The following is a 72,089-nucleotide window of genomic DNA, read 5'->3' as shown; positions in this document are numbered from 1 at the left end:
TTATTAATTTTTGAGTTTTGATATTGAAATTCCAACTAACAATGTTAATGTATGTACTTAAAAAATAACTGTAATATATAGTGGAACTATGAACTTCCCTGATGGCTCAGCAGGTAAAGAACCCTGCCTGCAATGCAGGAGACACAGGAGATGTGGATTCCATCCCTTGGTTTGGAAGATCCTTTGGAGGAGGGCATGGCAACCCAGTACAGTGCTCTTGCCTGGAAAATCCCATGGACAGACGAGCTTCATGGGATACAGTCCATGAGGTCACAAAGAATTGGGCATGACTGAGTGAGCACCCAGCACGCACACAATGGAACTATGTGTAACTTTGTTCTGCATTTTCCAAGTCTCCTGTAAATGTGTTATCTTACTTTCCTAATTTAAAAATAAAATAGAAGGAAGAAAAGAAATCTTTTTACCATTGAATATGTAACTAATATTTTCTGGTTATATGTTTTTACCTTTTTAAACTACTTGCAGTATTTTGATGAAAGTGAAAGAGGAGAGTGAAAAAGCCAATGCTATCTCAAAATGCATGTTGTGGGTGAGGGGCCTGGTGCAACTCTCTCAGTTTTCAGTCATTTCCTTTCTCTATTTAAGAACTTGCTAAAGGTCTGCATAGTCAAGGCTATGGTTTTTCCAGTGGTCATGTATGGATGTGAGAGTTGGACTGTGAAGAAAGCTGAGCGCCAAAGAATTGATGCTTTTGAACTGTGGTGTTGGAGAAGACTCTTGAGAGTCCGTTGGACTGCAAGGAGATCCAGCCAGTCCATCCTAAAGGAGATCAGTCCTGGGTGTCCATTAGAAGGGCTAATGCTGAAGCTGAAACTCCAGTACTTTGGCCACCTCATGCAAAGAGTTGACTCACTGGAAAAGACCCTGATGATGGGAGGGATTGGGGGCAGGAGGAGAAGGGGATGACAGAGGATGAGATGACTGGATGGCATCACTGACTTGATGGACATGAATTTGAGTAAACTCTGGGAGTTGGTGATGGACAGGGAGGCCTGGCGTGCTGTGATTCATGGGACCACAAAGAGTCGGACACGACTGACAGACTGAACTGAACTGAACTGAATAGGCATATAACTTCTTGCTAAAAACTAGCAAGGGGGCACTCTATCTGTCCCCTTCTGATGTCTATGTCAGAAGATTTCACTGTCTCTTTTATACTTTAATAAAACCTTATTACACAAAAAACTCCGAGTGATCAAACCTTGTCTCTGGCCCTGGATCGAATTCCTCTCCTCTGGAGGCCACAAATCCCAGTGTTGTTCCCAGCTTGTGGCAGCACCATTTCAAAACCATCATATCATGAGTGACATGACAGTTTCACAGAACAGGAAGGGATGTGGCTCATTCTTTCAGGTGTGGGAGCTACAGGATTGCCCTTGCAATCACCCAGATGCTCTTCATGGTGTTGCTGCCTGTCTGCGGCTCCCATGTCACCGACCATCCACGTGTGAATTAAACCCTTTACTGGAACCTGTCTGCATGGACTCTCACACCCTTGGTCTCTCTTGCTGCTAACAGTGGGTTCATTTATCGGTTAAATATTTTCCCCCTGATGGTCTCCCATGTGGTCAGCTTGTGCTGCATAGAGACCTATATGTTGGAGGGGAGATGCAAAGTCCTCTCCACCTGTGTCTTCCACATCACTGTGGTCATCGTGATCTTTGTGCCCTGCTTATGTGCCCTGAAGGCGTGGCTCATTTTATATCATGATAACTCCTTTGTTAAACTTCTTACTCACTCAGAAATCCAGAGGTGAAAAAATGCTATGAGGAATTTTTGGAGTGAAAATGTACGCTTGGGAAATAATCATAACAATATGAAATGGCTTTGTATTTTAAATGGTGAATAGAAAATAAATACAATTTTATGGTTCAGGGTCAACTGAACATTGCTTATCAAACGTATGTTGATTTTGACATATAAGTACTCAGGGGTAAGGTCCAGGCAGGAAATCACTAACCATTATGAAAATTGTATTTAAATTTATATATTGCCCAGTTCAGAATTCATTATGGTTCTGAGATTCCCTGGGTTTCCAGTGGTTGGGACTACAGACTTTCATTGCCTAGGGCTTAGATTCAGTCCCTGGTAAAAGTAGGATCCCCCAATTCACATGGCATGACCACAAACAATACCAGGAAAAACATACAAAGAAAACCTAGCTAACAAATAATAAAAAAAAGAGAAGTTGTTAGGATACAGCTATAGAGACTTTACTTTTTGAAATGCAAGCATGTTTATTCTATTATGACTCAATACAATTTCTCTTTAGGCCATCACTCTCCCACATAGCGCATACTAATCCCTGTCACTCTGAGAGTAAACTCTTCCCAATCAGGGGTCCATCAGTCAGTTTGGTGCCTTTCTTTGCAGGGTAGAGTTTAAGCCCAGTCTCTGCTGTATAATCTGTGTTGTGTATATTTCCACTGCTTTGTAGAGAGGGACTTTGTAGAGAGGGACCTTCACTTTATAAAATCCCCTCTTCCCATGCATAACCAGGCATTCTGAATGTATCTGGAGGAGCATAAACTCCTTCAAATATGTTTTCTAACTTACAACCACAACCTGATTTTGAAACTTCAAAATAAAGAATTTGGATTTCATTTCTTTCTTTCTTACCCAGGCTTTTTTTTGGGAACTCCTTTCTTTTTTTGATGCATCCTGAATACTTAGAACAGTGCCTAGTCCATGGTAGGTACTTAATATTTGCTGAATTGATTATAAAAACATTTGAGGTTGACAAATATTTGCTATTATATTTAAAGTAGATAGTCAACAAGACATCCTATATAACACAGGGAACTCGACTCGCTATTTTGTAAAAAATTAAATGAAAAAAAATTGAGAAAAAACTGATACAGGTATATATATATACATCTATCTAACTATATACATATATGTCTGAATGATGCAGGTGTGTGTATATATATATATGTATATATATATACACACACATCTATCAAACTATCTCTCTATATATATATGTCTGAATGATACAGATGTATATATATATATATATATATATATATACATCTATCTATATACATATATGTCTGAATGATACAGGTGTATATATACATATACATCTATCTGTCTACATGTATGTCTGAATGATACAGGTGTATATATACATATACATCTATCTATCTATATACATATATGTCTGAATGATACAGGTGTATATATACATCTATCTATCTACATGTATGTCTGAATGATACAGGTGTATGTATACATATACATCTATCTATATACATATATGTCTGAATGATACAGGTGTATATATATATATACATCCGTCTAACTATCTATATACACATATGTCTGAATCACTTTGCAGTACACCTGCACCTAACACATTTTAATCAACTATACTGAAATATAAACTAAAAATTTAAAACTAGGTAGGAAGCGGGCGAGGCCGGGCGCGGGAGGCGGCGGCGGCCCGGGAGCTCCGGATCGGTGCCGGCGCAGGGAGCAGCCCGAGCCGAGCCGGGGCGCAGAGCCGGGGCGCAGAGCCGGGGCGCAGAGCCGGGGCGCAGAGCCGGGGCGCACACCGCGCCCCCCGCCACGACTGACATGATCTTTCCACAAAGCAGGCATTCGGGCTCGTCGCCTCCCCCAGCAACTCAAATTCACTCCTTCGGACCCCTGCGATCGCATCAAAGATGAGTTTGAACTGCTGCAGGCTCAGCGCCACAGTCTGAAACTCGAAGGTGGCAAGCTGCCCGCGAGACGTCGGAAGTGCAGCGCCATTACGCGATGCACTAGGGATGTCCCAAGGCTTGGCCGCCGAGATGCGCAAGCAGGCTGAAGTCGTCCAGGGGCTACGCGGGGTGTGTGCCCAGGTCCTGCCCCGCCTGTCCCAAGGGCACAGCTGCAGGTCCTGGGCGCCATCAGAGGGCTAAGCAGGTCAGTGCTCCCGAGCTGAACTCCAGCGTCCGACAGCAGCTCGCAGCCCACCAGCGGCCTCGGCTGCAGGCTCTGGCCCTGCCCCGACCCCCCTGCCTCTGGAGCTGCAGCCTCCTTCTCTGCCGGCGGTCAGCGCGGGCACCGGCCTCCTCTCTCTGTCGGCGCTGGGCTCCCAGGCCCGCCTCTCCAAGGAGGACAAAAACAACGGGCATGACGGTGACACCCACCAGGAGGGCGACGGCGAGAAGGCAGACTAGTGGGCGGCTGGGATGGGGAGGGTGGGGGTGGGACAGAGGGGAGAGAGGAAGGTTCAGCACGCGAGACACAGTAATAGCTTGGGATTGGCCAAACTCCGGTAGTATTTATGGTAGCTGCCTGCTGGGGCTGTCGCCCTGCCTCTGGGCCCTACCCTGGCTTGGCTCCTACCCCCAATTCCTGGCCTCCCTCCTCCTCCCCTGTAGCCTGAATGGGTCAGTACCCACTCATACCACAGATGAGGCAAGCTGAGGCCTGGAGATGCAGGTGGGAGGCCAGGTCCTAAGGGAGCAAAACCTCAAGAGGGCCAACACCCCCTGCATTTCCCTGATTCACACACACGTAACTGACAGTCTACCCGCCAGGGGGGGCCCCCACCTTGGGGGACACCCAGCCTCCCATCCTGGCACTGCATGCGAACACAATGCTGGCTGCCCCTCCCCACCCTGGGCACCCTGCGTCTCTCCCTCCCACCCACTCACCCTTCATGAGTTCCTGATGCCTGCACCCACAAAAGAAAGGAGCCACCGACAGCGATCTTAGCCTCAGGGGAGCAGAGTGGGGCCAGCAACTCAGAATCCCCTCTCTCCCCTTCCCAAATAAAGATGAGGGTACTCAAGTTGTCTTGGTTTTTATTTCTCCCCTCCTTTTCCAGTATACTAGCTTGTCTTTTAAGAAAAGGAATATTAAAAAAAGGAAAACGAGAAAAATGAAAAAATAAAAAAAAAAGCAATACCCACACCTGTGTCTGTATATAGCCTTTTAGGCTGCCAGCTTTTGTTGTGTTCAGGCATTTGATCTCTACGGAGAGAAGTGAAAATGCTGGATAGAGCGTGGGCTTAGCTGTGCCTTTCAAATAAAGACGTGAGAAGGTTAAAAAAAAAATTTAAAACTAGAGGTCTAATTTAATAGTTTGTCATTGGATTGACACGAAAATGAAAATGTTAGTTGCTTAGCTGTGTCCTACTGCGACTTCGTAGACTGTAGCCCACCAGGCTGCTCTGTCCAAGGAATTTTCCAGGCAAGAATACTGGAGTGGGTTGCCATTTCTTTCTCTGTTGGATTGACATATTTGTCTCTTAAACAAATTACCCATGTGTTTCTGAAGCCAATGATATTTGCGCACATTTGGGGCTATTGGGTTATTTGCCTAGTGTACTTTAGTCCAGATTCACATCATAAATCAATTAATGAGGTGACCTTAGTTCTTAAATTTGCTTTTTTAAATTATGGTCAAGTATGCATAATAAATTTATATTTTCCACAGGACTGGAAAAGGTCAGTTTTCATTCCAATTCCCAAGAAGGACAATGCCAAAGAATGTTCAAGCTACCTCCCAATTGTGCTCATCTCACATGCCAGCAAAGTAATCCTCAAAATTCTCCAAGCCAGGCTTCAACAATACATAAATTGTGAAATTCCAGATGTTCAAGCTGGATTTAGAAAAGGCAGAGGAACCAGAGATCTAATTGCCAACATCCGCTGGATCATTGAAAAAGCAAGAGATTTCCAGAAAAACATCTACTTCTGCTTTATTGACAATGCCAAAGACTTTGACTGTGTGGATCACAAGAAACTGTGGAAAGTTCTTCAAGAGATGGGAATACCAAACCACCTTACCTGCCTCTGAGAAATCTGTATGCAGGTCAAGAAACAGCAGTTAGAATCAGACATGGAACAAAGGACTGGTTCCAAATTGGGAAAGGAGGACATCAAGGCTATATATTGTCACCCTGCTTATTTAACTTATATGCAGAGTACATCATGAGAAACCCTGGGCTGGATGAAGCACAAGCTGGAATCAAGATTGCTAGGAGAAATATTAATAACCTCAGACATGCAGATGACACCACCCTTATGGCAGAAAGTGAAGAAGAACTGAAGAGCATCTTGATGAAAGTAAAAGAGTAGAGTGAAAATGCTGGCTTAAAACTCAACATTAATTAGCTGGGATCGGGTGGAGAGGGAGGAGGGAGGGGGGATCGGGTTGGGGAATACATGTAAATCCATGGCTGATTCATGTCAATGTATGACAAAAACCACTAAATATTGTAAAGTAATTAGCCTCCAACTAATAAAAATAAATGGAAAAAAAAAGAAAAAAAAAACCTCAACATTAATTAGCCTGCAATTAAAACAAATAAATTAATTTAAAAAAATAAAAAATTAATGAAACAAACAAAAAAGTGATGTTCACAGTTGTGCCACTTATAAGAGTTAAAACAGCAGAAAAAAACATACATGTCTAATAAACAGAATTGCTTAAAGGAAAAAAAAGGAAAAAACCTCAACATTCAAAAAACTAACATCATGCAATCCAATGCCATCACTTCATGGCAAATAGACGGTGGAACAGAAAAAACATGGAAAACAGGGAGATACTTAATTTTGGGGGGCTCCAAAATCGCTGCAGATGGTGACTGCAGCCCTGAAATGAAAAGACGCTTGCTCTTTGGAAGAAAATTGTGACCAAGCTAGACAGCATATTAAAATGCAGAGACATTACCTTGCCAACAAAGGTCCGTCTAGTCAAAGCTATAGTTTTTCCAGTAGTCATGTATGGATGTGAGAGTTGGACTGTGAAGAAAGCAGAGTGTCAACAATTGATGCTTTTGAACTGTGGTGTTGGAGAAGACCCTTGAGAGTCCCTTGGACTGCAAGGAGATCAAACCAGTCCATTCTAAAGGAAATCAACCCTGAATATTCATTGGAAGGACTGATGCTGAAGCTAAAACTCCAATACTTTGACCCCCTGATGCAAAGAACTGACTCACTGCAAAAGACCCTGATGCTGGAAAAGATTGAAGGCGGGAGGAGAAGGGGGAAGACAGAGCATGAGATGGTTGGATGACATTATCAACTCAATGGACGTGAGTTTGAGCAAGCTTTGGGAGTTGGGAATGGACAGGAATTGGGTGACGGACAGGGAAGCCTGGCGTGGTGCATTTCATGAGGTCACGAAGAGTCGGACATGACTGTGGGACTGAACTGAACTGAACTGTTACATAATAAAATGTTCAATTTTCACCATCTTAAGGTGGTATTAATTTAATTCACATTGTTGTATAAATGTTACTAATGTCTATCTTGAGAAGTAGTCCAACTTCACAAACTGAAAGTCCGTAATTATTAAAGAAAATTTCCCATTTTCACCTACAGAGACCCAGGCAACTTCCATTCTACTTTCTGTCTATGAATCTGTTTTATTTGCCTCAGTCAGTTGGAATCATACAAAGTCTGCTTTTGTGTGTGTGCGTGTGACTGCCTTTTTCAATTAATGTCATATAAAACCCCTTTTCCATTAAATGTTCTTGACACCTCTGAAATTTATTACATACATATTTAGAGATTTATTTCTAGGCTGTCTATTATATTTTATTAATCTGTTATTCATCTTTATTCCAATATGGGTGCTTGGATTACTATAGCTTTGTAGTTTGTTTTAGAATGTGGAAGTATGAGCTAACTTCTTTTTCAATATTGTTTTGGTAATTTGTAGTCCTTGAGATTCCATATGAATTTTAGCATGGATTTTTCTATTTTTGCTAAAAATATTTTTGGTGTTTTGATAGGATTGCACTATATTTTAGATCACTTGAGGTAGTATTAATTTCTTAATACTGTTAAATAGTCCAGCTCATAAATGTCTTCCCATATATGTGTGTGTTCTATAATATATCTGAGTAATGCTTATAGTTTTCAATTTACAAGACTATTGTCTCCTTGGTTAAGCTTATTCTTAACTATTTTATTCTTTTTGATGTTGTGGTGGAGTTATTTCCTTAATTTCTCCTTGAGTTGTTTATGATCATATAAACTTTTGCATTACTTCATAAAAATACTTTCAATAAGATGCAAATAGGAGTGAACCTGAACATGATACTGTTCAAATATGAGAGATCCACAGATAATACATTCACATTTAAAAGTTTATAGCTTTCCATTAAAATCTGGAACAGGACGAGCAGGCACACATTTTTAAATTTAGTACTACCATATAATTTTCTATGAAAATTTTAGATTTTTCCAAGTACAACTCTTGTGAGGTAATTTTATTTTTGTTCTAAGCTTTGGTGGTGATATTTATTGGGATTGAATTGAATACATAGATAATGTTGAGAAATAAATTGGTATCTTTTCAATTATTTTCCTATCCAATGTGGTTCTAGGTTAATGTTAATTCTAAGCATTTACACTTTTGTTGCTTTTGTGGAAGCAATCTCTTTTCATTATATTTTCCTTTTTTTTTTTTAAATTTAGTTTTTTTTTTTTTTTTTTAACGTGGATCATTTTTAAAGTCTTCATTGAATTTGTTACAACATTTTTACAGTATTGCATCTGTTGTATGTTCTGAATTTTTGGCTGTGAGACATGTGGGAACTTAGGTCCCCAACCAGAGATTGAACTTGCATCCCATGCATTGGAAGGCGAAGTTTCAACTACTAGCCTTCCCTGGTGGCTCAGAGGTTAAAGCGTCTGCCTGCAATTCAGGAGACCGGGGTTCGATCCCTGAGTCGGAAAGATCCCCTGGAGAAGAAAATGACAACACACTCCAGTATTCTTGCCTGGAGAATACCACGGAGGGAGGAGCCTGGTAGGCTACGGTCCATAGGTCACAAAGAGTCAGACACCACTGAGCACTTTCACTTTCACGTTCCCCACCTGGGAAGACCTTACACTAAATAGTGTCTATTTTACGTTTTGCATGTGTATGGATTGGCTGGGAGCTTCCCAGGTGACTCAGTAGTAAAGAATACGTCTGCCAATGCAGGAGATATTAGAGGAGTGGGTTCGATTCCTGGCTTGGGAAGATCCCCTGGAGAAGGGAATGGCAACTCACTCCAACATTGTTGCCTGGAATATCCCATGGGCAGATGCACATGGTGGGCTGCAGTCCAGGTGGTCATGAAGAGTCGAATATGACTGAACACACACACACGCGGACTGGATATGGATGTTTTATTTATCATGTGGCTGAGGTACTCCTGAACTCTTTTAATAATTTAACAGTTTTTTTTTTTAATTGGAGGATAATGTTTTTTAATGATGTAGTGTTGGTTTCTGCCATACATCAGTGTGAATCAGCCCGGGTGTATGCAGCACCCAAGCTCTGAACCTCCTTCCCACCACCCGCCCCACTCCACCCCTCGAGGCTGTCACAGAGCACCAGGTGGAGCTCCCTGTATTACACAGCAATTTTCCATTAGCAATCTATTTTATATATGGTAATGTATATGCTTCAATGTTACTCTCTCAATTCGTCCCACCCTCTTCATCCTCCACCGTATCTACCTCTATTGCAGTCTTGCAAATATGTTTGACAGTACCATTTCTCTAGGTTCCATATATATGTACTATTGTGCCATATTTATTTTTCTCTTTCTGACTTACTTCATGTTGTTTAACAGGCTCTAGGTTAATCCAGCTGAAGTGAGATAATTTTATTTGTGAATTTTTTTTTAATTTTGCTTTCTGTAACAGTGCTTCTAATGGCAGCTTCTTCCTACCCTTTCAATCACAGCTTAAACATCACCTTTTCAGTTCAGTTCAGTTCAGTCACTTAGTCATGTCTGACTCTTTGTGATCCCATAGACTGCAGCACATCAGGCTTCCCTGACCATCACCACCACCCAGAGCTTACTCAAACTCATGTCCATTGAGTTGGTGATGCCATCCAACCATTTCATCCTCTTTTGTCCCCTTCTCCTCCCACCTTCAATCTTTCCCAGAATCAGGGTCTTTTGAAGTGAGGTGGCCCAAGTATTGGAGCTTCAGCCTCAGCATCAGTCCTTCCAATGAATATTCAGGACTAATTTCCTTTAGGGTTGACTGTTTTGATCTCCTTGCTGTCCAATAGGCTCTCAAGAGTCTTTGCCAACACTACAGTTCAGAAGCATCAATTCTTTGGTGCTCAGCTGTCTTTATAGTCCAACTCTTACATCCATATATGACTACTGGAAAAACCGTAGCTTTGACTAGATGGACCGGTTTGCTGGCAAAGTTATGTTTCTGCTTTTTAATGTGCTATCTAGGTTGGTCATGGCTTTTCTTCTAAGGAGCAAACATCTTTTAATTTCATGGCTGCAGTCACCATCTTCAGTGATTTTGGAGCCCCCCAAAATACAGCCTTGTCTAACTAAATGAAACCATGAGCCATGCTGTGTAGGGCTACCCAAGATGGACGGGTCATGGTGGAGAGTTCTGACAAAATGTGGCCTACTGGAGAAGGGAATGGCAAACCACTTCAGGATTCTTGCCTTGAGAACCCCATGAACAGTATGGAGTGTTAGGTTCACGAGTCAAGGTAAATTGGGTGTGGCCATGTAGGAGATGAGGGCTTCCCTGATGGCTCAGAGGTTAAAGTGTCTGCCTGTGTCTGCCTGCAATGCGGGAGACCTAGGTTCGATCCCTGGGTGGGGAAGATCCCCTGGAGATGGAAATGGCAACCCACTCCAGTATTCTTGCCTGGAGAATGCCATGGGCGGAGGAGACTGGTGGGCTACAGACCACAGGGTGGCAAAGACTCAGACACGACTGAGCAACTTCACTTTCACTTTCACTTATGTAGGAAATGACAAGAGTGAACATTGACATCTTAGGAATCAGTGATCTAAAGTGGGTGGGAATGGGCACATTTAATTAAGATGACCATTATATCTGCTACTTTGGGCAAAAATTCCTTAGAAAAAATGGAGTAGCCCTTATAGTCAGCAAAAGAGTCTGAAATGCAGTATTTTGGTGCAATCTCAAAAAGGACAGAATGATCTCAGTTCATTTCCAAGGCAAACTATTCAACATTGCAGTAATCCAAACCTAAGCCCCAACCACTAATGCTGAAGAAGCTGATGTCAAGTGGATCTATGAAGACCTATAAGAACTTCTGGAATTAGCACTAAAAAAAAAAAAAAAAAAAAAAAAAAGAAGGATTTCTTTTTCATTATAGGGGATTGGAATGCAAAAGTAGGAAGTCAAGAGATACCTGGAGTAACTGGAAACTTTGGTCTTGGAGTACAAAATGGAGCAGGGCAAAGGCCAACAGAGTTTTGCCAAGAGAACAAACTGGTCATAGCAAACAACCTCTTCTAACAACACAAGAGACACCTCTAATATGGATATCACCAGATGGTCAATACCAAAATCAGATTGATTATATTCTTTGCAGCCAAAGATGGAAATGTTCTATACAGTCAACAAGAAGAGCAGAAGCTGACTGTGGCTCAGATCATGAGCTCCTTATAGCAAAGTTCATACTTACATTGAAGAAAGCAGGGAAAACCACTAGACCATTCAGGTTTGACCTAATCAAATCACTTATGATTATACAGTGGAAGTGGCAAATATATTGAAGGGATTAAATCTGATAGAGTGTCTGAAGAACTATCAACAGAGCTTTGTAACACCACCCAGGAGGTGGTGACCGAAACCACCCCCAAGAAAAAGAAATGCAACAATGCAAATTGGTTGTCTGAGAAGGCCTTACAAATAGCTGAGAGAAGAAGAGACATGGAAGTAAAAGGAGAAAGGGAAAGACATATCCAACTGAATGCTGCTGCTGCTGCTGCTAAGTCGCTTCAGTCGTGTCCGACTCTGTGCGACCCCATAGACGGCAGCCCTCCAGGCTCCCCCGTCCCTGGGATTCTCCAGGCAAGAACACTGGAGTGGACTGCCATTTCCTTCTCCAGTGCATGAGAGTGAAAAGTGAAAGTGAAGTCGCTCAGTCGTGTCTGACTCTTCACGACCCCAGGTGTCAGGGAATGTTTAATTTTAAGGAATCCTATATGTTGTTTTCTGTTTCTCAAGGGCTCTCTGTTCCTTATCAGTTCCTGGAAAACAGGAACGAGCAGAACTGCACGCAGTTCTCAGGACTGAGGCCACGAGACGGCATGCATACGTGGATTCCTTTCAGTAGCCTTTTACTTTTCTGCGAAAATGCTTAGTCAAGCTCCTATTTCTCAAGATATCGACCGTCTACTGGCCTTGTGATTGTTGTTCCCCTAGTTACTCCTGTCATGGCCCTATGAGGGTCATTCCCTTAGTTATTGTAGCTATGCATCTGGTTTTGTGGTTTTGCTCAACTCTATTTTTTAGCCTGAAGTTTCCTTGTGTAGCAATATATAAGCACACGCTGCTATGAGTAAAGCACCCTTGTTCCCCAGAGACTTGGGTCCCCCACGTCCTTCTTTCCATCGCTTTCTTTTCATTGTCTCCAGTCCCCGATCTGTCAAGAAGACCATAACACCCAGGGACTGTAGCCTACCAGGCTCTTCCATCCATGGGGTTTCCCAGGCAAGAGTACTGGAGTGAGTTGCCATTTCCTTCTCCAACCCAACTGAATACAGAGTTTCAAAGAATAGCAAGGAGAAATAAGAAAGCCTTCTTAAGTGAACAACGCAAATATATAGATGAAAACAGTAGAGTAGGAAAGACTAGATATTTCTTCTAAACAATTGGAGATACCAAAGGAACATTGCATGCAAGGATAGGCACAATAAAGGACAGAAATGGTATGGACCTAACAGAAGCAGAAGATATTAAAAAGAGATGGCAAAAGTACGCAGAAGAACTGTACAAGAAAAGGCTTTCATGACCCCGTTAACCATGATGGTCTGGTCGCTCACCTGAAGCAGATATCCTGGAGCTTGAACTCGAGTGGGCCTTAGGAAGCATTACTATGAACAAAGCTGAGGGAGGTGAAAAAATTTCAGCTGAGCTACTTCAAATCCTAAAAGATGATGGTGTTTAAGCTGCTGTATTCAATAAGCCAACAAATTTGGAAAACTTAGCAATGGCCACAGGACTGGATAAGTTCAGTTTTTGTTCCATTTCCCAAGAAGGGCAATCCCAAAGAATGTTCAAACTATTGTAAAATTGTGCTCATTTCACATGTTAGCAAGGTAATGCTCAAAATCCTTCACTAGGCTTCAACAGTATGTGGACCAGGAAATTTCAGAAATACAGTGTGGATTTAGAAAGGCCTGAGGAACTAGTGATCAAATTGCCAACATCCACTGGAGCACAGGAAAGGCAAGAAATTCAGAAAAACATCTGCTTCATTGACTACGCTTGAGCCTTTCACTACGTAGACCACAACAAGCTGTGGAAAATTCTTAAAGAGATGGGAATACCAGACCACCTTACACAGCTTCTGAGAAAGCTGTATGCAGGTCAAGAAGCAGCAGTTAGAATTCAACATGAAACAGTGGACTGGTTCCAAATTGTGAAAGGAGTACACCAAGGCTATATATTGTCACTCTGCAATTTAACTTCTTTGCAGAGTGTTGTTGTGGTTTTTACTCGCCAAGCCATGTCCGACTCTTTGTGACTCCATGGAATGCAGCACGACAAGCCTCCTCTGTCCCTCACATTTTCTTGGAGTTTGCCCAAGTTCATGTTCATTGCATCTGTGATGCCATCCAGCCATCTCATCCTCTGACAGCCCCTTCTACTTCTGCCCTCTGACTTTCCAACATCAGGGACTTTTCCAAAGAGTCGTCTGTTGGTGTCAAATGACAGAACTCCTAGAGCTTCAGCTTCAGCATTAGTCCTTCTAGTGAATATTCAGGGTTGATCTTCCTTAAGAGACTTGTTTGATCTTCTTGCTGTTCAGGGGACTTTCAGGAGTCTTCTCCAGCACCAGAGTTTGAAGGCATCAGTTCTTTGGTATCCTGCCTTCTTTATGGTCCAGTGGTCCAGCTCTCATGACGGTACATGACCACTGGAAAGACCATAGCCTTGACTATCCAGACCTTTGTCAGCAGAGTAATGTCTCTGCTCTTCAACACACTAGCTAGGTTTGTCATCGCTTTCCTGACAAGAAGCAATCATCATTTGATTTCATGGCAGCAGTCACCATCCACAATGATTTTGGAGCCCAGGAAGAGGAAATCTGTCACTGCTTCCACCCTCTACCAATCTGTTTGCCATGCAGTAATGGAACCAGATGACATGATTTTAGTTTTTTAATATTTAGCCTGAGGCTGACTCTTTCACTCTCGTACTTCACTATGCAGAGTTCAGATCAGTCGCTCAGGCATGTCCAACTTTTTGCAACCCCATGGAATGCAGCACTCCAGGCCTTTCTGTCCATCACCAACTCCAGGAGCTTACTCAAACGCATGTCCATTGAGTTGGTGATGCTTCAAACATCTCATCCTCTTTCATCCCATTCTCCTTCCTTCTTCAATCTTTCCCAGCATCAGGGTCTTTTCCAACGAGTCAGTTCTTCACAGTAGGTGGCTAAAGTATTGGAGTTTCAGCTTCAGCATCAGTCTCTCCAATGAATATTCAGGACTGATTTCCTTTAGGATGGACTGATTTGATCTCTTTGCAGTCCAAGGGACTCTCAAGAGTCTTCTCTAAGACTACAGTTCAAAAACATCAATTCTTTGGTGCTGAGCTTTCTTTATAGTCCACCTCTTACATCCATACATGACTACTGGAAAAACCATACCTTTGACTAGATGGACCTTTGTCAGCAAAGTAATGTCTCTGCTTTTTAACATGCTGTCTAGATTGGTCATTTCTAGGTCACTGCTGTCTAAGTTGGCTTTTCTTCCAAGAAGCAAGTGTCTTTTAATTTCATGGCTGCAGTCACCATCTGTAGTGATTTGGGAGACCAAGAAAACAAAATATCTCACTGATTCCATTGTTTCTCCATCTATTTGCCATGAATTGATGGGGCTGGATGTCAAGATCTTAGTTTTTTGAATGTTGAGTTTTAAGCCAGCTTTTTCACTTTCTTCTTTCACTTTCGTCAAGAGGCTCTTCAGTTTCTCTTTGCTTTCTTCCATAAAGATGGAGTAATCTGCATGTCTGAGGTTTTATATATTTCTCCTGGCCGTCTTGATTCCACCTTGTGCTTCATCCAACCTGGGATTTTGCATGATGTACTCTACATAGAAGTTAAATAAGCAGCATTACAATATACAGCCTTGATGTACTCCTCTCCCAAATTTGAACCAGTCTGTTGTTCTATGTCTGGTTCTAACTGTTGCTTCTTGACCTGCATACAGATTTCTCAGGAAGCAAGTAAGTTGGTCTGGTGTTCCCATCTCTTGAAGAATTTTCCACACTTTTTGTGATCCACACAGTCAAAATCTTTGGCATAGTCAATAAAGCAGAAGTATATGCTTTTCTGGAACTCTCTTGCTTTTTTGATGATACAACAGATGTAGGCAATTTGATCTCTGGTTCCTCTGCCTTTTCTAAATCCAGCTTGAACATCTGGATATTCTCAGTTCGTGTACTGCTGAAGCCTGGCTTGGATAATTTTGAGAATTACTTTGTTAGCATGTGAGATGAGTCCAAGTGTGTGGTAGTTTGGATATTCTTTGGCATTGCCTTTCTTTGGGGTTGGAATGAAAATAGCTTTTCCAGTCCTGTGACCACTGCTGAGTATTCCAAATTTGCTGGCACATCAAGTGCAGCACTTTAACTGTGTCATCTTTTTATTCTTAAAATAGCTCAATTGGCATTCCATCACCTCCACTAGCTTTGTTTGCAGTGATGATTTGTAAGGTCCACTTCACTTTGGACTCCAGGGTGTCTGCCTATAGCTGAGTGATCACACCAATGTGGTTATCTGGGTCATGAAAATCTTTTTTGTATAGTTCTTCTGTGTATTCTTGCCATCTTTTCTTAATTCCAAAGAAAATAGCTAGTTCCAAAGAACAGCAAGGAGAGATAAGAAAGCCTTCTTAAGAGATCAATGCAAAGTAATAAAGGTGAATAATAGAATGAGAATGACTAGAGATCTCTTCAAAAAAATTAGAAATACCAAGGGAATATTTCTTGAAAAGATGGGCACAATAAAGGACAGAAATATTACAGACCTAACAGAAGCAGAAGGTATTAAGAAAATGTGGCAAGAATGCACATAAGATCTATACAAAAAAGGTCTTAACAAACCAGATAATCATGATGGTGAATTTAATATTAGCTACTACATATTTTATTTTAAGGCATTTAACTGTGTTTTCTGATATAACTTTCATATATCTAACCAAAATTTAAGGTGATTAAATTATATCTTAAAAGGATAGAAAATCATGCTATGGCGGGTGGGGAAATACGTATCTGTTCACTGGAGAAAAATGACTGGATTTATATATTAATTGTCTTTAATTGATCGTCTTTAGTGTCATGACGACTCTTTTTTTCTCATGAACTTCTCATTCTTATGAAGAGTTTTTCCAATGTTGGACATTACTGATATGAATTATGTGATTTGTCTTATTAAAATCTTTGCATATACGCGATCTTTAAAAACTCTGGGGAAAGTCCCAGTGAATTAATTAAATAGGAACCAATCTTGGACATATTCCAGTTCTAAGACTCAATGAACTTGCAGCTGGAAGGGATGAAATATCCCATGATCTTCACCCCTAAGGGTAAGAAGATGCTATCCACTTAATAAGAGGCATCGAGTTTTCCTGAGGTCTTTTCTTAGCCTTAAAGTATAACTTAAAAAATGAATATCTTTCAAAATCTTAGGTCAATTAATCTGGCCAGCTAGCATGACAGAATGAGAAGGGCTAAACAGCCAAATGCTATTTTTCTTTTTCAAGTTAGTAGAAAGAAGTTACTTGTGAAAAATTTTCCTGGGAAATGGCTACTTGATATCTTCTATGTATATATAGGATTTCTTGGTCATTTTGATACATTTCTAATTTGATAAACTTTTGTTTTTCTGTATGCACCCTGGAATTCCTTTCAAATAATCTACACTGCCCATAAAAAAGACTTGAATAATCATGAGAATTCATGAAGAAAATGGACAGACAGCCAAATGAAATAAAATTTATCCTCAAATAATAAAGCAGCCTTTTGCCCTCTGTTGTCAAACTGGATGAAAAATAATTCTTAGTGTTTATGAGTAACTTAAAGACATCATTCAGATTCTGAAGAAACCTCTAAAGGTAAGACTAATGGTAAATCATGGGAACCAGACTCACAAGTGTGGAATGTTCTTTATTGTAAAAGAAAGTATATTACTTTGAAATCAATCAAACTTAGATTCAGTTCTAGATGTAACCCTTAAAAATATGTGATTTGAGGGAAATGAATGAGATATTCTGAGCATTAGCTTCTTCCATTATAAAATGGGAATTCCTGTTCTTGTTACTCTAAACATTAAGTGTGATACATTAAACTATGAATCTGTGATTGGAATATACGGTTAATACTATTCAGCAGCAGGATGATGTCATCAGAATAAAATTTAAAAGGACAATGTGGGCTGCTTCAGGAGAATCAGTTTTTGGAGGCCAAAATAAACACGGAGAGATTTGGCAAGAGGCTACTACAGTAGACCAGGAAGAAATTAAGAAGTAGGATATGATCAAACTTGTGATATATTTTGAAAATAGAGTAAATAGGAATTATTAAATTTTTATGAGAGTATCAAAGAGTGAAGAGCATTGAAATTTTTGTCTGAACAATAACATGGAAAATAATAGGATTTAATAGATAAATAGGGAGCCCCTGTTGAAGTTTTGTATAGAAAATGCTTATATTTATAGTAGAACTTTTAAAAGTTAGCTTTGTAAATACTACATTGCCAGTAAACTATGCCAAAATTAGAGATGTTGGATATCAGCTCAGTTGCTCAGTTGTGTCCCACACTGCGATCTCATGGACTGCAACATGCCAGGCCTCCCTGTCCATCACCAACTCCTGGAGTTTATTTAAACTGATGTTCATTGAGTTGGTGATACTATCCAACCATCTCATCCTCTATTGTCCCCTTCTCCTCCTGCCTTCAATCTTTCCCAGCATCAGGGTCTTTTCCAATGAGTCACTTCTTCACATCAGGTAGCCAAAGTATTGGAGTTTCAGTTTCAGCATCAGTCCTTCCAGTGAATATTCAGGACTGACATCCTTTAGGATGGACTGGTTGGATCTCCTTGCAATCCAATGGACTCTCAAGAGTCTTCTCCAACACCACAGTTCAAAAGCATCTATTCTTCAGTGCTCAGCTTTCTCTATAGTCCAACTCTCACATCCGTACATGACCACTGGAAAAACCATACATTTGACTAGATGGGTTGGTTTGTTGGCAAATTTATGTCTCTGCTTTTTAATATGCTGTCTAGGTTGGTCACAAGTTTTCTTCCAAGGAGCAAATGCCTTTTAATTTCATGGCTGCAGTCACCATCTGCCGTGATTTTGGAGCCCCCAAAAATAAAGTCAGCCACTGTTTCCCTATCTATTTGCCATGAAGTGATGGGGCCAGATGCCAGGATCTTAGTTTTCTGAATGTTGAGCTTTAAGCCAACTTTTTCACGCTCCTCTTTCAATTTCATCAATAGGCTCTTTAGTTCCTCTTCACTTTCTGCCATAAGGGTGGTGTCATCTGCATATCTGAGTTTATTGATATTTCTCATGGCAATCTTCCATGATTCCAATTGTACTTCATCCAGCCCAGCGTTTCTCATAATGCACTCTGCATATAAGTTAAATAACCAGGGTGACAAAATGCAGCCTTATTGCACACACATGTTTAAAAATTAGGGGAGAAAAAGGGGCTGACCCAAAATTAGACCATGGTAGAATTTGCTGGTCAGGAAAAGGGAAATATCCACCTCAAGACCTAAGAAGTGTCAGTGAGGTTTGAGACAGTTCAGGACAAGGATCTTCTGTTCACAGTTTGATCTACCTACACTGTAAATTACCTTAAGTGGATCTCATTTATTATACTTTCTGACTCTGGAAGTGATGCACTTTTTCATGGAATTCTCTCCCATCTATTTTATGCTTTCAATTTTTTAAAAGCTCAACCAAAGCATTGCTTCCTCCAGGAAGTCTTCTTTGATTACAGTTTGATATACCCCTAAAGTGGAGGGAAGTGAAAGTGAAGTCACTCAGTCGTGTCCGACTCTTTGCGACCCCATGGACTGTAGCCTACCAGGCTCCTCAGTCCATGGGGTTTTCCAGGCAAGAGTACTGGAGTGGGTTGCTATTTCCTTTCCAGAGGATCCTCCTGACCCAGGGATGAAACCCGTGTCTCCCTCACTGTAGGCAGACGCTTTTACCATCTGAGGGACCTGTGATCCTAAGCACTGTGTGATACTCATTAAAAAAAAAATAATAAAGTTGCTCAGTCATGTCTGAGTTCGTGACTGCTTGGACTGTAATTTTCCAGGCTCCTCTCTCCATGGAATTTTCCAGGCAAGATAATGGAGTGAGTTGCCATTTCCTCCTCCTGTGAATGCTAACAATCCTGGGATCAAACCTAGGTCTCCTGCACTGTGGGCAGATTCTTTACCATCTGAGCACCAGGGAAGCCAAATATTAGTGGCATCTATAACTTGGGTCTGGAATTGCCTGATCCCTTGTTGTGTACCATATCACTGAGGGAAAGAAACTACGCCTTACTCAACTTGTAATCAAAATGTCCGTGACATATTAGACACAAATAGATGTTCTAGATACATTCTTCAAGTGAATATGTAAACAAACAATTGTGCATTTAAGTGTTTTCCCCTTTAAGTGTTTTTTTCCCCCCAATTTAAGTGTTTTTCCCCTTGTCTTTTAGACCAACTACTTCTAATACCCGAACTCAGCTTCTGTCCAGACTGGATGGAACCAAGGAAAAATGTAACTTACTTTGTCCTCCTGGGCCTCACTCAGAATCCAAAGGAACAGAAGCTACTTTTGTTATGTTCTTGATCTTCTACATTTTGACCCTGATGGGCAACCTGGTCATTATTGTGACTATAACTGTCAGTAAGACCCTGAACTCACCGATGTACTTTTTTCTTGCTAGCTTATCATTTATGGATATCACTTATTCTTCTTGTATTACACCTAGAATGATTTCAGACTTGTTCTTAGGGGAAAAAATCATATCATTTGAATCTTGCATGACCCAACTCTTTACAGAGCACTTTTTTGGTGGATCAGAGATCGTACTTCTGCTGGTGATGGCCTATGACCGCTATGTGGCCATCTGTAAGCCCTTGCATTATCTGGTGATCATGAGGCACAGGGTGTGTGTTGTGTTGCTGGTGGTGTCCTGGGTTGGAGGTTTTCTGCACTCAATTATTCAACTTGGCACTGTTTACAGGCTCCCATTCTGTGGCCCCAATGTCATTGATCACTTTATGTGTGACATGTTCCCTTTACTCAAACTCGTCTGTACTGACACCTATATCGTTGGTGTCTTAGTTGTGGCCAATGGAGGACTGATCTGCACTGCTGTGTTTCTGCTCTTACTCGTCTCCTACGGAGTCATCCTGCACTCTCTGAAGAAACTGAGTCAGGAAGGGAGGCGGAAAGCCCTCCAGACCTGTGGCTCCCACATCACTGTGGTTGTCTGCTTCTTTGTTCCCTGCATTTTCATGTATGTGAGACCTGCTAAGACCTTCCCCATTGACAAATCTGTGAGTGTGTTTTATACAGTCATAAGCCCCATGCTGAACCCATTAATCTACAGCCTAAGAAACTCTGAGTTAACTAGTGCTATGAAGAAGCTCTGGAGAAGGAACATCATATCTCATTTTAAGTAAGTGCACTGATTACTAGGAAAGGTGTCATTTGACATCAGGGGACATTTCCTTTGAATGCAGAAGCATTTTGTGCTCAGTCACTCAGTCATGTCAGCTGCTTGCAACTGCATGGACTGTAGCCGGCCAGGCCCCTCTGTCCATGGGGATTCTCCAGACAAGGATACTGGAGTGAATTGCCACACTCTCCTCCATGTGATCTTCTCAACCCAGCGATCGAATCCAGGTCTCCCCCATTGCAGGAAGATTCTTTACAATATTAGCTACCAGGGAAGCCATTTTAAAATTTGATTCTGATTTCTTTTTCTTGAACAAATTTATGATAATTATCATTAAAGATTGCAATTATACATCTGTGCTATTAATAACAGTTTTTCTGCTTACTAGAATGTAAGGTCTATAATTACTTGTTTTTAACTGTACCCAGAATGGCATAAAACCTATATAGCCAAAAAAAATAGTGTATAATGAATTCATGAGAATATTATTGCACTGATTTTTAACTAAGTTATGTGTGCTCAGTCGCTTCAGTCTTGTCCGAGTCTATGTGACCCTAGGGACTGTAGCTCACCAGGCTCCTCTGTCCATGGAATTCTCCAGGCAAGAAACTAGAGTGGGTTGCCATGCCTTCCTCCAGGGGATCTTCCTGACCCAGGGAATGAACTGGCATCTCTTATGTCTCCTGCATTGGCTGCTGAGTTCTTTACCACTAGAGCCACCTGGAAAGCCCAACCAATTTATAGATTCATATTTTTCACTCTTGTTTCATGAAAAAAAGAGCAAAAACGATATTGCAGTTCATGGAGTAGCACAGAGTTGTACTTAGAGGCTGAATAACAATAACAACTCTTTTTCAGGACAAGATGATTTTTATTTAGACTCTTATCATTTAAATGAACTTTTTTATTTATAAAATTTAAAATATTTATTTATATATATCATCTTTTTTTATTATACTTCTGTGGCATTATGCACAAAATCTTTAACTTAATACTCTCCCATTTACAAGAAGATTTGAAGTAAAACAGATATCAATAAACAGCATAAATGGAAATTAAATCACATGGTATGCAGGGCACATGAATTTCCTATTTTTTTCTCAGCATTTTCCAGCCGTAGATGTTGTCCCTAAATTTGTTTCTTTTCATCTGGTAATAATCTTTGCAAATGCAAGTGTAATTAGCATGCACATATTTGCTTCTTTCTATATATGTAACACTTGCTTTTACTATGCAGCATCTTGAAGATGTTTCCATACAAGTCCATATATTTTGTACATACATGATCAGTCGCTTGTAGTTTCTGACTCTTTGAGATCCCATATATTATAGCCTGCCAGTCCCCTCTGTCCGAGGAATTTCCCAGGCAAGAATGCTGGAGTGGGTTGCCATTTCATACTCCAGGGGATCTTCCTGACCCAGGATCAAGCTTGTGTCTTCTGCGTCTCCTGCACTGGCAGCCAGATTCACACTGTGCCACCTGGGAAGCCCAGTCTTATATATATATATATATTTATATATATATAAATATATAATTTTTCTTATGGTGCACAGTTCTTATAAATTTATAGTTAAATTAGTGTGTACATTTCTATTAATGTGATTGCTAAACTTTTCATAAGGCAAATAATATTCTAATTAATATATGTTTCATGTATATGCAAATATAATTTTATAGGGATAGCATTGTTCCTATGATGTTTGAATGAATGGTCAGGTAATATATGCATTTAAATGCTGATATTGATAGTTACTGCCAAATTACCATACTTGAGGTTAAGTAGTTACAGTCCTGTCCACTCTATGAGAATTCTTTTGTCAACATCTCAATCACCAGTACCTGATAAATATTTATGACATCTGATTAAAGTTATTCTTATTCTTTAACCACAACCCTTTTGATATAATTGAATTCTATAATCTTTCCACATGTTCAATTTGATTTGTATTTTCTGTGAGTTTATATGTATATAAATATAAACAAATTTTTACATATATATTCATTCAAATTTTACCTATTTAATTCAATGGTTAGTCTTTTCCATACTGATTTTTATGAGATGTTTATATAGCAAGAAACGATCACTTTCACCACTGCGTGAGTAGTTTATGCTTTCTGATTGTGTGAAAGTACCTCAGCTGTGTCCTGCTTGTTGTGACCCCAAGGACTGGGACCTGCCAGGCTCTCTGTCCATGGCACTCTCCAGGCCAGAATATTGAGGTGGGTAGCCCTGCCCTTCTCCCGGGGATCTTCCCATCCCAGGGACTGAACCAAGGTCTCCTGCACTGCAGATGGATTCTTTACCGTCTGAGCCACCAGCTGCTAAACAAATAGAAGAAGAACACAGGACGATGGTACCACTCACTGCAGTGAAAAGCAAAAACCTAAACAACCAAAAATATTTGACAAGTCAATGAATACTATCTATTAATAAGATGGATTATCATGCAGCTATTAAAAATTGTGTTTTCAAAGAAAATTTGAAGACATGAGAAAAAGTGCATGATATAATGTTAGTTCAAAAGGGATGATAAAAATGCACACACGATATGACATCAAATTAGGTTTAAAAATTAGATTTCTTGTTGTTTACTTGCTAAGTTGTGTCTGACTCTTTTTCTACTCTATGGACTGTAGCCCAGCAGGCTTCTCTGTCCATGGGATTTCCCAGGCAAGAATACTGGAGTGGGCTGCCATTTCCTTCTCCATTTCCTGGTTACATGGTTTTAACTTTTTAAGCTATGTAGAATGATTTTTGCATGTAAATTTTTTATTTTTACATTTTGTATTCAATTTTTTTCATTTGTGTATCTTGCTTAGAATGATATTTTCCCATTCCACTTGTGCCAAATAGTCTTCAATTCTTTTCCAGTGCTTATTTTTTAAAGCATTTTTATATCTTATATTAAAACTTTTGATTAATCTTGAATTTATTTTGCTATAGGAGCTAAATAGAGATTGAAATTTTAGTGGTTTCTCTATATTTTATGGTTTTTAAAAATAGTTGCATAGCTATCTTTTTGCCATTAACTTGAAATCCTGATTTTTGTTTTCTGAAATCCCACTGTATTTGGATCCAATTCAAGACACTCTTCTGCTTCACTAATCTCTTTTTTCATGTGCAGGTTGACACATAATTGCCATTATATGTAACACATTTTGGTCTGTGAGGAGACTCGCAGTCTCTCATTCTTATTGTTTCTCAGAAATACACCTAGGCTTGCGGGCTGCGATGCCCTCCTCCACGGATCGTCTCAACCCAGTGATGGAACCCAGGTCTCTGGTGTCTTCTGCGTTACAGGTGGGTTCCTGACCAGTGACCCACCAGAGAAGCCCCCAGTACACACTGCTGCTGCTGCTAAGTCACTGCAGTCGTGTCCGACTCTGTGCGACCCCATAGACGGCCGCCCACCAGGCTCCTCTGTCCCTGGGATTCTCCAGGCAAGAAGAACCCTGGAGTGGACTGCCATTTCCTTCTCCACCGATATGCACTGCTGTATTTAAAATAGATTATAGCAGGGCCTACTGTATAGCACAGGGAACTCTGCTCCATATTTTGTAATAAACTAAATGGGAACAGAATTTGAAAAAGAGTAGATACATGTATATGTGTAAGTCAGTCACTTTGCTGTAGACATTTTTTAGCAATGTAGACAATTGTAGCAATGTAGACAGGCTAATCACTATACTCTAACATGGGCTTTCCCGCTGGCTCTGTGGTAAAGAATCCACCTGCAAAGCAAGAGCTAGAGGAGATGTGGGCTGGACCCCTGGGTCAGGAGACCTCGTGGAGGCGGGCATGGCATCCCTCTCCAGTATTCTTGCAGGAAAATCCCATGGACAGAGGAGCCTAGCAGGCTGCTGTCCCTGGTACCGCAAGAGTTGGACTAAGGCACCACATGTTTAACATGGATTATAACAAGTCCTACTGTACAGCACAGGGAACTCTGCTCACACTTTGTAATAAACTAAGTGGGAAAAGAAATGGAGAAAAGGTAGACACGTGTGTATGTATAACTCAGTCCTTTGCTGTAGATCTGAAACTGGCACGTTGCAAATCACTGCAGTCTACTGTGGGGTTCCCGGTGGCTCTGTGGTAATCCGCCTGTAATTCAGGGGCCACAGCAGATGCAGGCTTGGGCCGGGAAGACCCCATGGAGGGGGGCGAGGCGCTGCACTCCACTGTTCTTGTCAGGATCATCCCATGGACAGAGGAGTCTGCGGGCTGCAGTCCACACGTTTACAGAGTCAGACGCGACTGAAACCACAGCACACAGGCATACACGCTCCAAATTAATAAAAACTTAAAGATAGAGATTTTAATTTAGTAGTTTTGTCATTGGATAGACATATTTGCCTCTTAAATTCCCCAGATGTATCTGAAGTCGATGATATTTGCCTTTACTTTGGGCTATCAAGCTATACTCTATATTCATGTCATAAATCAATTAATGAGGTCACCTTAGATCTTATATTTACTTTTAAAATTATGGCCAAGTATACATGACAAAATTCATAACTTTAATCATCTTAAAGTGACATTAAGTTATGCAACTATGACCACTGTCTATATCCAGAACTTTCCCAACTTCTCAAGCTGAAATTCTAAAACCGTTAAACAAAATTCCCCATTTTCCCTCACTGACCTGTGGGCAGCCACCATTCTACTTTTTCTCCATAATTTGACTCTTTAAGTGTCTCAGTCAAGTGGAATCATACAGTATTTGTTTTTTGTGACTGTCTTTTTTCACTTAATTCCATATTATATCTTTTTTTTTCATAAAATGCTCTTGGCAGTCTTGTTGAAAATTATCTGGGACATACACAAAGGTTTATTTCTAGAGTCTGTTTACTCCATCAGTCTGTTGTCCATCTTTATCTCAATACTAGTGCTGCGGTTACTGTAGCTTTGTAGTATGTTTTAGAGCAAGGAAGTGTGAGACCTCCAACTTTCCTCCTTTTCAAAACTGTTTTGGCAATTTTGAAGTCCTTAATAGTCCATACGAATTTTATCATGAATTTTTCTACTTCTGCAAAAAACATTTTTATAGTTTTGATAGGAAGTGTACAGAATCTGTAGATCACTTGAAGCGATAGTAACATCTAAATACTATTAAATATTCTAGTTCATAAATGTTTTCCCATATATCTATGTGTTCCATAATATCTCTGAATAAAGTTTTGTGATGTTCAGTTTAAAATGCTTTTGTCTCATTGATTAAGTTTTCTCTTAACTATTTTCTTCGTTTTGGTGGTCTTGTAAGTGGAATTATTTTCTTAATTTCTGTTTGGCTTGTTCATGACCACATAAAACTTCAACAACATTTCACAAAATACTCTCAGCAAGTTTGAAATAGAAGGAATGTGCCTGGACATAATAAAGTCCACATGTGACTGCTCCACCGCAAACATCATCCTCAACACTAAAGCTTTGAAACTTCCACGTTAAAATCTGAAAGAAGACAGTGGGCACACTTTCACAAGTCCTTCATAAAAAATTAATTTATTTTTTATTGAAGGATAATTGCTGTACAGAATGTTGTTGTAAACTGTCAAACCCCAACATGAATCAGCCATAAATATACACATATCCCCTCCCATCCCACTCCTCTAGGGTGATACAGAGCCCCTGTTTGAGTTTCCTGAATCACACAGCAAATTCCCGTTGTCTATCTGTCTTACATATGGTAATGGAAGTTTCCATGTTACTCAGATTTTTTCTAAGTGTAGCGCCTATTCTCTGAAGTGAAATAATTTTATTTTTAAATTTTTACTTAGCTTTGCTTTCTGTAACAGTACTTCTAATGGTAGTCACTACCTATCTTTTTAATCTGAGTTTAAATATCACTTTTTAAGATAGGCCTTCTCTGATTACATTATCCACAGTAGAACTTCCTCTTATTTTCTGTCACAGTAAACTATTTCTTATATTACAAGCCAGTAATACAACTACAATTACTGAATGTCTCCTTCTTTATTGTCTGACTTTATTCTGAGAAAATAATACAGGAATGCAAGAAAAAATTTTTTACATAATTTAACCCTGGTTTTATTAATTGTTGTGTCCTTACTTATAGCATAGTTGCTGGCCTAACAGAGGCATCCTACTTTTTAAAAAGTTGCTAATTGTTTAAACTATTAGCTCCTCTATCTACAATTTTGATATATTTAATTGTGTCTTTTGATATAATTTTCATATTTCTAACCAAATTTTATGATGATTAAGCTGAGTATGAAATAAAAGGAAAGGAAATCTTGCTATTTCAGGTGGGGAAATACATAACAAATAAGTTCACTGGAGCAAAATGACTGGGTTATTTTATTCTTGATTGGCAGCAGTCTTATAGAGATTCTAAAGTACGATTTTTTCTGACATGAACTATGTGAATTAGCCTATTAATATCTTTACATACAGATGTTATTTAAAAATTTTGTGGAAAATCCCACTGAATTAATTAAGCAAGAATCAGTCTTGGACACGTTCCAACTCTAAGATTCAATAATAATTGCAACCAGAGGGATGAAATACTCCATGATCTTCATTCTTAACAGGAAGAAAATGCTATCCACTTAGTAACTTGCACCAACTTTTCAGGAGGTCCTTTCTTAGACTTAAAAAATATCATAGAAATATTTTTCAAAATTTGAGTTTGAACTAGTCTGGCCATGTCAACATGACAGAGTGAGATGGGCTAAACAATCAATGCTATTTTTCTTTTTAATGTTATTAGGGAAGAGGTTACTTATGAAAAAGTTCCCTGAGAAATGACTAGTTGCTATCTTCCTATTTTATATAGAATTTGTTGGCCATTTTGATACATTTCCTAATGTGATTAAGGTTTGTTTTTTCTGTGTACACCAAGGAATTCCTTTCAAATAATCTTGCATATAAAAATGACCCTCTGAATAATGAGAAGAATCCACTTAGAAAATGGACGGTCAAATGACTGTACAAATTTATATACTCAGATAATAAGGCACTCTTTTGCTCTCTACTGTCATATTGGATGAAAGAATTCCAGGACTTACATTGTGTTAAAACTCATTCATCAATTTGTGAACAAGCCTCTGCAAGGTAAGACTAATGGAAAATACGGGGAAACAGGTTAACAATTGAGAGACCTTCTTTATTTAGAAAGAAATTAACTTACTTTGAAAAAAATCAAACAGATTCAGTTCTAAGTATAGCACTTAAAAATGTGTGACTTTGGGAAAATGAAATAGATGTTCTGACTCAGTATTTTTTAGTGATGAAACAGGGATTGTAGTATATGATACTATAAATATTAAATGTGATACATTAAACTATGACTGCATTATTGGAATATACTATAAGACTTCTGAGCAGCAGAGTGGTGATATCGTCAGAACAAGCCTGGGAAGGACAATTCGGGCTGCTTCTGAAAACCAGCTTTTGGAGGCCAGAATAAACACGGAGAGACTTGGGAGGAGGCTATCACTGTGGACTATGAAGAAACTTTAAAAAAAAAAGCATAGCAGAAAAAAATAGATGAGACTATTCCAATTTGTGATATATTTTGGAAGTAGAGTCAATAGGATTTATTTAGTTTTATGAGAGTAAAAAATAAGTGAAGAGCGCTGAAATTTTTTGTCTGAACAATAGCATGAAAAATTATATCATTTAGCAAGGTAAAAGGCAACACGTCAAATTTCGTATAGGAAGTGCTACATATTGTGGAAAATAAAAAAGTTAGTTTTGTAAATACTAAATTGCCATTCAGTTGCTTGTCCACATTTAGAGATGCTGCATATATATATTTGAAAATTAGGGGAAACACAGGGTTTGGAGACACAATTAGACTGTTGCAGTGTTTACTGGTCAGGAAAAGGGAAATATCCACTTAAAGACCTAAGAAGTATCAGTGAGATCTGGGACAACTCAGGACAGAAACCTTCTATTCATGCTTCCATCTACTCACATTGATTATGTAAATTACCATGAACCTCACTTTTACAGTTTTGTGACTTCACTGAATTCCCTTCCAGTCCGTTCTTGTTGTTTCACTTAAAAAAAAAAAAAAATTCAGCTAAAACATTAATTCCTCTGGAAAGTTTTCTCTGATTTAATAATTATTGATGCATAACTGTACTATGACTCACCATTTGTGAATTTCCTTAAAACTTATTATACGGATCTGGAATTATCTTATCCCTATTCCTGTATTATATCACGAGGGCACGTAACTCTACCTTATTTGACTTGGAGATACACTATCAATGACACATTGGAGATGAAAAGACTCTCGACACACATTCTTTTAATTGAATATATAACAGCAGATGAAAATTTAATTCATTTAAAAGTTTTCCCCTTGTTTTGTAGGTACACTGCTTCTAACAAGTGAACATAGAATTTAGACTGACTAGATGGAAACAAGGAGCAATGTAACTTACTTCATCCTCTTGGGCCTCACACAGAATCCAAAGGAGCAGAAAGTCCTTTTTGTTACGTTCTTACTCTTCTATATCTTGACTGTGGTGGGAAACCTGCTCATAGTTGTGACTATAACTGTCACTAAGAAGCTGAACTCACCAATGTACTTTTTTCTTGCTAGCTTATCATTTATGGATGTAACTTACTCTTCTTGTATTACACCTAGATTGATTTCAGACTTGTTCTTTGGGGAAAAAATCGTATCCTTTAAATCTTGCATGACCCAGCTATTTACAGAGCACTTTTTTGGTGGATCAGAGATCGTACTTCTGCTGGTGATGGCCTATGACCGCTATGTGGCCATCTGTAAGCCCTTGCATTATCTGGTGATCATGAGGCAGAGGGTGTGTGTTGTGTTGCTGGTGGTGTCCTGGGTTGGAGGTTTTCTACACTCAGCAATTCAACTCAGCACTGTTTATGGGCTCCCATTCTGTGGCCCCAATGTCATTGATCACTATATGTGTGACATGTTCCCTCTACTGAAACTCGTCTGTACTGATACCTATGTCACTGGCATCTTAGTTGTGGTCAATGGAGGACTGATCTGCAGTCTTGGGTTTCTGCTCTTACTCGTCTCCTACGGAGTCATCCTGCACTCCCTGAAGAACCTGAGTCAGGAAGGGAGGCGGAAAGCCCTCCAGACCTGTGGCTCCCACATCACTGTGGTTGTCTGCTTCTTTGTTCCCTGTATTTTCATAAATGCAAGACCTGCTAAGACCTTCCCCATTGACAAATCTGTGAGTGTGTTCTATACAGTCATAACTCCCATGCTGAACCCACTAATCTACAGTCTAAGAAATTCTGAGTTAACTAATGCTATGAAGAAGCTCTGGAGAAGAAACATTTTTATCTCATATTAAATAAGTGCATCATTTACTATGAAGGGAGACATTTAACATCAGAGTCCATTTTCCTAGAATGCTGAAGTCATTTTAAAATTTGTTTCTAGATTCACTTTCTCCAATGAATATACAGTAATTATTTTTAACTAATGTAATTATAGAACTGTGGTATTATTAAGTTTCCCTCCCTACTGTAATGGAAGGTCTATAACTCCTTGTTTATCACTAGAAAGGCATAGCGCCTATATAGTGAGAATTAATAATATATGGTGATGAAACTTAGAGTGGGAAAATTATACACAAGATTTTTAATTTCATATGTTTTTGTTTGTAATTAATGTTGAACTAAGATATTAATAATCAAGATTTTCCAGGTGGTGCTTGTGGTAAAGAATCCATCTACCAATGGAGGAGACCAGCGTCAGGATGATCCCCTGGAGAAGTGCGTGGCTACCCACTCTTGAATCACCATTGTCAGAGGAGTTTTGTGGGCTACAGTTCGTAGGTTGCAAAGAGTCGGACATGACTGAAGTGACTTAGCATGCATTAGCAAACAGAATGAATGAAAACCAAACAATATGGGATAGAGTTTCAAATGAATTTCCTGTTTCCCTCAGCAGTTCCCAGCCCTCGTCCTCAGCTGCTGTTCGGTCACTAAGTCGTGTCCGACTCTGCGACCCCATGGACGGCAGCATGCCAGGCTCCCCTGTCCTTCACTCTCTCCTGGAGTTTGCTCAGATTCATGCCCACTGAGTCAGTGATGCTAGAGGTTGGCCTTAAATTGGCTTCTTTTCATCTGGTAATAATCTTGGTGCGTGCAAGTGTATTTAACATACGGATATTTGTTTCTTTATATATATTTAACACTCGCTTTTACTATGCAAAATCTTGAAAATGTTTTCATTCCAGTCCATATATTGTGTACATTTTACAGGCAAGATTACTGGCATGGGCTGTCATTTCCTCCTCCAGGGGATTTTCCTGACCCAGGGACAAACACCCCTCTCTTGCATCTCCTGAATTCACAGGTAGATTCCTGACCACTCTGCTACCTAGGAAGCCCAATCCTTATATATAACCTTAATTCTTCCTATGGTGGGCAATACTTCTTATAAATTTTTACTAGAATTAATGTGTACATCCCTCTCCAGTTGATTGCTAAACCTTTCTATGACAAAGAGTTATTCAAAAATATATGGTCTTATAAATAGGTAAATATGAGTTCATTGGCATAGAATCATTGCTATAATATTTGAATCAATGGTCAGGTAGTATATGCATTTAAAATGTTGATATTGATAGTTGTAGCCAAACTACCATTCTTGAGCATCTTCTAATAGTTACAGTCCTATCCGCTGTCTGTGAGAATACTTTTGTCCACATCTCAATGAGCAGTACCTGATAAATATGACATTTGATTCAAGTTGTACTTTAGCAATGACTGTTTTTATATAATTTAGTTTGATCATCTTTCCACATATTTAATTTGATTTTTTTGTGAAAATAATATTTCTTTTACCCATTTCATTCAATTCATTCTCTTATTCATACTGATTTTTATGAGATATTTATGAACTAAAGAAATAATCTTTTTTACCACTGCATATGTAGTTAATGCTTTCTGGTTATATGTTCTTAACTTTTTTAACTATGTAGAATGCTTCTTGCATGTAATTTTTTCTTTTACATTTTATATTCAATTTTTTTTGTTTTTTGTATCCTACTTGGAAATTTTTTTCCCATTCCACTTGGGCAAAATATTCCTCAATTCTCTTTCAGTATTTAATTTTTAAAGCCTCTTTATCTCTTATATTAAAAAGCTGGATCCATCTTGAATTTATTTTTGGTATAAGAGTTGAAAAGGGACTGAAATGTTAGTGCTTTCACGATACTTTGAGGTTTTTAAAAATAGTCTCATAATTATGTTTTTGTCATTAATTTGAAACCTGACTATTATATCCCAGTGTATTTGGGTCCAATTCAAGACAATCTTCTGTTTCAATGATCTCCTTGTTCATGTGCAGGTTGGCATAGAATTGCTATGATATGTTACACATTTTGATCTGTGAGGAGACTGGTAGTTCTTTATTCCTGTTGTTTTTCAGAAATATGTCTAGATCTTCATAGTTCTATTTCAAAATTATTAAAAAATAAGCAATAATTTGAATATAAATCAGATAAATAATATAGTTTAGAATGAAAATTAAGTTAAATATATTTAAAGAGGCGAGTCACTAAACAATTTTCAGGTGTTATTTTCAATGAGAGTCATTTTAAGAAGGCCACTTTAGGAAGAGCTTATAAACCTATTACCGTCACTGGAGGTGTCTTCAGCCAACACGTCACCTGTTGTAGGCTTGGGCAGAGCTGAGTTTCCTGTCTGTGTTTCTGACACCTTGTGGCTAGCTGTTGTTCTTCAGCTATGATGCCTAAAATGCTAGCTGACATTTGCTGTAAGAAAAAAAAAAAATCTTCTCTTTCAGCAAGTTCGGGTCTCAAATGTTTGCTGAGAGTCTACTGGTGCTGAGACCATTCTGCCCACACTGGTTGCCAGTGAGCGCTATGTGGCCGTTTGCAAAACCTGGACTGTAAAACCATCATGAGCGACAGTGATGAGGCTTCTTTCAAGCGGCATGAGCTAGCGGGCTGGACCCGCTGCCACCCAGGCTCTCTTCATGGTGTGGGCGCCTGTCCGTGGCCACAGAGCCGTAGACGCTCATGTGTGATGCAAACCCTGTGTGGAAGCTCGTTTGCGTGCGCAGTCACAGCCTTGACCTCTGCTGCTCCCAGCAGTGGGCTCTTCTGCCTGTGAAATATTTTCCCTTAATGGTCTGCTATGCGGTCATCTGTGCTCCCCAAAGGCGTACAGGTTGGAGGAGAGACGGCAGTTCCTCTCCATCCGTGTCTCCCACATCACTGTGGCCCTCTCAGTCTTTGCACCCTGCTTGTTTGCAGCAAGCAGACCACGGCTGCATTTTATACTTCGAAAAGCCCTTTGCTAAACCTCTCAGGCTTGCACACTCAGAAATTCAGAGGCAAAAAAACGCTACGAGGAAGTTCTGGAAAAAACAAAGTGAGCATGGAAAATAAGCATAACAATATAAAACGACTTTGTGTTTTAAAGGTAGAAGAGAAAATATAATTTTATGGTTTGGGGTCATAAATAATACTATTTATTAATAGTATGTTTATTTTGAAATTTAGGCACTCAGAGGCAAATTCCAGGTAGAGAATTATTTACATTATAAAACTGTATTTATATTTAGGTATTTCCCAGTTATTCCACTCCAGCACTTATTGTTTGTAGACTTTTGACAGCAGCCATTCTGACTGGTATGAGATGGTACCTCATTGTGGTTTTGATTTGCATTTCTCTGAAAATAAGTGATGTTGTGCATCTATTCATGTGTTTGGCAGCCACTTGTATATCTTCTTTGGAGAAATGTCTGTTTAGTTCTTTGGCCAAATTTTGATTAGCTCATTTATTTTTCTGGCATTGAGATGCATGAGCTGTTTGTATACTTTTGATGTTAATTCTTTGTCCATAGCTTCATTTGCTATTATTTCTCCTATTCTGAAGGCTGTCTTTTCACCTTATTTACAGTTTCCTTCATTGTACAAAAGCCTTTAAGTTTAATTAGGTCCCATTTGTTTATTTTTGCCTTTATTTCCATTACTCTGGGAGGTGGGTCATAGAGGATCCTGCTGTGATTTATGTCAGAGACTGTTCTGCCTATGCTTTCCTCCAGGAGTTTTATAGTTTCTGGTCTTACATTTAGATCTTTAATCCATTTTGAGTTTATTTTTGTGTACGGTGTTAGAAAGTGTTCTAGTTTCATTCTTTTACAAGTGGTTGACGAGTTTTCCCAGCACCACTTGTTAAAGAGGTTGTCTTTTCTCCATTGTATATCCTTGCCTGCTTTGTCAAAGATAAGGTGTCCATAGTTGCATGGATTTATCTCTGGGCTTTCTATTCTGTTCCACTGATCTACATTTCTGTCTTTGTGCCAGTACCACACTGTTTTGATGACTGTAGCTTTGTAGTAGATACTAAAGTCAGGCAGGATGTTGACAATTTGATCTCTGGTTCCTCAGTCTTTTCTAAATACAGATTTTACATCTGGAAGTTCTCAGTTCACATACTGTTGAAGCCTAGCTTGAAGCATTTTGAACATTACTTTACCACAATCCACATGGCACATCCAAAGCAAACAAACCCCAACAACAAAATAGACAAAGAGAACCTAGTTAACAAATATTTAAAAACAAACAAACGAGAGAGCAGTTGTTGCTATATAGTTATAGAGATTTTGTTTTTAATTTTTGAAATGTAAATGTATGTATTTGTTATTACTCATTACAATTTTTTGTTTATGCTGTGACACTGCCGCATACAAAGATGTTCCCTGTAGCTCTGAGAGTAAGCTCTTCCCACTTAGGGTTCATCAGTAACTTTGGTGACTCTTTTGGAAGGTGAAGATGTAGCACAATTTGTGGTTTGTCAACTGTGTGGTATATATTGACACTGATTTGCAGAGAGAAAAGTTTCACATTATCAAGCCCCTCTTCCCCATGCATAGCCAGGCAATCTGAGTGGTCCAGAAGAGAACAAAATCGTTCAAAGGTGTTTCAGTTCAGTTCAATTTCAGTTCAGTTGCTCAGTTGTGTCCGACTCTTTGTGACCCCATGGATTGCAGCATGCCAGGTCTCCCTGTCCATCACCAACTCCTGGAGTTTACTCAAACTCATGTCCATCGAGTCAGTGATGCCATCCAGCCATCTCATCCTCTGTTGTCCCCTTCTCCTCCTGCTCTCGATCCTTCCCAGCATCAAGGTGGCCAAATGAGTCAACTCTTCACATGAGGTGGCCAAAATATTGGAGTTTCAGCTTCAGCATCCAATGAACACCCAGGACTGATCTCCTTTAGGATGGACTGGTTGGATCTCCTTGCAGTCCAAGGGACTCTCAAGAGTCTTCTCCAACACCACACTTCAAAAGCATCAATTTTTCGGTGCTCAGCTTTCTTCACAGTCCAACTCTCACATCCGTACATGACCACTGGAAAAACTATAGCCTTGACTAGACAGACCTTTGTTGACAAAGTAATGTCTCTGCTTTTTAATATTCTATCTAGGTTGGTCATAACTTTCCTTCCAAGGAGTAAGCGTCTTTTAATTTCAGGGCTGCAATCACCATCTGCAGTGATTTTGGAGCCCCTCCAAAATAAAGTCTGACACTGCTTCCACTGTTTCCCCATCTATTTCCCATGAAGTGATGGGACCAGATGCCATGATCTTAGCTTTCTGAATGTTGAGCTTTAAGGTGTTTAGTAGCATGCATTTAAAATCTAGTTTTGAGCTCCAAAATAAAGAGTTTGGGTTTTAGTTCCTTCTTTCTCCTGCCCTCCTTTTTTTTTTTTTTTTTTCCTTTTTTCTTCCTTTTCTTCTTTTTTCCTTTTTAGTTTGCTTTGTTTTCTTCATGCATTCTGAGTACTTAGAGCAACTCCTGGCCCATAGTAGGTATTCAACATTTGTTAAACTGTTTGCATAAACATTTAGACTGACAAATAGCACTAGTATATTTAAAATAATCAACAAGGCCTACGGTATTACACGGGAATTCTGCTCAATATTTTGTAATAAATTAATGGGAAAAGAATTTGAAAAAGAATAGACACATGCATACACTGTGTAGATTCAGTACAGCTGAACAGTTGAAACTAACACATTGTTAATCACTATACTTCAATATAAAATAAAAATTTAAAAATAGAGATTTTAATTTACTAGTTCTGTCATTGTATTGGCATATTTACCCCTTAAACAAACCATGCAGGTATATCATATTCCATAAAAACCTGGAGTGTTAAGTCCATGAATCAAGGCACATCGGGCATGGTCAAGCAGGAGGTGACAAGAGTGAACACTGACATCTTAGGAATCAGTGAACTAAATGGGATGAGAACGGGCAAATTTAATTAATACGACCATTATATCTACTAATTTCGGCAAAAATTCCTTAGAAGAAATGGAGTACCTCTCATAGTCATCAAAAGAGTCTGAAATGAACTATTCGAGTGCAATCTCAGAAAAGACAGAATGCTCTCAGTTCATTTCCAAGGCAAACCATTCAATATCACAGTAATCCAAACCTATGCCCCAACCACTAATGCTGAAGAAGTTGAGGTTGAATGACTCTATGAAGCCTTACAAGAACTTCTGGAATTAACATCAAAAAAAAAAAAAAAAAAAAAAAAAAGATTTATTTTTCATTATAGGGGATTGGAATGCAAATGTAGAAAGTCAAGAGATACCTGGAGTAACAGGTAAGTTTGATCTTTGAGTACAAAATGAAGCAGGGCAAAGGCCAAGAGAGTTTTACCAAGAGAACCAATTAGTAATGGCAAACACCCTCTTCAACAATACAAGAGACGACTCTAATATGGACATCACCTGATGGTCAATACCGAAATCAGATTGATTATATTCTTTGCAGCCAACTATGGAAACACTCTATACAGTTAGCAAAAAAAGAGCAGGAGCTGACTGTGGCTCTGATCATGAGCTCCTTATTGCAAAGTTCATACTTAAATTGAAGAAAGTAGGGGATACCACTAGACCATTCAGGTTTGATCTAAGTCAAATTACTTATGATTATACAGTGGAGGTAGAAAAATATATCAAAGGGATTAGATCTGATAGATAGAGTGTCTGAAGTGGACAGAGCTTTGTAACATTGTCCATGAGTTGGTGACCAAAATCGTCCCCCCCAAAAAGAATGCAACAAAGCAAAATGGTTGTCTGAGGAGGCCTTACCAATAGCTGAGAGAAGAAGAGAAGTGAAAAGCAAAGCGGAAAGGAAAAGATATACCACCTGAATGCAGAGTTCTAGAGAACAGCAAAGAGAGATAAGAAAGCCTTCTTAAGTGAACAATGCAAAGAAATAGATGAAAACAATAGAGTAGGAGAGACTAGATATTTCTTCTAGAAAATGTGAGATACCTAAGGAACATTGCATGCAAAGACAGCACAATAAAGGATATAAATGGTATGGACCTAACAGAAGCGGAAGATTTTAAAAAAAGGTGGCAAAAATATACAAAAAACAAAAAAAGTTCATGACCCAGATAACCATGATGGTCTTGTCACTCACCTAGAAGCAGATATCTGGTGTTTGAAGTCAAGTGGGCCTTAGGAAGCTCTACTATGAACAGAGCTGGGGGTGGTCATAAAATTCCAGTTGAGCTACTTCACATCCTAAAAAATGATGGTATTAAAGTGCTGTATTCAATAAGCCAACAAATTTGGAAAACTCAGCAATGGCCACAGAACTGGAAAAGGTCAGTTTTCATTTCAATCCCAAAGAAGGACAATGCCAAAGATGTTCAAGCTACTTTATAATTGCACTGATTTCATCTTCTAGCAAGGTAATGCTCAAAATCCTTCAAGCTAGGCTTCAACAGTATGTGAAACAAGAAATTTCAGAAATACAACATGGATTTAGAAAAGGATAAAAAACTAGTGATCAAATTGCCTCCATTCATCCCATCATAGAAAAGGCAAGAAATTCAGGCAAACATCTGCTTCATTGACTACACTATAGCCTTTGATGGTGTAGATCACAGCAAACTATGGAAAATTCTTAAAGAGATGGGAATATCAGACCACCTTACCTGCCTTCTGAGAAACCTGTTTGCAGGTCAAGAAGCAGCAGTTAGAATTGAACACGAAACAGTGGACTGGCTCCAAACTGGGCAAGAAGTGTGTCAAGACTGTATATTGTCACCCTGCCTTTGAACTTCTATGCAGAGTGGTGTTGTTGCTGTCAGTCACCCAGTCATGTCCGACTCTTTGTGACTCTGTGGGCTGCAGCATGCTAAAGCCTCCCTGTCCCTCACATTCTCTTGGAGTTTGCCCAAGTTCATGTTTATTGCATCCGTGATGCCATCCAGCCATCTCATCCTCTGATGTCCTTTTCTTCTTCTGCACTCTATCTTTCCCAGCATCAGGGACTTTTCCACTGAGTTGTCTGTTTGCATCAGATGACCAAAATCCTGGAGCTTCAGCTTCAGCATTAGTCCTTCCAGTGAATATTCAGGGTTGACCTCCCTTAAGACTGACTTGTGATCTTCTTCTTGTCCAACAGACTTTCAGGAGTCTTCTCCAGCACCACAGTGTGAAGGCATCAATTCTCTGGCATCCTGCCTTCCTTACTGTCCAGCTTTCACAACCGCATGTGACCACTGGGAAGACTGTAGTCTTGACTATCCAGACCTTTGTTGGCAGAGTAATGTCTTTGTATTTCAACACACTGGATAGTTTTATCATCACTTTCCTGCCAAGAAGCAAGCATCTGCCCTCACCATGGCAGCAGTCACCATCTGCAGTGATTTTGAAGCCCAAGAAGAGGAAATCTTTCACTACTTTCCAACTTCTCCTCTTCTATTTGCCATGCAGTAATGGGGCCAGATGCCATGATCTTAGTTTCTTTTAATATTTGGTCTTAAGCCGGCTCTTTCACTCTCCTCCTTCACTCCGCAGAGTACATGATGCTAAATGATGAGCTAGATGACTCACAGGCTGGAGTCAAGATTGCCAGTAGAAATAACAATCTCAGGTATGCAGATGACACCACCTTAAAGGCAGAAAGTAAAAAGGAATTAAAGAACCTCTTGATGGGGGTGAAAGATGAGATGAGAGTGAAAAAGCTGGCTTAAAACTCAACATTCAGGAAAAAATAAGATAAAGGAATCCAATTCTATCACTTCCTGGCAATTAAAAGGGGGACAGGTGGAAACAGTGGCAGATTTAATTTTCTTGTGTGCTTGTTAATTCACTTTAGTTGTGCCTGACCCTTTGCGAACCCATGGACTGTAGCCTGCCAGGCTCCTCCGTCCATGGGATTCTCCAGGCAAGATTGTCATCACCTCCCTCAGGGGATCTTCCTAACCCAGGGATTGAAACTGCATTTCTTATGTTATATGTTGGCAGGCGGGTTCTTTACCACTAATTTTCCTTAATTTTTTTGGTCTTCAAAATTGCTGTGGCCTGTGACTGCATCCATAAAATTAAAAGGTATTTACTCCTTGGAAGAAAGACAATTACAAACCTAGACAATTTATTTAAAGGCAGAGACATCACTCTCCTGACAAAGTTCTGTATAGTGAAAGCTATGGGTTTTCCAGTAGTCATGGACTGTTGTGAGATTTGGACCATAAAGAAGTCTGAGTGTTGAAGAATTGATGCTTTTGAACTGTGGTGTTGCAGAAAACTCCTGAGAATCCCTTAGACCGCAAGGAGATCAAATCAGTCAATCCTAAAGGAAATCCTAAAGGAATATTCAACTCTGAATATTTATTGGAAGGACTGATGTTGAAGCTGAAGCTCAATACTTTGGTCACTTCATGCAAAGAGCCAACTCATTGAAAAAAATCTTGATGCTGAGAAAGATTGAGGGAAAGAGTAGAAGAGGGCAGTAGAGGATGAGATGATTGGATGGCATCACCAACTCAATGGACATGAGTTTGAGCAAACTCCAGGAGATACTGAAAGACAGTGAAGCCTGTCATGCTGCTGTCCATGGGGTCACAAAGAGTTGGACACAACTCAGAGACTGAACCAGAACAATCCTAATCCCATGATATTTGCATATATTTCGGACTATCATGCTATACAGCTTATGCTCACATCATAAACCTATTAATGAAAAGGATAAAATTAATGAAGTCACCTTAGTTCTTAAATTTATTTTTTATGTTATGATCAAATGTGTATGATAAAATGTACAATTTTAACCATATTAAAGCAGCATTAGGTTAATTCACAATGTTATGCAAGCATTACCATGTCTGTATCCAGAACTCTTCCAGCTTCTCAGACTGAGATTCTGCAACCATCAAATAAAACTGTCCAATTTCAGCCACTGAGCCCCAGGCAAACACGATTCTACTTTCTGTTTATGATTTGCCTTTCTAAGTGTCTCAGTCAAGTGGAATCAAACAATATTTAGATTTTCTGTGACTGCTTTTGTCACTTAATGTCATATAATATCCTAAAGACACATGCAAAGGTTTATTTCTAGACTCTATTTTATTCCATTAGTCTGTTGTCCATATTTATTGTAACACTAGTGCTGTGATTACTATAGCTTTGTAGTATGTTTTGCAATCTGGAAGTATGAGACTTCCAACTTTCTTATTTTTCAAAATTGTCTTGACAATTTGGAGTCTTGAGAGTCTTATGAATTTCATCATGAATTATTCTATTTCAGTGAAAAATAGGTTGGAATTTTGACAGGGTTTGTACTAAACCTGTAGATCACTGGAGGTAGCATTAACATCTTAATATTAGTAAATATTCTAGCTTATAAATATCTTCCCATGTATGTGTGCATTCTGCAATATCTCTGACTAATGTTTTGCTGTTTTTAGTTTATACGACTATTGTTCTATGGTGGTGTTTATTCTTAATTATTTCATTCATTTTGGTGCTGTTGTAAATGGAATTATTTTCTTAATTTCTCCTTGATTTGTTCATGATCATATGAAAATTCAACATTTTACAAAAACTCTCAGCAAGTTTGAAATAGAAGGAAAGTACCTCGACATAATGAAGTCCATGTATGACAGATCCACAGCTAACATCATCCTCACCATTGAAAGATTTAAACCTTCCCCTTAATATCAGAAAGAGGACAAGAGGGCTCATGCTGAGAAAGCTTTTAAAGCACAGTACTGCCATAAAAATTCCTGTGAAAAATTCAGGGCTTTCTATGTAAAGCTACTGTCACCTCCGAAGTGAGATAATTTTATTTATTAATTTTTATTTAGCTTTCCCTTCTGTAACACTCTCTCTAACGGCAGCCACTTCCTCTCCTTCAAATCACAGATTAAATATCATCTCCTAAGAGAGGACTTCAGTTCGGTTCAGTAGCTCAGTCGTGTCCGACTCTTTGCGACCCCATGGACTGCAAGCACGCCAGGCTTCCCTGTCCATCACCAACTCCCAGAGCCTACTCAAACTCAGGCCCATCGCGTCGGTGATGCCATCCAACCGTCTCACCCTCTGTCATCCCCTGCTCCTTCCGCCTTCAATATTTCCCAGCAGCAGGGCCTTTTCCAATGAGTCAGTTCTTAGCATTAGGTTGTGAAAGTATTGGAGTTTCAGCTTCAGCATCAGTCAAATTCTCCCTCTTTTTTGTCGCAGTACTCCAGTTCTTCTTATATTGCAAAGCATAAGTAAGAACACAAGTATTTTATTAAATGTCTCCTTCTTTATTTTTTTAATTAAATATCTCCTTCTTTATTTTTTGACTCCTATATAAGAAAATAAGATTCTTGCAAAAAAATTTTTCTACATGATTTTCCCCCAGGTTTTGCTAATTGCTGTATCCTTATTCATAGCGAAATTGCTGACATAAAAGAGGTGGCTTAACATTTTAGAAAATTAATAACTGGATATATAATTAGCTCTTAGTTATTTTATTTTAAGGTGTTTAATTCTGTTTTTTATATAACTTTTATATGTCTAACCAAAATTTAAGGTGATTAAATTGCCTATTAAATAAATGGAAAGAAATTCATGCTATGGCTGGTGGGGAAATACACGACAAGTTCACTGAAGAAAAATGACTGGGTTTACATATTATTCTTGATTGCCTTTAGTCTCAAAAGGATTCTAAATCACTTTTAAGAATGTTGGACCTTTTTTTTCCCCCCATGTTGGACCTTTCTGACATGAATTATGTGACTTGGCGTATTAATATCTTTACATATAGATGACCTTTAAAAACTTTGGGGAAAATCCAAGTGAGTTAATTAAATAAGAGTCAGTCTTGGACACATTCCAGTTCCAAGACTCAATGATAATTGCAGCTGGAAGGGATAAAATATCCCGTGATCTTCACTCCTAAGAAGATGATGATAATCGCTTAATAACTGGCATTGATTTTTCCAAAAGTTTGTAAGTATGACTTAAAAAAAAATTCATGGCAATATCTTTCAAAATCTTAGATTATCTAATCTGACCATGTTAACATGACAGAGTGAGAAGGACTAAATAGCCATATGCTATTTTTCTTTTTCAAGTTAGTAAAAAGATATTACTTGTGAAAAATCTCCCTGGGAAATGGCTACTTGATATCTTCTATGTATATATAGGATTTTTTGGTCATTTTGATAAATTTCCTAACATGATTAAGTTTTGTTTTTCTGTATGTACCTTATTTGAAATTCCTTTCAAATAATCTACAGTGCACATAAAAATGACTTGAATAATTATAAGACTCCATGAAGAAAATGTACAGTCAAATGAAATAAAATATATTCTCAAATAATAAGGCAACCTTTTGCCGTCTGTTATTACACTGGATGAAAAATAATTCCTAGTGTCCATGTGTAACTTAAAGTCATGGTTCAGATTTTGAACAAACCTGCAAAGGTAAGACTAGTGGTCAATCGTGGGACTTTCTTTGTTGTATAAGAAGCTATATTACTTTGAAATCAATCAAACTTAGGTTCCATTCTAGATATACTGCTTAAAATTTGTTATTTGAGGAAAATGAATGAGATACTCTGAGTACTAGTTTCTTCCATTATACAATGGGGATTTCAGTTCTTGTTACTGTAAATATTTAATGTGATACATTAAACTATGAATGTGTGATTGCAATATATGGTTAAGACATTTCAGCAGCAAGATGATGTCATCAGAATAAAATTTGAAAGGACCATTTGGGCTGCTTTGGGAGAACCAGTTTTTGGAGGGAGGCCAGAATAAACATGGAGAGGTTTGGCAGGAGGCTACTGCAGTAGACCAGGAAGAAAGCAAGAAGTAGGAAATGACCAAACTTGTGATATATTTTGAAAGTGGAGGAAAGAGGAATTAAAATTTTATGAGACTATCAGTGAGTGAAGAGCACTGAATTTTTCTGTTTGAATAATAGTGTGGAAAATAATAGGATTTAATAGATAAACATGGAACACCTGTTTAAATTTTGTATAGGAAATGTTTGTATCTATAGTAGAACTTTTAAAAGTTGGTTTTATAAATACTACACTGTCATTAAACTGTATGTCAAAATTAGAAATGTTGCATATATGCGTTTGAAAATTAGAGAAGAATTAGGGACTGATACAAAATGAGACTGTAGCATGTATTGGTCAGGAGAAGGGAAATATCCAACTAAAGACCTAAGAAGTGTCAGTGAGGTTTGAGACAATTCAGGACAAGGGTCTTCTGTTCACAGTTTGATCTCCCTACACTGAAAAATCCCATGGACACAGGAGCCTGGCGGGCTACAGTCTATGGGGTTGCAAAGAGCAGGACACGACTGAGCGACTAGACAGAGAGGGGACAAGGATCTTCTATTCACTGTTTGACCTCCCTACACTGATTATGTAAGTTACCTTCACTGGGTTTCATTTACTATGCTTTCTGACTCTGTAAATGATGCACCTTTTTATGGAGTTCTCTTCCCATCTTTTTTATTCTTTCAATTTTTTTTTAATCTCAGCCAAAGCATTTCTTCCTCCAGGAAGCCTTCTTTGACTATAGTTTGTTATACTCCTATACTGTGACCCTAAGCTCTGTGTAAATATGCATTTTAAAGAAGCAGTCTCTCAGTCGTGTCCAACTGTCTGACTGCTTGGACTATAGTTCACCAGGCTCCTCACTCTGTGGAATTTTCCAGGCAAGAATAATAGAGTGGGTTGCCCTTTCCACCTCCAATGGATCTTAACAGCCCAGGGATCAAACCTGGGTCTCCTGCATTGTGGGCAGATTGCTTACCATCTGAGCACCAGAGAAGCCAAATATTAGTGGCACTTATAACTTGGATTTGGAATTGCCTAATCCCTTGTTATGTACCATATCATTGAGGGAAAGAAATTACCTCATTCAACTTGGTAATCAAGTGACCACGACATAGGAGACACAAATAGATGTTCTATATATATTTTTCTTTTTTTTTTTCTAATGAATGGGAAAATAAACAATTATACATTGAAGTGTTTTCCCCTTCAAGTGAAGTGTTTTTTTTCCCCCCAGTTTAAGTGTGTTTTTGTTTTTCCCTTGTGTTTTAGATCAACTGCTTCTAATACCTGAACTCAGCTTTTGTCCAGACTGGATGGAACCAAGGAACAATGTAACTTACTTTGTCCTCTTGGGCCTCACTCAGAATCCAAAGGAACAGAAAGTCCTTTCTGTTATGTTCTTGATCTTCTATATTTTGACCCTGGTAGGCAACCTGCTCATTATCATGACTATAACTGTCAGTAAGACCCTGAACTCACCAATGTATTTTTTTCTTGCTAGCTTATCTTTTATGGATGTCACTTATTCTTCTTGTATTACCACTAGAATGGTTTCAGACTTGTTCTTAGGGGAAAAAATCATATCATTTGAATCTTGCATGACCGAACTGTTTACAGAGCACTTCTTTGGTGCATCAGAGATTGTGCTTCTGCTGGTGATGGCCTATGACCGCTATGTGGCCATCTGTAAGCCCTTGCATTATCTGGTGATCATGAGGCAGAGGGTATGTATTGTGTTGCTGGTGGTGTCCTGGGTTGGAGGTTTTCTGCACTCAGTGATTCAACTCAGCACTATTTACAACCTCCCATTCTGTGGCCCCAATGTCATTGATCACTTTATGTGTGACATGTTCCCTTTATTGAAACTCGTCTGTACTGACACCTATGTCATCGGCATCTTAGTGTTGGCCAATGGAGGACTGATCTGCACTGCTGTGTTTCTGCTCTTACTCATCTCCTATGGAGTCATCCTGCGCTCTCTGAAGAACCTGAGTCAGGAAGGGAGGCAGAAAGCCCTCCAGACCTGTGGCTCCCACATCACTGTGGTTGTCTGCTTTTTTGTTCCCTCTATATTTGTAAATGCAAGACCTGCTAAGACCTTCCCCATTGACAAATCATTGAGTGTGTTTTATACAGTCATCAGTCCCATGCTGAACCCATTAATCTACAGTTTAAGAAATTCTGAGTTAAGTAATTCCATGAAGAAGGTCTGGAGAAGGAACATCATAGCTCATTTTAACTAAGTGCATTAGTTACTATGAAAGGAGTCATTTGATATCAGCGGCCATTTCCTTTGAATGCAAAAGTCATTTTGTGTTTAGCCCCTCAGTTGTGTCCAACACTCTGAGACCCCGTGAACTGTAGCCCACTAGGCTTCTCTGTCCATGGGATTCTCCAGAGAAGAACACTAGAGTGGGCTGCCATGTCCTCCTCCAGGGGATCTTCCCAACCCATGGATCAAACCCAGGTCCCCCACATTGCTGGCAGATTCTTTACCATCTGAGCCACCAGTGAAGGCATTTTGCAATTTGATTCTTGTTTCTCTTTCTTCAACTAGTTTATGATAATTATAATTAGAGATTACAACTGTACAACTCTGCTATCAATAACAGCTTTTCTCCCTACTAGAATGTAAAGTCTATAATTACTTGTTCATCTCTGTACCTAGAATGATATAATGCCTACATAGCAAAGAGCCACCTGGGAAGCCCAACCAATTTATGGATTTATATTTTTCACTCTTTTTCATGAAAGAAAAAGTAAAAATGATGCTGCAGTTCATGGGGTAGCAAAGAGTTGGACAGGACTTACAGACTGAAAGCAACAACAACTCTTTTTCAGGACAGATCCATTTTTATTTAGATTCTTATCATGTAAATGAACTTTTAATTTATATAATTTAAAGTATTTAATTCTATATATATTGCCTTCTTTACTATATTTCAGTTGCATTATACACAAAATTTGTAACTTAATGCTTTTCCTGTTTACAAGAAAATTTGAAGTAAAACAGGTATTAATAAACCACAGTGATGGAAACAAAACAATATGGTATGAAGTGTCAAATGAATTTGCTATTTTTTTTTTTCAGCATTTTCCAGCGCGAATTGTTGGCCCTAAATCTGTTTCTTTTCATCTGGTAATAATCTTTGCAAATGCAAATGTAATTAACGTGCAAGTATTTGTTTCTTTCTATATATGTAACACTTGCTTTTACTATTCAATGTCTTGAAAATGTTTCCATATCAGTCCATATATTTCATACATGCACGCTCAGTTGTTTGTAGTTTCTGACTGTTTGAGTTACCGTGGATTGTAGACTGCCAGGTCCCTTTGTCCATGGAATTTCCCAGGAAAGAATTTTGGAGTGGGTTGCCATTTCCTACTCCTGGTGATCTTCCCAATCCAGGATCAAACTTGTGTCTTCTGCATCTCCTGCATTTACCAATGTGCCACCTGGGAAGCCCAAGTCCAAATATATATATATATCTTTTTTAACATATATATATATATCTTAATTTTCTTATGGTACAAAGTTCTCCTTATAAATTTATACAAAATTAATATGCACATTTCTCTTCATGTGGTTGTTAAACGTTTTTATAACAAATAATATTCCAATAAATACAAGCTTTATATATGTGAAAGTATGAGTTTATAGGCACAGGATTGTTCCTATGATATTTGAGCCAATGATCAGGTAATATATGAATTTAAGATGTTGATATTGATAGCTCTTGCCAAACTACCATACTTGAGGTTGTTTAAATAGTTACAGTCTTGTCCACTCTATGAGAATTCTTTTGTCCACATCTCAATGACCAGTACCTGATAAGTATTTATGACATCTGATTAAAGTAACTCATACTTTAACCACAACCCTTTTGATATAATTGAATTCAATTATCTTTCCATATGTTTATTTTTATTTGTATTATTTTTGTGTGAATTTATGTGTATATAAATATACAGAATTATATACATATATTCATTCAAATTTTATCTATTTCACTCAATGGTTAATCTTTTCCATACTAAATTTTATGAGATATTTATATACTAAAGAAATGATCACTTCTACACTGCATGTATAGTTAATATTTTCTGGTTATATGTTTTTAAGTTTTTAAACTATGTAGAATGCTTTTTGCATGTAATTGTTTTAAGTTTGGTATTCAATTAAAAATTTTTTTACCTTGCTTAGAAAGATTTTCCCCATTCCACTTGTGTCAAATATTCTTAATTTTTTTTCTCAGAGTTAAATTTTAAAAGCATTTTTATATCTTACGTTAAAAATTTTGATTCATCTCAAATTTATTTTGGTTTTGGAGTTAAATGGGGATTGAAATTTTAGTGGTTTCTCTATATTTTATGGTTTTTAAAAAATAGTTGCATGATTATCTTTTGGCCATTAATTTGAAATCATGATTATTATATCCTGAAATCCCAACGTATTTGGATCCAGCTTGACACTCTTCTGCTTCACTAATCTCTTTATTCATGTGCGCCATAATATGTAAGATATCTTGATCTGTGAGGAGACTCGCAGTCTCTCATTCCTGTTGTTTCTCACAAATATGTCTAGACTTACATATTTCTATTTCAAAATTATTAAAAATTAATGATAAATTAATGTAAATAAAATAACTGATATAGTTTAAAACTAAAATTAAAATTTAGTTAAAAGAAATTTAAATGAGGTCGGACTTCCTTGGTGGCTCAGATGTTAAAATGTCTGCTTGCAATGCGGGAGACCTGGGTTCGATCCCTGAGTCGGGAAGTTCCCCTGGAGAAGGGAATGGCAAATCACTTCAGTGTTCTTGCCTGGAAAACCCCATGGACAGAGGAGCCTAGCGGGCTGCAGTCCGTGATACCCCAAGAGTCAGACACGACTGAGCAGCTGAATCACCACATATTTAACACAGATTATGACGAGTCCTACTGTGTAGCACAGGGAACGCTACTCAATATTTTGTAATAAACTAAATGGGAAAGAAATTGAGAGAGAGTAGTCACATGCGTGTGCATAACCCAGTCACTGCTGTAGACCGCAAGCCAGCACGTTGCTAACCCCGGACTCTGACAGGGCTTCCGGCTGGCTCTGTGGGAGAGAACCCGCCCGCCATGCAAGAGCTGCAGGAGAGGCGGGCTGGATCCCCGGATGGGGCAGATCCCATGGAGGGGGGCACGCATCCCAATCCAGTATCCTCGTCAGGAGCATCCCACGGACAGAGGAGTCAGCGGGCTGCAGTCCACAGGTTTACAAAAAGTGGGACAAGTCTGAAGCCACCGAGCACGCAAGCATGCACGCCCCAAATTAAAATAAAAATTTAAAAGTAACAATTTTACTTCAGTAGTTTTGTCACTGTATTGACATATTTACCTCTTAAATTCCCCAGATGTATCTGAAGCCAATGATATTTGCCTTTACTTTGGGCTGTCATGCTATATACTCTATGTTCATATCATAAATCAATTAATGAGGTCATCTTAGTTCTTAAATTTACTTGTTAAATTATGGCTGAATATCCATAATAAATTCAAAACTTTCATCATTTTCAAGTGGTATAAGTTAATTCTCATTGTTATGCAATTATTACCACTGTCTATATCCAGAACATTTCCAACTTCTCAAACTGAAATTCTAAAACCATTAAAGAAAATTCTCCATTTTCCCTCACTGACCATTATACTTTTGGTCGATGATTTGATTAAGTGTCTCGGTCATGTGGAATCATACAATATTTGTTTTTTTGTGACTGCTTTTTGTTTTTCACTTAATGTCATATTATCCTTTTCCCATAAAATACTCCTGGTGATTGAAAATTATCTGGGACAAATACAAAAGCTTATTTCTAGAATCTTTTTACTCCATTAGTCTGTTGTCCATCTTTACCCCAGTACTAGTGCTGTGGTTACTGTAGCTTTGTAGTATGTTTTAGAATCAGGAATTATGAGACCTCCAACTTTCTTCCTTTTCAAAACTGTTTTGGCAATTTTGAAGTCCTTAATATTCCATATGAATTTTATCATGAATTTTTTTACTTTTGCAAAAAACATTTTTGGAGTTTTGTTAGGGAATGTCCTGAATCTTTAGGTCACTTGAAGTACTATTAACATCCAAATACTATTAAATATTCTAGTTCATAAAAATTTTCCCATGTATGTGTGTGTTCTAGAAATACTTTAACATTTTGTGATTTTCAGTTTACAAGACTTTTGCCACATTGGTTAAGTTTGCTCTTAATATTTTGTTCTTTTTGGTGATTTGTAACTGAAATTATTTTGTTAATTTCTCCTTGGTTTGATTACAACTATGTAAAAGCTAAACATCTTTTCATAAACAACTCTTAGCAAGTTGGAAATAAAAGGGATGTCAGTTTAGTCCAGTTCAGTTGCTCAGTCATGTCCTACTCTTTGTGATCCCATGAATTGCAGCACACCAGGCCTCCCTGTTCATCACCAACTCCCAGAGCTTACTCAAACTCATGTCCATCGAGTCAGTGATGCCATTCAACCATCTCATCCTCTATCATCCCCTTCTTCTCCTGCCCTCAATCCCTCCCAGCATCAGGGTCTTCTCCAATGAGTCAATTATTCTCATCAGGTGGCCAAAGTATTGGAGTTTCAGCTTCAACATCAGTCCTTCCAATGAACACCCAGGACTGATCTCCTTTAGGATGAACTGGTTGGATCTCCTTGCAGTCCAAGGGACTCTCAAGAGTCTTCTCCAACACCGAAGTTCCAAAGCCTCAATTCTCAGCGCTCAGCTTTCTTTATAGTCCAACTCTCACATCCATATATGACCACTGGAAAAGCCATAGCTTTGTCTAGATGGAATTTGTTGGCCAAGTAATGTCTCTGCTTTTTAATATGCTGTGTAGGTTGGTCATAACTTTTCTTCCACGGAGTAAGCATCTTTAATTTCATGACTGTAATCGCCATCTGCAGTGATTTTGGATCCTAAAAAACTAAAGCCTGCCACTATTTCCACTGTTTCTTCATCTATTTGCCATGGAGTGATGGGACCAGATGCTTAGTTTTCTGAGTGTTGAGTTTTAAGTCAACTTTTTCACTCTCCTCTTTCACTTTCATCAAGAGGCTCTTTAGTTCTTCTCTTTCTGCCATAAGAGTGGTATCATCTGTGTATCTGAGGTTACTGATATTTCCCCCAGCAATCTTAATTCCAGCTTGTGCTTCATCTAGCCCAGCATTTCTCATGATGTACTCTGCATGTAAGTTAAATAAGCAGGGTGACAATATACAGCCTTGACGTACTCCTTTTCCTGTTTGGAACCAGTCTGTTGTTCCATGTCCAGTTCTAATTGTTGCTTCCTGACCAGCATATAGGTTTCTCAAGAGGCAGGTCAGGTGGTCTGGTATTCCCATCTCTTGAATAATTTTCCACAGTTTTTTTGTGATCCACACAGTCAAAGTCTTTGGCATAGTCAATAAAACAGAGATAGATGTTTTTCTGGAACTCTCTTGCTTTTATGACCATCCAGCAGATGTTGGCAATTTGATCTTTGGTAAGTCTACCCTTTCTAAAACTAGCTTGAACATCTAGAATTTTACGGTTCACATATTGCTGAAGCCTGGCTTGGAGAATTTTGAGCATTAGTTTACTAGCGTGTGAGATGAGTGCAATTGTGCGGTAGTTTGAGCATTCTTTGGCATTGTCTTTCTTTGGAACTGGAATGAAAACTGAGCTTTTCCAGTTCTGTGGCTGTGAGGCTGTCACGGCAAACACCATGACAGGCAGCCTAGACTAGGAGTAGGCCTGGTTTCCCAGGGTAACATAATTATCAGGCCTCCTGGAGCTAGCCAATCAACATATACCTAGCAAGAAAAAGGGAACCTTTCAGGGGAAAGCTGACAGCCCCACGTTGGAACAACAAAAATTGCCTTGCAACTGTGCAACCAATTTGCTTGGGCCAACTACCTGCTGCTTTTTTTGACCTAATAAATACCCGAGAGAACTGGGGCTCGGGGCCTTTTCGTCCTCACACTCTTGGTGAGGGCGGGAGGCCCTGGCTTGGATCAGTGATAAATTCCCCTATTGCAAGTTGCATTGTTTCAAGGAGTCTTCTTTCCCGACCGGGGACTCGGACTACGGGCAGAACAGAGGACACTCCTGAGTATTCCAAATTTTCTGGCATATTAAGTGCAGGACTTTCACAGCATCACCTTTTAGGATTTGAAATAGCTCAACTGGAATTCATCACCTCCACTAGCCTTGTTTGTAGTGATGCTTCCTGAGGCCCACTTGACTTCACATTCCAGGATGTCTGACTCTAGGTCAGTGATCACACCGTTGTGATTATCTGGGTCATGAAGGTCTCTTCTGTACAGTTCTTCTGTGTATTCTTGCCACCTCTTCTTAACATTTTCTGCTTCTCTTAGGTTCATACTATTTCTGTCCTTTATTGTGCCCATCTTTGTATGAATACCAAGATGCCCTTGGTATCTTTAATTTTCTTGAAGAGATCTCTAGTCTTTCCCATTCTATTGTTTTCCTCTATTTCTTTTCACTGATCACGGAGGAAGCCTTTCCTATCTCTCCTTGCCATTCTTTAGAACTCTGCTTTCAAATAGGATTGTCTTTCCTTTTCTCCTTTGCCTTTTGCTTTGCTTCTTTTCACAGCTATTCTTAAGGCCTCCTCAGACAGCCATTTTGCTTTTTTGCATTTCTTTTTCTTGTGGATGCCTTTATTACTGTCTCCTGTATAAAGTCATGAGAAGGAATGTACCTTGACATGATAAAGTCCACATGTGACAAACCCATTGCTAACATCTTCCTCAACATTAAAGCTTTAAAGCTTCCACATTAAAATCTGGAAGAAGACAAATGGTCACAGTCTCACAAGTCCTTTGTAACATAGTGTTGACATAAAAATTCCTGTGGAAATCTTAGATTTTCCTAAGTAGAGCTCCTGTTTTCTGAAGTGAGATAATTTTGTTATTAATTTTTATTTAGTTTTGCTTTCTGTAACAGTGCTTCTAATGGTAGCCATTTCCTTTCCTATTCATCTCAGCTTAAGCATCACTTTTTAAGAAAGACCTTCTCTGATCACATTACCCACAGGAGAATTCTTTCTTTTATTTTCTATCCAGTACTCTATTTCTTATATTACATGCCATGAATACAACTACAATTAACATCTCCTTCTTTATTGTCTAACTTTATTATGAGAAAATAAGAAAGGAATGCAGGAAAAAGAAGCTTTTACCTGATTTTAGCCCAGTTTTATTAATTGCTGTGTCCTTACTTCTAGTACAGTTGCTGGCATTACAGAGGTGCCCTACTTTTCTAAAAAAAATTACTAATTGTTGAAATTATTAGCTTTAATATATTTAATTGTGTCTTTTGATATGATTTTCATATTTGTACCAAATTTTATGGTGACTAAATTGAGTATTAAATAAAAGTAAAGAAAACCTTGCTATTGCAGGTGGGGAGATACACAACAAGTAAGTTCACTGAAGAAAAATGAGGGGTTGATATTTTATTCTTGATTGGAAGCAGTCTGATAGAGATATGAAATACTACTTTTTTCCCCCCGTGTTGCACTTTTCTGACATGAATTATGTGATTTGGCTTATTAATATCTTTACACATAGATGTTCTTTAAAAACTTTGTGGAAAATCCCACTGAATTAATTAAACAAGAATCAGTCTTGGACACGTTCCAAATCTAAGATCCAATAATAATTGCATCTGGAAGGGATGGAGTGTTTCATGATCATCATTCTTAAGTCGAAGAAAATGCTACCCACTTAGTAACTGGCATCAACTCTTCAGGAGGTCCTTTCTTAGACTTAAAAAAAACAATCTGGCCATGTCAATGTGACAGAGTGAGAAGGGCTAAACAATCAAATGCTATTTTTCTTTTTAATGTTATTAGGAAAGAGGTTGCTTATGAAAAATTTCCCTGGGAAATGACTAGTTGCTATCTTCCTATGTTTATATAGGATTTGTTGGCCATTCTGATAAAATTCCTAATGTGATAAACCTTTGTTTTTCTGTGCACACCATGGAATTCTTTTCAAACAATCTACACTTCATATAAAAATGACCTTCTGAATAAAGTGAAGAATCCATTTAGAAAATAGACAGTCAAATGACATAATTTTATCCTCAAGTAATAAGGTATCCTTTGCCCTATACTGTCATACTGGATGAAAGAATTCCAGGGCTTACATTGAGTTAAACCTCATTCTTCAGATTGTGGACAAGCCTCCACAAGGTAAGACTAATGGAGAATACTGGGAGACAGCTTAACAATTGACTGACTTTATTTATTATGGAAGAAATTAGCTTACTTTGAAATAAATGAAACTTAGATTCAATTGCAGATATAGCACTTAGAAATGTGTGACTTTGGGAACGTGAATGGATGTTCTCAGCTTTAATGTTTTCAGTTATGAAACAGGGATTATAGTCTATGTTACTATAAATATTAAATGTGATACATTAAACTATGACTGCGTGATTGGGGTATACCGCAATACTTTTGAGCAGCAGAGTGATATCTACAGAATAAGACTGAAAAGGACAATTTGGGCTGCTTCAGGAGAACCAATTTTGGAGGCCAGAATAAACATGGAGAGACTTGGTAGGAGGTTATCACAGTGGACCAGAAAAAAAAAAAAAAAAGTATAGCAGGAAAAAATAGAAGGGATTGCAATTTGTGATATATTTTGAAAGTAGCGTCAATAGGATTTCTTTACTTTTTATGAGTGAAAAATAAGAGAAGAGCACTGAAATTTTTTATCTGAACAATAACATGGAAAATTATACCATTTAGCAAGATAAATAGGTAATAATTCTTTACATTTTGTATAGGTAATGCCTATGTTTATTGTGGAAAATAAAAAAGTGTGTTCTATAAATATTAGTTCAGTTCAGTTCAGACTCTTTGTGACCCCAAGAACCACAGCATACCAGGCCACCCTGTCCATCACCAACTCCCGGAGTTTACAAATATTAAATTGCATTCAATTGGATGTCCACAATTAGAGATATATAGTTTGAAAATTAGGGGAGACACAGGATCTGGAGACACAAAATTAGACTGTTGCAGTGTTTATTGGTCAGGAAAAGGGAAATATTCACTTAAAGACCTAAGAAGCATCAGTGAGGTCTGGGACAATTCAGGACAGAAACCTTTTCATGATTTGATCTACTCACATTGATCATGCAAATTACCTTGAGTGAGTCTCACTTTTACACTTTGTGACTTCACTGAAGTCCATTTCTGTCCTTTCTTGCTAATTCACTTAAAAAAAATTCAGCTGAAGCATTAATTCTTCTGGAAATTCTTCTCTGATTCTCTTTTGATTGATATATTCCTTTACTGTGACTCTTAACTTCTGTGAATATCCTTATAACTTAATACATGGGTCTGGAATTATCTGATCCCAAGTCGTGTGCTATATCCTGAGGGCAAGCTACTCTACGATATTCAACTTGGCAATTAGAATGTCAATAACACATTGGACATGAAAAGATTCTCCACACTTGTTCTTATAATTGAATTTGTAACGAAGGATGAAAATTATAATTCACTTAAAAACCTCCCCCTTGTTCTGTAGGCTCACTGCCTCTAACACGTGAACACGGCACCTACACAGACTAGATGGAACCGAGGAGCAATGTGACTTACTTCATCCTCTCGGGCCTCACACAGAACCCGAAGGAGCAGAAAGTCCTCTTTGTTCTGTTCTTGTTCTTCTACGTCTTCACTGTAGTGGGCAACCTGCTCATTGTTGCGACTGTAGCTGTCAGTAAGAGCCTGAACTCACCGATGTACTTTTTTCTTGCTAGTTTATCATTTATAGATCTAGTTTATTCCTCTTCTGCTTCCCCCAGATTGATTTCAGACTTGTTCTTTGGGGAGAATACCATTTCCTTGGAATCCTTTATGACCCAGCTGTTTACAGAGCACTTTTTAGGTGGATCTGAGATATCCCTTCTGCTGGTGATGGCCTATGACCGCTACGTGGCCATCTGTAAGCCCTTGCATTATCTGGTGATCATGAGGCAGAGGGTGTGTGTTGCGCTGCTGCTGGCGTCCTGTGTTGGAGGTTTTCTGCACTCAATTATTCAAGTTGGCACTGTTTATGGGCTCCCATTCTGTGGCCCCAATGTCATTGACCACTTTATGTGTGACATGTTCCCCTTGTTGAAACTCGTCTGTACCGACATCTTTGTCATCGGCATTTTAGAGGTGGCCAATGGAGGACTGATCTGCACTCTTTTGTTTCTGCTCTTACTCGTCTCCTACGGAGTCATCCTGCACTCTCTGAAGAACCTGAGTCAGGAAGGGAGGCGGAAAGCCCTCCAGACCTGTGGCTCCCACATCACTGTGGTTGTCTGCTTCTTTGTTCTTTGCATTTTCATGTATGTGAGACCTGCTAAGACCTTCCCTATTGACAAATCATTGAGTGTGTTTTATACAGTCATAAGCCCCATGCTGAACCCATTGATTTATAGTCTAAGAAGTTCTGAGATCATGAATGCTATAAAGAAGCTCTGGACAAAAAAAGTGAGATCAAGTAACAAATAAGTGCATTGTGCTTTACAGAGAAAGTAGTTTAACACTAGGAATTTACTTCAAATATCAAAATCTATTGTTTTGATGAAAACTTTTGTTTTCTCTGAAGATTTTATGATGAATTTTATTAAAGAATATAATATTTGTTTATGTTATTAGTAGTAGTTACCCTCCTTGAATGTAAACATTAATGTCTAGCTTATCACTGCAACTGGAAAGTTGAAATGCATTTGAAACAGAGTCAATAAGTCATATGTAATGTGTTAGACAGAATTACAAAAATAATTAACTAATATGCATTACTTTTATTACTTTCTCATTTTTTGTAACCAGACTCTTACCTTTTATCTTCACTTGTTATTGTATTAATTAAAATATTTTATACTATATGTTCTATCCTCTTCATTTATTTTTATTTGCTACATATGAAAATTTAGTGTAACAGTTTCCTTCATATAGGAAATTGAAAGCATGATGGATAATAGTAAATGTTAAAAAATAGAATCCCTACAGAAATAGAATCATGTAAAATATACCTCCTGTCCAACCAATATCAGAGTTTCCCAGTTTTTCCAGATGCAGTCACTATATTGTTTCTAAGTTTACTCAAAAATAATTTTTGCAAAAGAAGCATATTTTCATGTGTGTCTGCCTGTATGTCTCTGTGTATAAATTTGCATTTTGCAGCTCAGTTTTCTGAAGATCTTTCCATACTGTCTTCACAGATCTAACTAATTCTAGTTTTCTCATACTGCTCAGCTTCTTTAAAAGTCTCCAAAATTTAAGTATCCAGTTTTTTTCAAGTTCGTTCTCTTTTTCTACAATAGATAATTCTGCAAAGAAATCTTTTAAAAATTTTCTCAGTATGAGTTTCTAGAAGTGGAATTGTTGAGTTAAGTGGTGTATGTATTTAAAATATTGATATTCATATTTATTGCAAAAATGCCATTATGAGCTTGAACAAACTTACTACTCTCCTTACTTTGGAAAATGCATTTGACAACATGCTGAACCACTAGGGCTTGATAAACACTTATGGTATATGAAAATGTGATTAAACAAATTGTTTCATTTGTATACTTTAATTGATATTCAATAAACATAATTGAATTTGAGTATCATCCATGTTTAAAGGATTTGTAGTTCTTTATCATAAGCTGCCTATTAATGAATTTTTGTGTGTATTTGGTTGCTGACACTTTTCAATACTGATTTTAATGATTGAATTATACACTAATTATCCCTATTATCCTGTTTTTGATTTATTATTTTTCTTGCTTGTGATTTATTTTTTAATTTTTTTAATACAGTGAAGAATATTTTTGGGCATGTACAAATATTTATACATTTGCATAATTATCTATCAATATTTTTTACCTCTATATCTTAAATTTGTCTAACTCAGTGTTATCAAAATATTCTTCATGTTTTTCAGCATTCAGTTTTTTGTCTTTACATTTTATGTTTACATTTTCCTTTGATATAAGGAAATAAGTAGGGATTATATTTTAATTATTTTTCTAGATTGTCATTATTGTAGATGCATAATTATTTTTCCCCATGGCTTTGTTATCCTAGCTTTGTATTCCAAAATATGGCATGTGTTTGCATCAAATTCTTTCCTCCACTAGCTTCCATTAATGTCTTTATTCATGTACTATTTAACACACAGTGTAATTGTGTACATTTGATATAGAAAATACTTTACTGTCTGAAAAGCTTAAGATTACTTCATTGCTAATTTTTTCAGAACTATATCTATTTTTGCATATCTGCATTTAAAAATTAAATTTCAATAAGCTAGTCTGGTAAAAACTACATTGAGTTAGTGTTTTGAGTAATATTTGATTTAGAAATCATTTGTATCTTCAGAGAATTGAGAATTTCTTTCAACAAACTAAATGGTATCAGATCCATCAGAGAAAGGTTGGAATGAAGATTTATGCCACCTCTTTGTGGTGATATTGCATACATCTTTTTCAAGAATATGTGAATTCAAAAATCTCTAGGTTTGAAAAAATATTTGCATCTAGTAATTGAATGAGGTCATATGATTTTCTTGAGTTGAATTCTGGTTGTTCACTTCAGGAGTCTGTTCACCAGACCTAAATATATTTTTTTTTTTCTTATCATTATCATTGTCACTGTAGCCTGCATGGGTTGCCATAACAAAATACTACAGACTGTGGAGCTTAGACAGCAGACATTTATTTGCCCAGAGTTCTGCAAGCTGATATCCAAGATCAAGCTGATAGCTAGGTTGGTTTCTAGTGAATCCTCTCTTCCTCCCTTGCATTTGTCACCTTTTCACTCTGTTCTTGCATGGCCTTTCTTCTGTGCACTTGTGCAAGAGAAAACTCTTTGCCCCTTCCACTTCTTATAAGGATGGCAGTCCTATCAGATTAGGACCCACTCTTATGATCTCAAGAAGTACCAGCTATTTCAGCCCCCATTTCAAGGTTTCCAAGCCTAAGTACAAGACGTAGGAGTGAATAAACTTTTTAGATGACCTCAGTCTGACAATTTCTAACTGCAGTCATGAGAGAGGTGTAGACAGAAGTATTCAGCTGAATGGATCAAATTCTTGGCCCACTGAAATAACCAAATATAATAGAGTGAATATTGGTGCTTAATTTTTTAATTAATTTTTTTAGTTGGAAACTTATTACTTTACAATATTGTAGTGGTTTTTGCAATACATTGACATGAGTCAGCTGTGGGTGTACTTGTGTTCCCCATCCCATCCCTCTGGGTCATCCCAGTGCACTAGCCCTGAGCACCCTGTCTCATGCATGGAACCTGGACTGAGGATCTGGTTCACATATGATAATATATGTTTTAATCCTATTTTCTCAGATCATCCCACCCTCGCCTTCTCCAAAACAGTCCAAAAAACTGTTCTATACATTTGTGTCTCTTTTGCTGTCTTGCATGTAGGGTTATTGTTACCATATTTCTAAATTCCATATATATGCATTAGTACACTGTATTGGTGTTTCTCTTTCTGGCTTACTTCACTCTGTATAATAGGCTCCAGTTTCATCCATCTCATTAGAACCGATTCAAATGTATTCCTTTTAATGGCTGAGAAATATTCCATGGTGTATATGTACCACATCTTCCTTATCTATTCGTCTGCTGCTGAGCATTGAGGTTGCTTCCATGTCCTGGCTATTATAAACAGTGCTGTGGTGAATATTGGGGTGCATGTGTCTCTTTCAATTCTGGATTCCTCGATGTGTATGCCCAGCAGTGGGGTTGCTGGGTCATATGACAGTTCTTTTTCCAGTTTTTAATGGAATCTCCACACTGTTCTCCATAGTGGCTGTAATAGTTTGCATGCCCACCAAAAGTGTAAGAGGGAAAAGAGAAAATAGAATTTTATGATTGAAGACAACCACACTTAACAAAAGTGTAAGCTAATATTGACATATTGCCACACAGAGGCAAGTTCAGAGCAGAAAAAGAAATAAAAAGAATGCAGAGAGGAAAAGAAGAAGTAAAACTCTCACCGTTTGCAGATGACATGATCCTCTACATAGAAAACCCTAAAGACTCTACCAGAAAATTACTACAGCTAATCAATGAATGCAGTAATGTTGCAGGATATAAAATTAACACACAGAAATCGCTTGCATTCCTATACACTAACAATGAGAAATCAGAAAGAGAAATTAAGGAAACAATACCATTCACTGCTGCAACAAAAAGAATAAAATACTTAGGAGTATATCTACCTAAAGAAACAAAAGACCTATATATAGAAAACTATAAAACACTGATGAAAGAAATCAAAGAGGACACAAAGAGATGAGGAAATATACCTGTTCATGAACTAAAAGAATCAATATTGTCAAAATGGCTATACTACCCAAAGCAATCTATAGATTCAATGCAGTCTCTATCAAGCTACCAACAGTATTTATCACAGAACTAGAATAAATAACTTCACAATTTGTATGGAAATACAAAAAACCTCGAATACCCAAAGCAATCTTGAGAAAGAAGAATGGAACTGGAGGAATCAACCTGCATGACTTCAGACCCTACTACAAAGCCACAGTCATCAAGACAGTATGGTACTGGCACAAAGACAGAAATATAGATCAATGAAACAAAATAGAAAGCCCAGAGATAAATCCACAATCCTATGGACACCTTATCTTCGACAAAGGAGGCAAGGATATACAATGGAGAAAAGACAACCTTTTTAACAAGTGGTACTGGGAAAACTGGTCAACCACTTGTAAAAGAATGAAACTAAAACACTTTCTAACACCATACACAAAAATAAACTGAAAATGGATTAAAGATCTAAATGTAAGACCAGAAGCTATTAAACTCCTAGAGGAGAACATAGGCAAAACACTCTCTGACATGAATGACAGCAGGATCCTGTTTGACCCACCTCCCAGAGTTTTGGAAATAAAAACAAAAATAAACAAATGGGACCTAATGAAACTTAAAAGCTTTTACACAACAAAGGAAACTATAAGTAAAGTGAAAAGACAGCCCTCAGATTGGGAGAAAATAATAGCAAATGAAGCAACAGACAAATGATTAATCTCAAAAATATATAAGCAACACCTGAAGCTCAATTCCAGAAAAATAAATGACCCAATCATAAAATGGACCAAAGAACTAAAGAGACTTGTCTCCAAAGAAGACATACAGATGGCTAACAAACACATGAAAAGATGCTCAACATCACTCATTATCATAGAAATGCAAATCAAAACTACAACGAGGTACCATTACACGCCAGTCAGGATGGCTGCTATCCAAAAGTCTACAAGCAATAAATGCTGGAGAGGGTGTGGAGAAAAGGGAACCCTCTTACACTGTTGGTGGGAATGCAAACTAGTACAGCCACTATGGAAAACAGTGTGGAGATTTCTTAAAAAACTGGAAATAGAACTGCCATATGACCAAGCAATCACATTCCTGGGCATACACACCGAGCAAACCAGATCTGAAAGAGACACGTGTACCCCAATCTTCAACTCAGTACTGTTTATAATAGCCAGGACATGGAAGCAACCTAGATGCCCATCGGCAGATGAATGGATAAGGAAACTGTGGTACATATACACCATGGAATATTACTCAGCCGTTAAAGAGAATTCATTTGAATCAGGTGTAATGAGGTGGATGAAACTGGAGCCCTTTATACAGAGTGAAATAAGCCAGAAAGATAAAGACCAATACAGTATACTAATGCATATATATGAAATTTAAAAAGATAGTAACAATAACACTATATGCAAAACAGAAAAAGAGACACAGATGTACATAACAGACTTTGGGACTCTGGGAGAAGGCAAGGGTGGGATGTCCTGAGAGGATACGACTGAAACAAGTATACTATCAAGGGTGAAACAGATCACCAACCCAGGCTGAATGCTTGAGACAAGTGCTCAGGGCTGGTGCACTGGGAAGACCCAGAGGGATGGGATTGGGAGGGAGGCGTGAGTGGAGTTCGGGATTGGGAGCACATGTAAATCCATAGCTGATTCATGTCAATCTATGGCAAAAACCACTACAGTATTGTAAAGTAATTAGCCTCCAACTAATAAAAATAAATGAAAAAAATAAAATGGAAGACAGAAAATAGAATCTTATGATCGAAGACAACCACACACTACTTAACAATAGCATGCTGATTTTGACATATGGCCACACAGAGATAAGTTCCAGATAGAGAATTATTTACCATTATAAAATTGTACTTAGTTTTACGTATTATCCAGTTGGTAGTTAAATTTTCTTCCTGTCAGAAATATTTAGAGTTTGGAAATTCCCTGCCAGTCCAGAAATTGGGACTACATAATTTCATTTCCAAGTGCCTGTGTTCAGTCCCTGATAGGAGAACAAGACTCCACAGGCTACACTACACAGTCACACATAGAAAAAAAAAAAAAAACCAAAAACAAACAAACAAACAAACAAAAAACCTAGGCAACGAATATTGAAAAAAAGAGTTTGCGATAATACAGTTCTAAAAATTTTTTGAAATGCAAATGTTTGTTTTACTATGACTCATTACAGTTTCTATTTAAGTCATCACGCTCCCATGTAGCATAATTATTCCCTGCTACTCTGAGCGTAAACCCATCTCACCCAGTGTTTCACCAGTCACTTTGGTGTCTCTGCAGAGTGGAGCCTAAGTCCAAAGTCCAATTTGTGGTGTGTAATCTGGGTGTGTATTCCCAATGCTTTGTAGGGAGAAAGTTTCACATTATAAAATACCCTCTTCCCCTGCATAACCAGTCAATCTGAACTATTCTGGAAGAGCACAAAATACTTCAAAAATATTTGCTATCTTGCACCTAAAATCTGATTTTGAGGCTCCAAACTCTCACTTTTTCTGGTGTGCTTTGTTTATTGGTGAATCCTGAGTATTTAGAACAATGTCTGGCCTATGGTAGATACTCAATGTTGGTTGAGTTGATTACATAATACTTGGGTATTGACAATACACACTACTATATTTAAAATTAATAACCAACAAAGATCTACCATATATAGCACAGGGAATTCTATTCAGCATCTTATAATAACCTAACTGGGAAAAGCATTGAAAGAGAATAGGCACACATACACATACAGCTCCCTCACTCTGCTGACCACCTGAAGCTGATATTATTGGTCAGCTATGGTCCAATATAAAACAGATAGTAATTATTAAGAAGCAGAAGTTTTAATTTACTAGTTTTGTCATTGGATTCCTAGATGTCCATTGGCAGATGAATGGGTAGAAAATTTTAGTATATATGACCAATGGGATAATTATTCAGTTATAGAAAGGAACACATTTAAGTCAGTTCTAATGATGAGGATTAACCTAGAGTCGATTATAAGAGTGATGTAAGGCAGAATAGATATCGTGTATTGAAGTATGTATATGGAATCTAGAAAGAGAGTACTGATGATCCTATGTGAAGGGCAGCAAAGGAGACAGTCATAGAGGACAGATGCTTGAACTCAGTGGAAGGAGAGAGTGGGATGATTTGAGAGAATAGCATTGAAAAACATACCTTACCATATGTAAAACAGATGACCAGAGGGAGTTTGATGTAAGACACAGGGAACCCAAGCCAGTGCTCTGTGCCAAGCTGGAAGGGTGGGATGGGAAGGGAGAGGTTGCGGGATTCAAGTATGCAGCAGAGGCTATCACAATAGTGTAAAAGAATTATCCTCCAATTGAAGTAAATAAATAAATTTAAAAATAAATTTACCCAAAAATAAAGACTATAATTTAGTTGTTTTGTCATTAGATTGACATATTTACCTCTTAAGCCCAGGTGTAATTAAGCTAATGATAGTTGCAGACATTTTGGCTATCATGCTAGAGTTAATGTTCATATCATAAACCACACCAGGGGACAAACCTGCACCTTATGCATTGGCAAGTGAATTCTTCATCACTGAGTCAACAGGAAAGCCCCCATCAGTTCAGTTCAGTTCAGTCGCTCAGGCATCCGACTCTTTGCGACCCAATGACCTGCAGCACCCCAGGCCTCCCTGTCCATCACCAACTCCTGGAGGCCCCCCAAACTCATGTCCATCTGAGTTGGTGATGTCATCCAAACATCTCATCCTCTATCATCCCTTCTCCTCCTGCCCTCAATCTTTCCCAGCATCAGGGTCTTTTCCAATGAGTTAACACTTCACAGCACATGGTCAAAGTATTGGAATTTTAGCTTCAGCATCAGTCCTTTCAATGAACACCCAGGACTGATCTCCTTTAGGATGGACTGGTTCGATCTCATTGCATCCCAAGGGACACTCAAGAGTCTTCTCCAACACCACAGTTTAAAAGCATCAATTCTTCGGTGGGCAGCTTTCTATATGGTCCAATGCTCACATCCATACATGACCACTGGAAAACCATAGCCTTAAGCAGATGGACGTTTGTTGACACATAATGTCTCTGCATTTTAATATGCTGTCTAGGTTGGTCATAATTTTCCTTCCAAGGATTAAGCATCTTTTAATTTCATGGCTGCAAACACCATCTGCAGTGATTTTGAAGCCAGAAAAATAAAGTCTGACACTGTTTCTGCTTCTATTTGCCATGAAGTGATGGGACCAGATGCCATGATCTTAGTTTTCTGAATGTTCAGCTTTAAGCCAACTTTTTCACTCTCCTCTTTCACTTTCTTCAAGAGGCTCTTTAGTTCTTCTTCACTTTTTGCCATAAGGGTGGTGTCATCTGCATAGTGAGGTTACTGATATTTCTCCCAGAAATCTTGATTCTATCTTATGCTTCATCCAGCCCGGCGTTTCTCATGATGTACTCTGCATATAAATTAAATAGCCAGGGTGACAATATACAGCCTTGACGTACTCCTTTTCCTATTTGGAACCAGTCTGTTGTTCCATGTTCAGTTCTAACTGTTGCATCCTGACCTGCATCCAGGTTTCTCAAGAAGCAGGTCAGGTGGTCTGATATTCCCATCTCTTTCAGAATATTCCACAGTTTATTGTGATCCACACAGTCAATGGCTTTGGCATAGTGAATAATGAAGACATAGAAGTTTTTCTGGAATTCTCTTGCTTTTTCAATGAACCCCCTATAAATGTTCTTTAAAACCTTTGTGGAAAACCCCAGTGAATTAATTAAGCAAGAATCAGCCTTGGACACATTCCAAGACCCAGTGATAATTGCAGCTGGAAGGGATGAAGTATCCTGTGATCTTCACCCCTAATAGGGAGAAGATGCTATTCGCTTAGCAGCTGCCATAAAAATTTCAGGAAGTCCATTCTTAGACTGATAGCATGACTTAAAAAGAATCACAGGAATGTCTTTCAAAATCTCAACTAGTTTGGTCATGTTAATATGACAGAGTGAAAAGAACTGGACAGTCAAATTCTATTTGTATTTTTAAAGTTAGGAGGAAAGAAGTTACCTGTGAAAAATTTCCCTGCCAAATAACTAGTTGATTTCTTCTATGTGTATGTAGTATTGGCTGGTCATTTTGATATATTTCCTAATGCAACAAACTTGTTTTTCAGTGTGTGCACCATGGCATTGCTTTCAAATAATCTACATTGCAGTTAAAAATTACGTGAATAATCAGAAGACTCCATGAAGCAAATGGACGGACAGTCAAATAAACTATATGCTCAAGTAATAAAGTGGGCTTTTGTCCTCTTTGTCAAACTGGATGAAAAATAATTCCAAGTGTTGATGAGTAACTTCAGGTTATTCTTAAGGTTCTGAACAAGCCTCCAGAAGGTAAGACTAACATTAAATAGTTGGTACCAAGCTCACAGTTGTGAGACTTTCTTTATTATATAAGAAAATAAGTGACTTTAAAATTAATCAGACAAATTCAATTCTAGGTATATGACTTAAAATGTGTACTTGAGAAAATGAATTAGATATCTGAACCTTAAGTTCTTCACTTGTGAAATAAGGATTACGGTTCTTGCTACTGTAAATATAAAATGTGTTATATTAAACTATGAGTGAGTGATTGGGATATTGTAGGAGTTTGGAGAAGTAGAGTGATGTTATCAGAAGAAGGTTAAAAAGGACAGCTTGGGCTACAGCGGAGAATTGACTTTTGAGGCCAGTATAAATGTGGAGAGACAGCAGGAGGCTGTTAGCGTGGAACAGGAAGAGATTAAGAAGTAGGGAATGATCAAATTTGTGATATATTCTTAAAGTACAGTTAGTAGGATTTATGTAAGTTTCATGAGTGACAAATGAGTGAAAAGCACTGAAATTTTATTTTGAACACTAACATGAAAATTATAGTGTTTTTTTTTTATTTTATTTTTTATTATTTTTTTTTTATTTTTCAGTGGGTTTTGTCATACATTGATATGATACAGCCATAGAGTTACACGTAGTCCCCATTACGGTCCCCCATCCCACTTCCCTCTCCACCCGATTCCTCTGGGTCTTCCCAGCCCACCAGGCCCGAGCACTTGACTCATGCCTCCCACCTGGGCTGGTGGTCTGTTTCACTATAGATAATATACATGCTGTTCTTTCGAAACATCCCACCCTCACCTTCTCCCACAGAGTTCAAAAGTCTGTTCTGTACTTCTGCGTCTCTTTTTCTGCCCTGTATATAGGGCCATCGTTACCATATTTCTAAATTATTGTATTTAATGAAATAAATAAGGAATGCTCTTTAAATTTTATTTAGAAAATGCACATGTTTATTGTGGAAAGTTTAGAAGTTATGTTTCATAAATATCAAAGTGCTATTCAGTTGGATTTCAAAACTAGAAATATTGCAAATAAACATTTGAACTTTAGGGGAAAGGTAAGGACTGGAGATACAAAATTAGACTTCTGCTGTCTAATTTATTGATCGACAAAGGGAAATATCCACCTACAGACCAAAGAAGTGTCAGGGAGGTTAGAGACAATTCAGGATAAGGAATTCATCTATTCACACATTCATCTACCCACACTGATTATGTGTTTTACCTTGAGTGTTTCATGTATTAAAATTTGTGTCTTTATAAATGCTGCACCTTTTTATAGCTTTCTTTATTTATTTATACTTTCAATTATTTTTTACCCTCAGCTGAAGCATTACTTCCTCTTGAAAGTCTTCTGTGATACTCAATTGATATACTCCTATATTGTGACTCCTCAGGACTCTGTGAATTTAATGTGTGAATTTAACTTCATACAGGTGTCAGGAATTGTTTGGGTTTTTTTGGTTCTGTGTCATATCACTGAGGTTAAACAACAAGCAAACAAAAAAAAAAAAAAAACAAAACTAAGCCTTATTCAACTTGGTAATCAAAATTTCTATGACAAATTAGACACAAATAGATGTTCTATTGACGTTCTTCCAATGAAGGAATAAATTTAAAAAATTCTTATACATTTGAGCATTTTTCCCCTTTAAGTGTTATCCCCCTTGTTTTTTTTTTTTTTTTTTTTTTTAAGTAAACTGCTTTAATATGTGAAGTCAGCTCCTGTCCAGATTAGATGGAATCAAGAAACAATGTAACCTACTTTGTCCTTCTGGGTCTCACACAGAATCCAAAGGAGCAGAAAGTCCTTTTTGTTTTGTTCCTGTTCATCTACTTTTTGACTCTGTTGGGCAATCTTCTTATTATAGTGACTATAGCTGTCAGTAAGACTCTGAACTCACCGATGTACTTTTTTCTTGCTAGCTTATCATGTATGGATGTCACTTACTCCACTTCTATCACTCCCAGATTGATTTCACAGTTGTTATTTGGGGAAAAACACATATCCTTTGAATCCTGTATGACCCAACTGTTTGCAGAGCACTTTTTTGCTGGATCCGGGGTCTTCCTTCTGCTGATGATGGCCTATGACCGCTATGTGGCCATCTGTAAGCCCTTGCATTATCTGGTGATCATGAGGCAGAGGGTGTGTGTTTTACTGCTGGTGGTGTCCTGGGTTGGAGGTTTTCTGCATTCAATTATTCAACTTAGTACTATTTACGGGCTCCCATTCTGTGGTCCCAACGTCATTGATCACTTTCTCTGTGATATGTACCCCTTATTGGAACTCGTCTGTACTGACACCTATATCATCGGCATCTTAGTGTTGGCCAATGGAGGACTGATCTGCACTGCTGTGTTTCTGCTCTTACTCGTCTCCTACGGAGTCATCCTGCGCTCTCTGAAGAACCTGAGTCAGGAAGGGAGGCGGAAAGCCCTCCAGACCTGTGGTTCCCACATCACTGTGGTTGTCTGCTTCTTTGTTCCCTGCATTTTCATGTATGTGAGACCTGCTAAGACGTTCCCTCTCGACAAATTATTGAGCGTGTTTTTCACCGTCATAACCCCAATTCTGAACCCACTAATCTACAGTCTAAGAAGTTCTGAGCTAACTTATGCTATGAAGAAGCTGTGGAGAAGAAACATCATATCTCATATTAAATAAGTGCATCATCTTGCACGAAGGGAGTCATTTGACAGCAGGTTTCATTTCCTTAGAGTGAAGAAGTCATTTTAAAATTTGATTCTGATTTTAAATTCTTTCTTTATTTTATTTTTTCCCCTTTCCTTTTTTTTTTTTCCATTTATTTTAATTAGTTGGAGGCTAATTACTTCACAACATTGCAGTGGGTTTTGTCATACATTGACATGAATCAGACATGGAGTTACATGTATTCCCCACCCCGATTCCCCCTCCCACCTCCCTCTCCACCCCATCCCTCTGGGTCTTCCCAGTGCACCAGGCCCGAGCACCTGTCTCATGCATCCCACCTGGGCTGGTGATCTGTTTCACCATAGATAATATACATGCTGTTCTCTCGAAACATCCCACGCTCGCCTTCTCCCACAAAGTCCAAAAGTCTGTTCTGTACATCTGTGTCTCTTTTTCTGTTTTGCATATAGGGTTATCATTACCATCTTTCTAAATTCCATATATATGTGTTAGCATGCTGTAATATTCTTTATCTTTCTGGCTTACTTCACTCTGTATAATGGGCTTCACTTTCATCCATCTCATTAGACCTGATTCAAATGAATTCTTTTTAATGGCTGAGTAATATTCCATGGTGTATATGTACCACAGCTTCCTTATCCATTCGTCTGCTGATGGGTATCTAGGTTGCTTCCATGTCCTGGCTATTATAAACAGTGCTGTGATGAACATTGGGGTGCATGTGTCTCTTTCAGATCTGGTTTCCTAGTGTGTATGCCCAGAAGTGGCATTGCTGGGTCATATGGCACTTCTATTTCCAGTTTTTTAAGAAATCTCCACACTGATCTCCATAGTGGCTGTACTAGTTTGCATTCCCACCAACAGTGTAAGTGGGTTCCCTTTTCTCCACACCCTCTCCAGCATTTATTGCTTGTAGACTTTTGGATAGCAGCCATCCTGACTGGCGTGTAATGGTACCTCATTGTGGTTTTGATTTGCATTTCTCTGATAATGAGTGATGTTGAGCATCTTTTCATGTGTTTGTTAGCCATCTGATTGTCTTCTTTGGAGAAATGTCTGTTTAGTTCTTTGGCCCATTTTTTGATTGGGTCATTTACTTTTCTGGAATTGAGCTTCAGGAGTTGCTTGTATATTTTTGAGATTAATCCTTTGTCTGTTTCCTCATTTGCTATTATTTTCTCCCAATCTGACGGCTGTCTTTTCACCTTACTTATAGTTTCCTTTGTTGTGCAAAAACTTTTAAGTTTCATTAGGTCCCATTTGTACAAAGCCACAGTCATCAAGACAGTATGGTACTGGCACAAAGATAGAAATATAGATCAATGGAACAGAATAGAAAGCCCAGAGATAAATCCACGAACCTATGGACACCTTATCTTTGACAAAGGAGGCAAGGATATACAATGGAAAAAAGACAATCTCTTTAACAAGTGGTGCTGGGAAAACTGGTCAGCCACTTGTAAAAGAATGAAACTAGAACACTTTCTAACACCATACACAAAAATAAACTCAAAATGGATTAAACATCTAAATGTAAGACCAGAAACTATAAAACTCCTAGAGGAGAACATAGGCAAAACACTCTCTGACATAAATCACAGCAAGATCTTCTATGACCCACCTCCCAGAATATTGGAAATAAAAGCAAAAATAAACAAATGGGACCTAATGGTTTCATTCTTTTACAAGTGGTTGACCACTTTTCCCAGTACCACTTGTTAAAAAGGTTGTCTTTTCTCCATTGTATATCCTTGTCTCCTTTGTCAAAGATAAGGTGTCCATAGATTCGTGGATTTATCTCTGGGCTTTCTATTCTGTTCCATTTATTTATATTTCTGTCTTTGTGCTAGTACCACACTGTCTTGATGACTGTGGCTTTGTAGTAGGGTCTGAAGTCATGCAGGTTGATTCCTCCAGTTCCATTCTTCTTTCTCAAGATTGCTTTGGCTATTCGAAGTTTTTTGTATTTCCATACAAATTGTGAAATTATTTATTCTAGTTCTGTGAAAAATACCGTTGGTAGCTTGATAGGGATTGCATTGAATCTATAGATTGCTTTGGGTAGAATAGACATTTTGACAATATTGATTCTTCCAATCCATGAACACGGTATGTTTTTCCATCTGTTTGTGTCCTCTTTGATTTCTTTCATCAGTATTTTATAGTTTTCTATGTATAGGTCTTTTGTTTCTTTAGGTAGATATACTCTTAAATATTTTATTCTTTATGTTGCAATGGTGAATGGTATTGCTTCCTTAATTTCTCTTTCTGTTTTCTCATTGTTAGCGTATAGGAATGCAAGGCATTTCTGTGTGTTAATTTTATATCCTGCAACTTTACTATATTGATTGATTAGCTCTAGTAATATTCTGGTAGTCTTTAGGGTTTTCTGTGTAGAGGATCATGTCATCTGCAAACAGCGAGAGTTTCACTTCTTCTTTTCCTATCTGGATTCCTTTTACTTCTTTTTCTGCTCTGATTGCTGTGGCCAAAACTTCCAACACTATGTTGAATAGTAGTGGTGAGAGTGGGAACCCTTATCTTGTTCCTGATTTTAGGAGAAAAGCTTTCAATTTTTCTCCATCGATGGTAATGCTTGCTGTGGGTTTGTCACATATAGCTTTTATTATGTTGAGGTATGTTCCTTCTATTCTTGTTTTCTGGAGACTTTTAATCATAAATGAGTGTTGAATTCTGTCAAAGGCTTTCTCTGCATCTATTGAGATAATCATATGGTTTTTCCCTTTCAATTTGTTAATGTGGTGTATTACATTGATTGATTTGTGGATATTAAAGAATCCTTGCATTTCTGGGATAAAGCTCACTTGGTCATGGTGTATGATTTTTTTCATATGTTGTTGTATTCTGTTTGCTAGAATTTTGTTAAGGATTTTTGCATCTATGTTCATCAGTGATTTTGGTTGTAGTTTTCTTTTTTTGTGGCATCTTTGTCTGGTTTTGGAATTAGGGTGATGGTGGCCTCATAGAATGAATTTGGAAGTTTACCTTCATCTGCAATTTTCTGGAAGAGTTTGAGTAAGATAGGTGTTAGCTCTTCTCTAAATTTTTGGTAGAATTTAGCTGTGAAGCCATTTGGTCCTGGGTTTTTGTTTGCTGGAAGATTTCTGATTACAGATTCGATTTCCTTGCTTGTGATGGGTCTGTTTAGGTCTTCTATTTCTTCCTGGTTCAGTTTTGGAAAGTTATACTTTTCTAAGAATTTGTCCATTTCTTCCAAGTTGTCCATTTTATTGGCATAGAGCTGCTCATAGTAGTCTCTTATGATCCTTTGTATTTCAGTGTTGTCTGTTGTGATCTCTGCATTTTCATTTCTAATTTTGTTAATTTGGTTCTTCTCTCTTTGTTTCTCAATGAGTCTTGCTAATGGTTTGTCAATTTTGTTTATTTTTTCAAAAAACCAGCTTTTAGCTTTGTTGATTTTTGCTATGGTCTCTTAAGTTTCTTTTGCATTTATTTCTGCCCTAAATTTTAAGTTTACTTTCCTTCTACTAACCCTGTGATTCTTCATTTCTTCCTTTTCTAATTGCTTTAGGTGTAGAGTTAAGTTATTTATTTGGCTTTTTTCTTGTCTCTTGATGTAAGCCTGTAATGCTATGAACCTTCCCCTTAGCACTGCTTTTACAGTGTCCCATAGGTTTTGGTTTGTAAATTCTTTCTTTAAACGGAAAAAAAAATCCTCTTTCTTCCAAGAGTTTATGATCATTGCAATTACAGTTCATTATTATACAGCCGTGCTGCTAAGAACAGTTTGCTCCATACAGAGTCCTCCCCACCCGTGTCTCTCACATCTCTGTGGTCACCTTAGTGTTTGTGCCCTGCTTATTTATGCATTTGTGGCAAGCCTTGGCTACATTTTATATCATAATAAGTCCCTTGTTAAACTTACACTTTACCTTCAGAAATTTAGACTTGAAAATGCTATGAGGAAGTTCTGGGAGGAATAAATGCCTTTGGGAAAAGATCATAGTAGTAAAAAGTGAGTTTGTTTTTAAAATGGGACAGGAGAAAATAGAATTTTATGATTGAAGACAACCGCACACTACTTAACAACAGCATGCTGATTTTGACATATGGCCACTCAGAGGCGAGTTCCAGATAGAGAATTATTACCATTATAAAATTGTACTTAGTTTTACATATTACCAGTTGGTAGCTAAATTTTATTTCTTGTCAGAATTAGTTAGAGTTTGGAAATTCCCTGCCAGTCCAGAAGTTGGGACTACATACTTTCATTGCCAAGGGCCTGTGTTCAGTCCCTGCTAGGCGAACTAGAGTCCCACAGGATACACCACACAGCCACACACATAAAAAGCCACACCAATAATAAACAAAGAAGTAAACAAAAAACCTAGGCAAGGAATATTGAAAAAAAGAGTTTGTTATAACATAGTTCTAAAAGTTTTTTGAAATGCAAACGTTTATTTTACTATGACTCATTACAGTTTCTATTTAAGTCTTCATGCTTCCATGTCGCATAATTATTCCCTGCCACTCTGAGCGTAAACCCATCTCACCCAGTGTTTCACCAGTCACTTTGGTGTCTCTGCAGAGTGGAGTCGAAGTCCAATCTGTGGTGTGTAATCTGGGTGTATATTCCCACTGCTTTGTAGGGAGAAAGTTTCACATTATAAAATACCCTCTTCCCTTGCATAACCAGTCAATCTGAACTATTCTGGAGGAGCACAAAATACTTCAAAAATATAGCTATCTTGCACCTAAAATCTGATTTTGAGACTCCAAACTCTCTTTATCTGGTCTGCTTTGTTTATTGGTGAATCCTGAGTATTTAGAACAATGCCTGGCCTAT

General features: G+C 38.2%; 4 protein-coding genes and 2 pseudogenes across 4 annotated transcripts; all 6 read left to right on the top strand.

Annotated features, from left to right (window-relative positions):
* The first annotated feature begins 3,600 nt into the window (after positions 1–3,600).
* Positions 3,601–4,190, top strand: LOC136176002 (TLE family member 5 pseudogene; annotated as a pseudogene).
* Positions 4,191–19,767: 15,577 nt separating this feature from the next.
* LOC136175144 (olfactory receptor 4A47-like) lies at positions 19,768–20,696 on the top strand (annotated as a pseudogene).
* An 8,385-nt stretch (positions 20,697–29,081) lies between these two features.
* Positions 29,082–30,008, top strand: LOC136175720 (olfactory receptor 4A47-like). The gene has a single exon (XM_065945962.1). It carries the CDS (start codon positions 29,082–29,084, stop codon positions 30,006–30,008), a length of 927 nt encoding a protein of 308 aa, XP_065802034.1.
* A 2,808-nt stretch (positions 30,009–32,816) lies between these two features.
* LOC136175719 (putative olfactory receptor 4A4) lies at positions 32,817–54,441 on the top strand. The gene is made up of 5 exons (XM_065945961.1): positions 32,817–33,063; positions 38,532–38,639; positions 44,072–45,009; positions 53,028–53,049; positions 54,398–54,441. The coding sequence occupies exons 1-5, from the start codon at positions 32,817–32,819 to the stop codon at positions 54,439–54,441; spliced, it is 1,359 nt and encodes a 452-aa protein (XP_065802033.1).
* LOC136175718 (olfactory receptor 4A47-like) lies at positions 54,442–55,371 on the top strand. Its single transcript, XM_065945960.1, has one exon. The coding sequence runs from the start codon at positions 54,442–54,444 to the stop codon at positions 55,369–55,371; it is 930 nt and encodes a 309-aa protein (XP_065802032.1).
* A 10,951-nt stretch (positions 55,372–66,322) lies between these two features.
* LOC136175717 (olfactory receptor 4A47-like) lies at positions 66,323–67,252 on the top strand. The gene has a single exon (XM_065945959.1). It carries the CDS (start codon positions 66,323–66,325, stop codon positions 67,250–67,252), a length of 930 nt encoding a protein of 309 aa, XP_065802031.1.
* Positions 67,253–72,089: the final 4,837 nt, after the last annotated feature.

This window comes from Muntiacus reevesi, chromosome 9 (genome assembly GCF_963930625.1).
Source record: "Muntiacus reevesi chromosome 9, mMunRee1.1, whole genome shotgun sequence".
In the NCBI taxonomy this organism is placed as follows: Eukaryota; Metazoa; Chordata; class Mammalia; order Artiodactyla; family Cervidae; genus Muntiacus; species Muntiacus reevesi.
The sequence above is the reverse complement of the archived record's forward strand: the minus strand, read 5'-3'. Positions and strand labels throughout refer to the sequence as shown.

Excerpts from the sequence above, each read along its gene's own strand:
- LOC136175720 (XM_065945962.1), top strand. The coding sequence starts at position 29,082 with ATGGAAACAAGGAGCAATGTAACTTACTTCATCCTCTTGGGCCTCACA.
- LOC136175719 (XM_065945961.1), top strand. The coding sequence starts at position 32,817 with ATGGTCTGCTATGCGGTCATCTGTGCTCCCCAAAGGCGTACAGGTTGG. Across the intron at positions 33,064-38,531 it reads GAAGTTCTGGAAAAAACAAA|AGTACATGATGCTAAATGAT; the intron begins GTGAGCATGGAA and ends TTCACTCCGCAG. Across the intron at positions 53,050-54,397 it reads TGTGGACAAGCCTCCACAAG|GCTCACTGCCTCTAACACGT; the intron begins GTAAGACTAATG and ends CTTGTTCTGTAG.
- LOC136175718 (XM_065945960.1), top strand. The coding sequence starts at position 54,442 with ATGGAACCGAGGAGCAATGTGACTTACTTCATCCTCTCGGGCCTCACA.
- LOC136175717 (XM_065945959.1), top strand. The coding sequence starts at position 66,323 with ATGGAATCAAGAAACAATGTAACCTACTTTGTCCTTCTGGGTCTCACA.